At 36.4% G+C, this 72089-nt stretch overlaps 2 protein-coding genes and 3 pseudogenes across 5 annotated transcripts in view; 2 read left to right on the top strand and 3 right to left on the bottom strand.

Moving 5' to 3' along the window:
* Positions 1 to 1319, bottom strand: part of LOC132176681 (signal recognition particle 19 kDa protein-like) — a 2387-nt gene extending 1068 nt beyond the window's left edge. Inside the window, exons 1-3 of the mRNA XM_088514933.1 lie at positions 1051 to 1319; positions 687 to 884; positions 364 to 463 (exon numbers count right to left, since the gene is read on the bottom strand). Of these exons, the coding sequence (XP_088371059.1) occupies positions 364 to 463; positions 687 to 866 (280 nt within the window). The 5' untranslated portion in view covers positions 867 to 884; positions 1051 to 1319. The remainder of the gene's footprint in view (positions 1 to 363; positions 464 to 686; positions 885 to 1050) is intronic.
* A 19983-nt stretch (positions 1320 to 21302) lies between these two features.
* LOC148586898 (copper transporter 6 pseudogene) lies at positions 21303 to 21766 on the top strand (annotated as a pseudogene).
* An 11033-nt stretch (positions 21767 to 32799) lies between these two features.
* On the top strand, positions 32800 to 39060 carry LOC132172591 (serine/threonine-protein kinase STY46-like). 4 transcript variants are annotated; one of them, XR_015911753.1, is made up of 8 exons: positions 32800 to 32853; positions 32951 to 33026; positions 33623 to 33739; positions 35484 to 35538; positions 36767 to 36912; positions 37503 to 37668; positions 38427 to 38522; positions 38777 to 39060. XR_015911753.1 is itself a non-coding variant. In XM_088514827.1 (8 exons), the coding sequence occupies exons 3-6, from the start codon at positions 33714 to 33716 to the stop codon at positions 37576 to 37578; spliced, it is 270 nt and encodes an 89-aa protein (XP_088370953.1). In that variant the 5' UTR covers positions 32800 to 32853; positions 32951 to 33026; positions 33623 to 33713; the 3' UTR covers positions 37579 to 37668; positions 38427 to 38472; positions 38777 to 39060. The 4 variants fall into 4 exon arrangements, 2 of the variants coding, with proteins under 2 accessions (XP_088370953.1, XP_088370952.1); XM_088514827.1 differs by having other exon boundaries at positions 36800 to 36912; positions 38427 to 38472; XM_088514826.1 differs by having other exon boundaries at positions 36800 to 36912.
* Positions 39061 to 47779: 8719 nt separating this feature from the next.
* On the bottom strand, positions 47780 to 48758 carry LOC148586897 (uncharacterized; annotated as a pseudogene).
* Positions 48759 to 49006: 248 nt separating this feature from the next.
* LOC148586896 (protein ANTAGONIST OF LIKE HETEROCHROMATIN PROTEIN 1-like) lies at positions 49007 to 50159 on the bottom strand (annotated as a pseudogene).
* Positions 50160 to 72089: the final 21930 nt, after the last annotated feature.

The following is a 72089-nucleotide window of genomic DNA, read 5'->3' as shown; positions in this document are numbered from 1 at the left end:
TCACATACATTTTGAGATAAAAACTTGCTCATATACAGCAACCCAATTGAAACAGAAGAATTTCTTTAAATTTATAGGTCTTTGTTGGAAATCAAAATGCTGTTAAATACTATGGCATACACAAATAATCATTCTTTCATAACATTAAATTTGTTAGAATTCTAACCATTATTTTTAACAAAATGATTCAGATTTTACCACCTCAACATTCAGAGTTCTAAACGATCCTCAAATTTTTCTGTACATAATGGCTAAGATTCTAAGAACTAGAGAAAACGTAGAGGATCCTGATCCATCAATAACATAAAATAAACAAAAATGACCAGATAATAGTAACTAGTAAATAAGAAAATTTATCCTTACTGGAAGAAATGGCTGGATTGCAGAGAGTCCCATCCTCCCTTTTCAGCAATACCCTCACTCTCCCTCTTTGCATGAAGTCGCGCGGATAAGCCTTATCTAGCTGCCACCAACACCCTCAAACATTTTCAAGACCCATAAAAAATTACAAAAAACTAAAACTAAAACAAAAACCAAAAGCATCAACCCGTAGATCCATCAGCAACACTCTCAAATACTTTCGAGACCCATTAACAACATTCAAAAAAATTTGAAAAAGAAAAAACAAGAAGCACCAATCCTTAGAAAAGCGCAAAATGAAATGAACAAAAACAAAAAGCACGAACCTCAATAGCATTAGGGAGCTTGAGATGAGCGCAGCAGTCGGCGATCTCGGTGAAAGTGGGATTTTCGCATGCGTTGGCGAGGCTTATCCGCCTCCCTTCCGCCACCGTTTTCTTCGAGTTTATGTAAATTGGGTAGAACACTATCCACCTCTTTATATTCTCTATTTCTCCTCCATCCATGTCTCTGATTCAAAAACCCTAACCAAAACAGGCATAAAATTCACAGATCAAGATACAAAACTATACAAATACAGTATATAAGACTCGTGATTCAGGCAAATCCAATCTTCCGTGTGTAAGGCGGAAGCCCCCAAAAATGGGTGATCAAAAATCGAATCACTATGCGTATCTTGGTGGCCATTACTTTTTGGCTGACTCCTCACCCAGTTCTATTGATCAGAAGTATCCAGCAGCGCCGCGCCGGTGTAGAATTATATTATAGGGGCCGATTAAGGCTCTCCTTATCCCCTTCCCTTTTCTTCCCCCCTGACCGTGCGTGTGGGACTTTGGGGTTAGGGATTTGGATCAAACAAATATGGTCTGAACTTTTCGGAAAACATCAAAAATGATCTGAAAATTTCAGAATATTAGCGCCAATTTCAGATATCCCGCCACTGGATGGCGCTTATTTTTCGCACTCAATAGGGGCGACCTTAGTCGCCCCTAATGAGCCTCAAAAAAAATTTTTTAACAATAGGGGCGACCTTAGTCGCCCCTAATGAGCCTCAAAATTTTTTTTTTTTTAAAAAAAATTATACTTATAATTTATAATTTTTATTTATTTTATTTATTTTTGTTTTTCTTTATTTTCTCCTGTAATATGTTTTTATTGTTATAATATTAACTAATAATTTCCGTTTAATAAAGATCATTAAGTTGATATTTATCTTATAATTAATTCTAAGATCAATACAAAATCCAAAGATAATATAAGATCAATATAACTAATACACTAAGATAATATAAAAAGCTTATAGTTTAATTGAATGTTCGATTGAACCTTCAATTGTATTCAGTTTGATCGATCAATTGATCTTATCACTATCAATCTAACTAATTCATTAGGATCAATCAGATGTTTAATCGATCAATTGATTCCATTACGATCAATCGAACTAATTCACTATGATCGATCGGATTTTTGATCGAATGTTTGATCCTATCACGATTAATCGAACTAATTCACTATGATAGATCAGATGTTTGATCGATCAATTGATCCTATCACAATAAATCGAACTAATTCACTAGGATCGATCGGATGTTCGATCAAACATTTGATCTTATCACGATCAATCGAACTAATTCATTAGGATCGATCGGATGTTTGATCGATCATTTAAACATATCACGATCAATCAAACTAATTCATTTAGATCGATTGGATGTTTGATCGAACATTTGATATTATCATGATCAATCGAACTAATTCATTAGGATCAATCGGATGTTCAATCAATCATTTGTTCTTATCATGATCAATCGAACTAATTCATTAGGATCAATCGGATGTTCGATCAATCATTTGTTCTTATCACGATCAATCGAACTAATTCACCTTGATCGATCGATCATTTGATCCTATCACGATCAATTGAATTAATTCACCAAGATCGGTCGATTGTTCGATCAAACATTTAAATAAGAATAAGAAATAGAAAACTTCAATAATAATTAATACGAGAATTTGTTCTCTTTAAAAGGAAAAAATAAATATTGATTTTTTTATAAAAAATAAGAATAGAAAATAGAAAAAAATTCACCAATAATTAATATAAAAGAAATAATGACATATTATTGGAGGTGAATTTTTGGTAAATAATATTTTCTATTATATATGTAAGGTCAATAGCATTGCCCCAATATTTATAATTTAATTAATTAATTTATTTTTTTATTTTTTTTCGGTGGTAAATAGCGGCAAATACTAAGGTTGCCACTATTGAGGGATCACTAGCGGCAACTTTTTAAAGTTGCCGCTATTAGGCACTTAATAGCGGCAACCTTGAAAGTTGCCGCTATTAGGCACCAAATAGTGGCAACTTTATGTCGCCGCTAATAGGCCAAGTATTTTTTTTATTTGTTTTTTGTCTGGACGAATAGCGGCAACTACCAAAGTTGCCGCTATTGATCTCCAATAGCGGCAACTTTTAAAGTTGCCGCTATTAGGCCCTTAATAGCGGCCACTTAATGTTGCCGCTACTAGGCCAAGTTTTTTTTTTATTTGTTTTTTGTCTGGACGATTAGCGGCAACTAATAAAGTTGCCGCTATTAAGTGCCCAATAGCGGCAACTTTTAACGTTGCCGCTATTAGGCCAAGTATTTTTTTATTTGTTTTTTGTCTGGACAATTAGCGGCAACTACCAAAGTTGCCGCTATTAAGTGCCCAATAGCGGCAACTTTTAACGTTGCCGCTATTAAGGGCCTAATAGCGGCAACTTTATGTTGCCGCTATTAGGCCAAGTATTTTTTTATTTGTTTTTTGTCTGGACGATTAGCGGCAACTACCAAAGTTGCCGCTATTAAGTGCCCAATAGCGGCAACTTTTAACATTGCCGCTATTAGGCCCTTAATAGCGGCAACTTTATGTTGCCGCTATTAGGCCAAGTATTTTTTTATTTGTTTTTTGTCTGGACGATTAGCGGCAACTACCATAGTTGCCGCTATTAAGTGCCCAATAGCGGCAACTTTTAACGTTGCCGCTATTAGGCCCTTAATAGCGGCAACTTTATGTTGCCGCTATTAGGCCAAGTATTTTTTTTATTTGTTTTTTTGTCTGGACGATTAGCGGCAACTACCAAAGTCGCCGCTATTGATCCTCCAATAGCGGCAACTTTTGAAGTTGCCGCTGCTGCGCTCATAATAGCGGCAATGGATTGTTGCCACTAATTGTGTTTAAATAGCGGCAACTCTAGTCGCCGCTATTGAGTGCCTAACAGCGGCAACTTGGTAATGTTGCCGCTAATGGGTAGTAAATAGCGGCAACACAGGTCGCCGCTATTAGTATTGCTGCTAAACATCAACTATTTTGGTATTTAGCGTCCGGTATTAGCAGCAACAATAAAGTCGCCGCTAATGGCGTCTCATTAGCGGCGACTTTTAAAAGTCGCCGCTAATGACCCCTCATTAGCGGCAACTTTGGGGTCGCCGCTAATAATTTGGTTGCTAATGACCAAATTTCTTGTAGTGTTGACAAAACTCAGAGTGGTCCTCCCCGATCTATAGACACTCGGAAGCACCGTGCAACATAAAAGATTCATTCCCTTTGGTGCAAGAGATGGAAAGATTGGTGCTTCAAGTTTAAAGTGTCACAGTCTGGCTGAAGACGTTAAACTTAGCACTCATGGGAGGCACCCCATAGCATATCCTTTGTGTTTTGTTGTATGTTTTATTTGTATTTTGTTTGTGTTTTCCTTTGTGTTTTGTTTTACTTTGGTGTTTTAGTGTTTCAAGTCTTTTGTCATATTTTTACATTCTGTTACTGCGATCAATCGCAACCTGTGTGCGATCGAGGGTAGGTCTCCACTTGTGGTTTCATTGCATTTTGTTACTGTGATCGAGCACACCCTGAGTACGATCGAGCGCAATAACCGACTTTTGGTTGTTGTACATTCTGTTAGTGCGATCGAACACACCTTGTGTACGCTCAAGCGCACATCACCCACACATGCATAGCCTTGCGCAAGTGCGATTGAACGCACCATGCGTTCGATCGAGCGCACTTGGGCAGCATCCCATAGTTATCTTTTCCTTTTATTTTGTTTAAATGTGTTTTAAGTTAATTTTTGTTTTGTTTCTTTTTACTTGTTTTTGTGTTTTCTTATTTGCAGGGACAAGTGTGCTTCCATTCAGGTTTGGAGGTGTGCAATGAGCCATGCTTTCCAAGACTATTTCGTCTATCTCCCGGGTACACTCTTTCGTTAATTTAGACACATTGGGGCCAATGTGTAATTTAAGTTTGGGGGTATGGGTACACATGTTGTTTACACACACTTTATCCCAGTTTTATTTTATTTTTATTTGTGAAAAATCAAGAAAAAAAAAAAAGAGTTTATGCATGTTCATGTTTGCTCTAAAATTTTAAGTTGATCTAAAAGAATAGTGGCTTGAATTCATTAGTGAGCTTAAAATCATGAACACATGATCTGATGAGTGAATCTGTTAGTTTGGTTACTTGTTGAGGATAGCTGCAAAATCATATGTTTGATCTGATCACACAAAGCACATTAGCACATAATCTGAGAGGTATGACATGAGGTCTGATATGTGTGTTTCTGCATTTTGAATGAAACTAGATGATTTATTAAATGGACACTTTGGCATATTTGAAAAAAAAAAAAGAAAAAAAAAAGAAAAGAAGAGAAAGTATGAAATAAATGATCATTGATGGCTTTTCACTGAGTAACTGGACCTCTTGCCTCAAAGCATTGAGTGTTCACATCAAAAGGTGAAGAATTTGGATTTGATCAATGTCACGGTTAGTTTGGTTTTGTAGCCTCTTTGACTCGAATTAGTAGGTCCTTAGGGGTGTCTCTACACCTAATGCCCTAAAACCATCTGGTTTGGGAGTCATTGACTTAACACTCGCTACATGGGTCAATTAGAAAGTTTAAGGAAACTAAACATTGCACAACTTGACCAAAAAAAAAGAGAGAATATATATATGCCGTGGTTGTTCATTCTAACAGGGATTCTAGTGAATTTTGAGATATGGAGACATTGCATATTGGAAAGATTTGGAAGCCTCATAATTTTGTACTAATTCTATGTACACAAAATTCAAACTTGTGATGATTTAGCATGTACTTTGTAAGTAATTGCACTTTGAGATTCCAATTCATTGTGAAGATGGAGTTCATCTTTTTAAGCTTGCTAATGAATGAAAATCATGATCTTGAAGTGATGCTTTGTTTTTTGAAATATCATGAATTGTGCATGATGTTTGTGGGTAACATTTCTGGAAAACCATCACGAGACTTCACTCGTCCTCTAGGGAATTCCTAGAGGTTTAAAAGGCTTATTGCATGTGCTAAATGCAATCGTACATCCCACGAAAGAAGGATTTATCTTTTTATTTTATGTTTTTTCATATTTTTTTTTTAGTTTTATATTGCTAAGGGACTAGCAATATGTAAGTTTGGGGGTATGTTAAGTGCTAAAATATTCATCTTTTCAGCCCTTAACTTGCATGTTTTAATCCTTTGGTTTTAGTTAATTAGGTCATTTTAATTCCTTTTTGTGTTTTCCACACTTTTGTAGGCTTTTCGAAGAAAATGAAGTAAATCTGGAAGATTTGGGCTCAAAGAGAGAAGATGGGAAAAATGGGAGCCCCTGACACTGCGATCGATCACAGGTTCCTTGCGACCGAGCGCAATACCAGAGAAGACACAGCACGAAGCAGGCCATGAGTGATCGAGCGCATAACAAAAGAGGATTGATCGCAGACCTGCGATCGAGCGCACACAGGTTGCGATCGAGCACACCTGTGCGCAGGAGACATATCAAGTGGCGGCCAGAGTGTCTTTCTTTCCATATTAGGGTTTTCCAACTCCCAATTGTAATAGATTTTGAAACCCTACGAAATTCCTAGGTTTACTAGTTTGTTAAGGACTTCTAAAGCCTATAAATAGACCCTTAAGCCTCTAGAATAAGGGGGGCTTTAAAAGGGGAAGAATGGGAGCTCTTCAAGTTCAAGTCTCGGGTTTATTCTTTTCTTTTCTTTTATGAAGATGTTTAACATCAATTTTATGTGTAGCTAAATTATTTAGTATGGCTAGATTGAAGCCCTAGTTATGTTTTGTTAATATACAATATTGGTGCATTTGTGATGATCTTGTTATGATATCTAACTTGGTTAATACCTTGTTTCATGAGTTCCTCATATGTGTGTGCCTGATCAACATGTGCATGTGGTATGAACTAGTTAATTAAATCAATTTGGATGACCGAGCCCTGGGTTTAACATAAGTAACAAAAGAATCCATGCTGCGATGATTGGGTTAATCAACATGAGAAACCAGGAGCATACACCCATGCCCTAGGCCTCATGTGTTTGTCGATTTCCATAGAACATATGCTTTTCTAAAGAACAACTTAGTATATACCATGCTAAATCCTTTAGAAAATAAAAGAGTTAGAGTTTACACCCATGCCTAACTCGTTGCTTAGGAAAATCTATAGCTTAAGGAGTATACACCCATGCCCTTAGGTTGACAAACATTAGATAGACATAACTTGATCAAAACATTGGCATATTGATATATTAACTTAATATAATTAGTGGTGGATATCAAAGCCCTACCTTTTTATCATTATCAATTCAAATCTAATCTTTGTTTTATTTCACTTTGGGAATTTAATTTAGACAAGATTCAGCAGTCCTCGTGGGAATGACCCCGTATTTGCACACTATACTACTATGTTCACCTCGTGCACTTGCAGGTAAAACATCCAGTTATTTGCTTATTAATTTAGGTGGGTAATTGTAGAACAACAGAAATGGTGAGGGAAGTTGGTAGGAGCAGGTGTCCTACAACTAAGGGTAGCATTAAAATTACTAAACGGAAAATTCATACTTACCCTCACTGTTCAACATGCAAATATCCCACATGAAACAGTAACCAAATATAAATTTTTTTGGGTTTTTTTTTTTTTTTTTTGACAATAGAATAAAGAAAAATACAAAAAATAAAAATAAAAACACAAAACACAAAAGGACAAAAATAATTTGGAAAATTTTTTTTTACTTAGCTGCTTTTGGTTTGTTCACCCTGATTTCTGGAACTGCGCTCGACCATAGGTAAGTGCGATCGAGTGCGAGTGTGCAATGTGCTTAAGCGCAGGCGAGGAATGGGTCGAGCGCAGGTGCAATCGCAGGTGCGATGCGATCGATTGCACTGGCAAGGATTGGTTTTGCGGACATTGCAATAGAAACACAAAAACAACCAATTTTTTTTTTTTTTTTTTTAATTAGTTTTTGCAAACAGACACAAAATAAAATAAAATAAAATAAAATTGCAAAAAGAAAATAACTAGTAGAAAAATAAAATCAATTCAAATAAAAATCAATTTCACAAACAAACAATTCCCTGGCAACGGCGCCAAAAGCTTGATGTGTAAATTATCTTTACTCGCAAGTGCACGAGTCATGTGTAGTACAGATTATGCAAGTGCGAGGTCGATCCACTGGAATTGTGTTTGTGTAAATAAACTTCTATCTAAATCAATTATATCTTAACCTAGTTCCGAATGATTTTAATTTTGAAAATAAACAAACAAAAACTAAATAAAATAAAAATAATCAAAAGATAAACAACTATGGTTTTAGAATTCACTACACCAAATCAAAGCATACATTCTCATGTTTTCATTCATGCATCCGACAAACAATTAAACCCTAAATATGTTCTATTGTTTTTTATAAATCAATTGAATCATTCGATGAATCCATCTCTATTACAAATCATCCACTGTATCCGAAAATCACAAAGGATATAAGTCTCAATCAAATCATTCGATGTATCTGTTGGATTAAACACAACAAATATCCAACGTTTTCATGATTTATAAATAATAATCAATCACAATTTTGTCACACAATTGAATTGAAATGAACATACATTACATTAAACAACGGATTTGTATGAACAACACATAAAAATATAAAACTAATCATTGGCGAGGCATCTTCAACCTTAGTTGAAGATTTAGCCTTTCATGAGACAAGGAATCGTAAAGAAACTGAAATACTTCATTGAAATTGACAAACTTACAAAAGAATTGGAGTTCAAAGCTCCAAAAACTCAGAAAAGTCAAAAATTGACAAAGTATAGCGCCCCTAGCGCGTCTTCGTATGTTTACAACAGAAAAGAATGATATTTATAAGCTAATTTTAGGGTTTCAGCACTGCCAGGTCAGTTGAGTGTGCTCGATTGCACTCAAGGTGCGCCCAATCGCACTCGTGCATTACTTTCCACTTTCGATGGGCGCGAGTGCACTTGTTCGCACTAAATGTGCGCTCAAGCGCACTACCTTCAAAATTAGACAGCTTTTGTGAAACATGACTTTGTATATCTTTGAGTTAGCTTTCCAATGACACCAAGATCACTTCAATCTGAGCTCTATAACTCTAGATATGGCCTTTTTAGTGGGATTTGTTGGGTGCGAATAATCGCTCGATCCAAATTTGCTACCAAATCTCCCAAAGTGTCTAAAGCCCTAAAATTGATGGAATGAGTTGCAATTTTCCCTTTAATGGTGCATTTTTCCCTTAGCAACCTACAAAACACTAAAACACTAAAACTAACCAAAATATCATAAAATAATAGAATTAAAGGCTTAGCAAATGCAAATGAAGGGGTCCAAATATGCAATATTTGGCACTCATCAGCAACGCATGAAAATAATGTTTCTCGAGGTATTTTATGGATCCTAAGATTTAAAGTGAGGCTTGGGAATAAAATCAAATAAATACATGCTAATGTGATAAATACAATAGTAGTGGAGAATGGGTACTGACAAGAGAGACTGCATTTAAGAAATTTAAGCTCCAATCAGCAAGTTAAACTTACTGACCTTGCATTATTTTACAAAAATGTGTTCTATATGTTTTGTTGAGCCTTATTATTTTAATCACATGTATGAATATATTTTGACTCACCCTTCCACCTTTAAAATTATAAATGGTCAATTTGCTTGAACTTGCTGAGTTGTGGACTCACCCTTCCACCTTTAAAATTGTGATCATTTTCTAGATGCAATTGAGGAAGAAAAGGAAGGGGATACGGTTCCGTACGAGAGTCCACACTACTATGCTTAGGACTGATAGGACACCTTAGTTTTTTGGAAGCGCTGACTTACTTAAAGTCAATTGTAGAAAAACTAGTAGTGTTTGATGTTTGTATTTTAGTATGTCACTTATGGCATCTTGTGATATACAGTGTGTTGTTAATGACCTAGTAAGTTATGTAACATGCCGTTTGTGGCAGTTTTATATATATATATATATATATATATATATATATATATATATATATATATATATATATATATATATATATATAATGTGAAGTTTAAATTAGATGCTCTGGTACATTTATTCTTTCAGGAAAACTCTAATAAAAAAAAACTACCTACATGTGGTAGTGTCACTTGAGAATTTAGATAATTCCACCTATTGCTTGCTTATAAAGCCAGGGTACTACAATAACTCCACACCGAAAACCAAATCTAGGCAGTCATTCATATTGGAAGGCAATCCAAACGTTTTTTGATGGCAAAGTGAGGAATCTCCCATGAGTTAGAGGTTTGGTAAGGTCTTCCGCCACCTTAACCTTAAGATATTTCCCCCAACCCTTCCCATAAGAATTTACATCAATCATCTCCACCTCCCTCACCGTCTTCCCAATGCTCTCACCCACTTTCCTAGTCAAACATCCGAAAGGTAAATCATGCAATTGAATCCAGAAAACTTCACTATCTAGACTCATCGCCTTTGGTTGTTTCATGCTCATGTGTGACAAATATTGCACATTTCGACCCCTTAATTTACATTTGTAAATCCTTTGGCTATATTATAATCTGATGTTTTGTGTTAGTTCTTTGTTTTTGGTATTTTGTAGGTTGCTAAGGAAAAACTGCACCTTTAAAGGAAAAAAATGCAACTCATTCCACTAATTCTGGGGCTTAAGACACTTTAGGGATCATTGGCAACAAATTTGGATTGAGCAATGATTCGCTCTCGACGAGTCCCACTAAAAAGGCCATATTTAAAGTTGTAGAGTTCGGATTGAAGTGATCATAGTGTCATTGTAAATCTAACTCAAAGATCTATAAAGTCATGTTTCACAAGAGTTGGCTAATTCTGAAGGTAGTGTGCTCGAGCACACATATAGTCAGATAAAGCGCACTAGTGCCCATTGAAAGTGGAAACTGCATGCTTGAGTGCGATCAAGCACACTCGGCTGACCTGGCAGTGCTAAAACCCTAAAATTAGCATATAAATATCATTCTTTTCTATTGTAAACGTACGGAGACGCGCCAGGGGCCCCTTACTTTGTCAATTTTCGACTTTTATGGGTTTTTGGAGCTTTGAACTCCAATTCTTTTGTAAGTTTATCAATTTCAATGAAGTATTTCTATTTCTTTATGATTTATTTTATCATGAGAGGCTAAATCTTCAACTAAGGTTGAAGATGAAGCCTCACCATTGATTTGTTTGCATATTTTTATGATTTGTTCATACAATTAATTCCGTCGTTTAATGTAAGGGGAAATTACACCTTACCTCCCTCACCTATCTACCCATTTGCACTTTTAACCACAATTTTTAAAAAGTAACATTTTACCCCCCCAACTTCCAAATTGTTGCAATTCCACCATTCTGACTTTTTTTTTTTTTTTTTTTTTTTTTTTCCAAATGCCCCCCATCTCAAGTTAAAATATATATATATTTAAAAATTAAGAGGTGGCCGGTCTAGGGTGGCCGAAGCCATCCCCAAGCCCAACTGGGGTGGCTTAATTTTAAAATTTTTTTAAAAAATAATTAAATTTTTTTTTTTTTTTTTTTTTTTTTTTTAACTTAGGATCGGGGCATTTTGGAAAAAAGAAAAACAAAAGTCAAAATGGTCGAATTGCAATAGTTTAGAAGTATAGGGCATAAAGTGTCACTTTTTAAATATTAGGGTTAAAAGTGCAAATGGATGGATAGTTCATGGGGGTAAAATATATTTTCCCCTTAAAGTAATGTATGTTCGTTTCAATTCAATTGTGTGATAAAATTGTGATTGATTGTTGTTTATAATTCGCGAAAACGTTGGATATTCATTGTGTTTCATCCAACGGATAAGTCGAATGATTTGGTTGAGACTTATATCCATTGTGATTCATATATCAAACGGATACAATGGATGATTTGATCTCAGTTGGATATTCGTTGTGATTTGTAATAGAGATGAATTCATTGAATGATTCAATAGGATTTTATAAAAACAATAGAACATGCATTGGGTCTAATCGCTTGTTGGATATGTATGAGCTAAACATGAAAATGTGTGCTTTGATTTGATGAGGTGAATTTTGAAACCTTAATTGTTTATCATTTGATTATTGTCATTTGGTTTAATTTATGTTTGTTTATTTCTTTATTCAAAAATCCCAAAATTTGGAACTAGGTTAGAATATGATTAGTTTAGATAAGAATCAATTTTCACGACACAATTCCCTGTGGATCGACCTCGCACTTGCACACACTGTACTGCACACGACTCGTGCGCTTGCGAGTAATTATAATTTGCACATCAAGTTTTTGGCACCATTACTGGGGAATTATTTGCTTGGGAAAATTGATTTTTGTTTGAATTAATTTTATTTTTCTACGAGTTTAGGGAGATTTTTGTTTCATTTTCTTTTAGCAATTTTTGTTTATTTTTATTTTTATCTATTTCTTTGTAGTTTTATCTAACATTAACAAACAAAAAAAAAAGTTTTGGTTTTTTTTTCTTTTTCGTTTCTATGCAGTCCCTGCTGAAGGAACCAGTCCTTGCCAAGACGCTTGAGCGCACCCAACTCGCGCTTGAGCACACTTGAGCACAAGGCAGCAAGGCGAGCTGCACCTGCGCTCGATCCACTCCGCACTTGCGCTCAAGCGCATTGCCTACGCATGCTTGAGCGCACTTCATTGACGCTCGAGCGCAGCAGAAGCACACCCAGCGCGTATCTGGGCTCGATCGCACCTCACCTACGCTAGAGCGCACCACCGCATACTGCACCAAAACGGGCCAGCACCTTAAATTTTGCCAAACCTATGTTTGGTCCGTTTTGTGAGTTTTTGTTTTTAATTTTTGGTATTCTTGTTTATTTTATTTTCTAAAATAAAAAATAAACAGAGAAACCAAAAAAAAATTGTTACTATTTCATATGGAAGTGTGTTTTGTTCAAAGAGTAAGGGTGAAACATGAATTTTCCGTCTGGTAATTTTCATGATTCTCATAGTGGTAAGACATCCGCTCCTACCAACTACCCTCAGAATTTCCACCCACATGGACCATGTTCATACTGCTCAAATCCTTATCATAGTTCTGGTAACTGTCCATCCTAGGGACAATTTTCAATTTTTCACATGAGCAGATGAATACCAATTTCTCCAGTCCGGGTTTGAATCAAATTCCAATTTTTACACCACAGATTGGAGTAACCATTCTGATTTCTCGGGGCAAGCTCGTGCTATGGGAAATTATGCTCCCCAATGTCATGAACTGCACCATCATGAATATCTGCAGCTTAATAACCATTCTTCCATTCCTTTACCATGCAATTACTCTCCTCAAGAATCATTAGTGCAACTTTTTCCAACTGCTCATGTCGATGACTTAGAGGAAAGAGCAAACCAACTCATGGAAACTAGGCGTGCCCATACCCAGCCTCCTCACACTCACGCACCTCATAAGTCATGTTTATATTGTTATCATCCTTCTCACCTGATAGATGATTGCCCATTCATTAACCATTACATGATTGGTGAGGATGCTAGTAAGTCTTCACAAGAGCATGTTCCACCATACTTGGGAGTGAAGAAAAAGTTGCCAACAAGGTGGAAGAAAAAGAGGAGAAATTTGAGCCCCCGCCAACTCCAAAATTGTCCAATGACAAGGAAATGAGTACTGAAGCTCACTCCTTCATCACAATCCCTCTTGAGACAGTTCATGAACCCCAAGCTTCAGTTCTTCAATGTCTTAAAGAGCCATCTCAGGCTAAACTTCTCAAGGATCTATGCACACAAGATCACAAATCTAGGAACCATGTTCCAAAGAAGATCCTTTGAAGCAAGCAACTAGGCTACTTGAGGTGGCAAAACATCCTTCTTGAAGGTTATCAAATTCTAAAGAAGAAAGGGTGGAAGGGATTGGTCAGACATCCAAATGATCGGGGAAAGTACGGTATTTTTTTCTTTTTTCATTTTTCCGCACTTCATTTTTAGAATTCTTTTTCTTTTGTCATTTTATTTCTTTATTTTTTTATTTTTTTTTTTTGACAGCAATTAATCTTTTGATGTTTGTTTCTCTGAGAAAATATTGATGTCAGTTTTGTTAACAGGTGTTTTGGTGTTCAAGTTTGGGGGACGCCCTAGCCTTTTTCACACCTTGATGTTCCGTACTTCTGGCAATATATTTCTTTACTACACATTGAGGGCAATGTGTAATTTAACTTTGGGGGTATGGAAAGACACTTTGTCTTTTGTTTGTTTTTAATTGTTTGTTTTATCAATTAAAAAAAAAAAAATTTATTTGCTATGTTGATGTTAAGCATAAGTTAGCTCTACCTTTGGTTTGATTTTCATTGCCTTGCTTAACACTTTGAACATATCATCATGTCATTAGGAATCTGAGTCCTTTGACTCATTTTTTGGTTAGAGAGATTTCAATTGCTTTGAGTTGATTATCATGAATACATTAGCATAGAGTCTGTGAGGTATGAAATTTAAACTGAACCATGTGTATCTTGAGATTTGTTGATGGAATAACCTTGGCTTGAATTTTTTTTTTTTTAAAAAAAAAAGTTTGAGTTTCTCATTGAGTAACCAGACCTCTTGTCTCACTAAGTACTGAGTGTTCGCGTAAAAAGATGTGAAATTCAATTTGGTTGATTGTATAGCTAGTTTGGCTTCCTAGCCTTTTTGACTTGAGTAATTAAGCCCTTAGGGATGTTTTCACATCTAGTGCCCTAAAACCATCTAGTTTGGGAGTCACTGGCCCAACACTCGTTACATAGGTCAATTAGAAAGCTTAAGTGAGCTAAGCATTTTATAGCCTACACAAAACACAAAAAAAGAAAAAAAAAAATCATATCATGCCTTGGTTGTTTCATTTAATAGGGATTCAAACGAATTTTGAGATATTTATCTTGTGAGTAAATTGAAGCCTCATGACTGTATGCTAATTTCACCTTGCACCTATCAAAACATATGATGTCTCAATAGTCCATGTATGAGTTCTTTGACTTTGGATGCCCTAATGTATGTGATGATGACGTTTATCTTTTTAAGCTTGCTTATGAATGAGAACCATGGTTTGTGTGAAACTTTATTCTTTTCATTAATATGGCATTGACAATGTTTGTGGGTATCATTCCTGTTAAACTCTCACGAGACTTCACTCGTCACCTAGGGATGCCTAGGGGTTTAAAAGGATTGTTGCATATGCAAAATACAATCGTCTCTCCCACAATAGAGAATTTATGTTTCTTGCTTTCATTTTGTTTTGCTAAGGGACTAGCAAAATGTAAGTTTAGGGGTATTTGATGTGTGACAAATATTGCACATTTGGAACCCTTAATTTACATTTGTAAATCCTTTGGCTGTGTTATAATCGGATGTTTTGTGTTAGTTCTTTGTTTTTAGTATTTTGTAGGTTGCTAAGGGAAAACTGTGCCTTTAAAGGAAAAAATGCAACTCATTCCATTAATTCTGGAGCTTAAGACACTTCAGGGAGCATTAGCAGCAAATTTGAATGGAGCGATGACTTGCACCCGACGAGTCCCACTAAAAATCCCATATCTAGAGTTGTAGAGCTCGGATTGAAGCGATCTTGGTGTCATTAGAAAGCTAACTCAAAGATCTATAAATTCATATTTCGCATGAGTTGGCTAATTCCAAAGTTAGTGCACTCAAGAGCACATATAGTGCGATCGAGCGCACTCGGGCCCATTGAAAGTGGAAAGTGCATGCTCGACTGCAATCTAGCGCACTAGGCCGACCTGGCAGTGTTAAAACCCTAAAATTAGCTTATAAATATCATTCTTTTCTATTCTAAACATACGGAGACGCGCCAAGGGCGCCGTACTTTGTTAATTTTCGACTTTCTGGGTTTTTGGAGCTTTGAACTTCAATTCTTTTGTAAGTTTGTCAATTTCAATGAAGTATTTCAGTTTCTTTATGATTTATTTTGTCATGAGAGGCTAAATCTTCAACTAAGGTTGAAGATGAAGCCTCACCATTGATTTTTTTTTACATATTTTTATGATTTGTTCGTACTATTCCATCGCTTAATGTAATGTATGTTCGTTTCAATTCAATTGTGTGACAAAATTGTGATTGATTGTTGTTTATAAATCGTGAAAACGTTGGATATTCATTGTGTTTCATCCAACGGATACATTGAATGATTTGATTGAGACTTATATCCATTGTGATTCGTATATCAAATGGATACAGTGGATGATTTGATATCAATTGGATATTGGTTGTGATTTGTAATAGAGATGGATTCATTGAATGATTCAATAGGATTTTATAAAAACAATAGAACATGCATTGGGTCTAATCGCTTGTTGAATATGTATGAACTAAACATGAGAATGTGTGCTTTGATTTGGTGAGGTGAATTCTGAAATCTTAGTGATTTATCATTTGATTATTGTCATTTTGTTTAATTTATGTTTGTTTATTTCTTTATTCAAAAATCCCAAAATTCGGAACTAGGTTAAAATAGGATTAGTTTAAATAAGAATCAATTTTCACGACACAATTCCCAATATATCGACCTCGCACTTGCGCACGTTGTACTGCACACGACTTGTGCGCTTGCAAGTAATTATAATTTTCACATCACATACCATCATAAAATTTCAACACCAAGAGATTTCTATCAAAAGCCCATGGCCGGCCCTCCCAAATCCTTCTCAAGTTAGTCTTGGGTTTGAATTTAATAATAAACAAACTTTTACCTACTTCATGGAAAACCATAGAATCTTTCAATCCCCATTAGGAAGTCAACGTTCTTCAAAAGGCTTCTTTGTTGAAAGCCTTCTCCACGTGCAGTTCCCCTATGAGATAGAGATCGACATCCCTCTCAATCTCTTCAATATCTGACGTCGGTAATTTCAGCTCGTTTTCCTCTCCCTCCAAGAGCTTGAGAGTTCCACACAACTTGTTTATCTCCTTTGCCATTGAACAAACCCTATTGACCCTCCTCCTCAACCAACCAGTAGAGAGAAGATTCACCCTTGCCGCACTACAAGACAAAAACCTCTCCTAGAAAGTCTCCATGAAACCCTAAAGAGTAGATGCGACTGTTTCATTGGGTTGCATGATGCAGCTCTCGTTGACCTTCACGAGCCCTAGCTCTTGTGGGTAAAGACTACACTACAACCACAGGGGCATTTCTGCACCAACAATCGAGGGTAAGTTTGCCATCTCAAAGAAGAAATCCCTTGGACATTATATTCTACGGATTTTCGAGTGTTAGACCTGGACAAGCGTGACAAAGTGGAAAACCAATTGACCAAAAATTAAACTCGAAACACAAAATTTGAACATCACAAGATGACTATAGAGTGATTTGTGGAATTTAAAACAAGCCCTTACTTAGCATTTTCAGAACTTAAGAGAGTACATCATCTAACCTCCTCTCATTCTAAAATAAAATCTTTTTTAAATATTGCCATGACAATGACAACACTTTATATGCAAATGATTCAAATGTAAAGAACAATTGTTTGCCTGCAAATAAATCATGAAATAAGTAGAACGAATTCATATCCCCACAAAAATACAAACTTTCGCCAAATGGGCAATACCTCAAACACCATTACAAGGAAGAAAAAAAAATGCATCCTGAAAAGGAATTAAAAAGAAAAAAGAAAGGAAAAGGAGATAATAAACTCACAGAATTCCACTTGTTTGTCCACTTCTGACATGAAGTTGGGGTAGAAGGATTCGGCTTGTGTGGTGTACTTTAAAACTAAAGCACTAATCCTGTAATGTTATGAACAACCAGGATTGAAGAAAAAAGAACTCTTGTAATTTTAAAGGTCTAGATTAACCTCTAGAATTTTTAATTCAAACAACATCGCACAGGAGGTAAAGAAATGTTAAGTCAAATAAGTCAAATATGCCGTCTCTTCTCTTCCAAGCAGTGGGCAACACAAGAATGAAGAAAAGAACTTCCAAATTTTGTTTTGGTTTCCGCATACTTACAGTGGTATGAAGCTACTTGAAAACAAAGAAGGAAAAGCGAGAGAGAACGAAGAGGTGTGGAGATAAAGGAGCAATGAACTTTGAAAATTGATAAAGGTTTTCATTTACTCCAAAATCAAGTCTAGCAAAATGTGTCAAAACCCAGCTATTCCAAAAGTGGTGTGAAGCCACCTTATCTACTCATTTCTTATCAATTGACACCTACACCACCGACGTTTACAATATTCGAATCCCCCTCAGCTGTTAATCTTCACTTTACACACATATCCAACAACAAAATGGGTTATTGTTGTTGTAGATGAAATCAATGAATTTTTCATCACCGCTAGGTTTTGCCATCTGGGTATTTGAAATTGCATGGACTTTCACAGGGTTAAAGAACATAATAAGATCTGAAAATTTTTTGAAAAACTTTAATATCCGACCATTGTCCTACGATACTCTTCCATTAGTAGAAATAAACTTTAACAGTGAATACTTATTTTCTATACATTTAAAGCACGTACGTAATGTGTCACATCATCCCACGTGTAATGTTATTAAAACGCATTGTTTTATACCTTCAAGTTATAGATCTTGAGGTTAACTCCCCAAACAAATGAAAAATAAAAAAATACTCATAAGGGCTTGAGCGTTCAGGGAAGAAGTAGAACTCACCGAAGTTTCAGGATGCCCCTTTGAATATCACGACGTAAGCAAATCGGATGGCTTGGTGAACCGTTCAAAGTTGGCCCTATCGGTCATACTGCTAACAAAAAGGTTTTGTGAAAATAAAACTCACACTTTCCCTTAGAGATGAACCTGAACCTACAACCACCTAGCACCTATCCACAAACACCCTTCTGTCCAGCTATAACCCACCCATAACCCAACCTTTACCTGACCCAAATCATACGCTAGCTATTGTTTCAACCTCCAAGCACAACCATGTTTCTCTCACCATTTCCATTCCCCCCTTAGGAAATCCAACCCACCCCTCGGAGAAAAAAAAAAATTATACATTGAAATTCTATGTGCCACTAGCAAATAGTGTGGAGTGGGCCTCACAATTACTTAATTTCATTCGGCCACTACCGAAAGGAATGGCGGACTACTTGAGTGGGCTTCAGTAATGGGCCATAGGAAAGCCCACTATAATCATATGAACAAGGCTTAAGGCCCAATCCCTCTCATCAAGAGCAAAAGCCCAAAGTCTACAAAGAAAAGTGTTACTAATACTCCAAGGCCTAAGCCCAGTGCCCATAAAGGCGTGCACTCAGTGAACACCTAAAGATACATGGGATCCACACACCAGCAAGATATAAAGCCTCAACTCAATTCATCCACTTGACAAAACTGATCTCAGCAAACAAACTCGTTCCAGTAAAACATAGTCGATTGTCATATAGCCGTTCAAAAGGCAGTTACGACTTACGAGGAAGATCCACCGAGATCAAGATTAAAACAATGCAATATTCTAGGAAAATCAAGTAAAAGTCCCTCTACGACTCACGTACCCAGCTGCATTTATAAAAGGAGCAGCCCACTACAACACAAAACACAATGAAATCTCTCTACTACACTCGTTTTTGATATTATTCTCACTCTGATTATTTTCTCTCATTACCATACAATTTCTAACTTAGGCATCGAAGGTGGAACGGCCGCCACACCCCCCCTCCCCCCCTCCCCACTTCATGACCTTCCATTACTAATCTTTCTTTCGTCTTAGGAAGGCTTTGGATCCAGATTGCTGTCAGGAGTGACAACTGTCTTAACATAATGCATGTAGAATAATCTGGGGGTGCAATTTAACTTGACTAACAATGCCTCTCGGAACTAGGTATGAATGAGAAATTTGTTGATAGCATACGCTTCACTTGGAACCCATCGGCTGAACCACTCTCCGCCCATTGGCTTTTGTTAGAGCTATAAGTTGTTTACATATACTTCACCTGGAGCCCATTGGGCTAATCCACTCAACCTTTTTTGTTCTTATTATTATTTAGGTGTTTGCTGAGGCTTACAGCTAGGGGTGTAAACGAGCCGAGCTTGAGAGAGCTTCTCTTGTTCAAGCTTGGCTCGTTTAAATTTTACTCGAGCTCGAGCTCGAGTCGAGCTCAAGGGCGAGTCAAAATAATCGAGCTCGAGCTAATAATAAGTCGAGCCGAGCCAGCTCGCGAGCTGGCTCTTATATTTAATGTTTTTGTTTTTTAATTTTTTTTTTAACTTCAAGTACTCTTAAACGGCTTAAGAAGTTAGTTTGCATATGATTATTTGCTTAGCCTGGCTAGTCGAGTTTGGAGCCTGAGTCAATACAGCAAGGCATTTGGTTTCGAAGAGAGAGGATATACATCCTTTTATAGATAAGCAAACTTAGAGATTGATATTTTCTTAACAATGTGAGACAAGTTAACAGATTGCATTCAGACAACGCCCCCTACAAAAAATATTTTTTTAACGTCTCTCTCTCTCAATCCCCCTTACCAGTCACAACGGATCTTCCACCTAAACTCTCATTTCTAACTCTCTCACTCTCGCTCACCAGACAGGTAGTGATAGTATTTGGGTCTATTTGATTATTCAATAGTTTATACCTTTCGCAATCTCCCTTAGTAGTTTCTGTTTGATTCTTCTTCCTTTCTTTTGGGTCTGCTCTAACTGAATCAAGGTCTTTTTAATGATTGCTCTCCCTCTCTCTTTGATCACGAAGGGTCTAAAATTTTTTATTCTCTAACGCTTAAATATAAATGCAATTTTAAGGTTTTAATAATTATGAGATTTATAATTAATTATGTATTACTTAGTTTATATATATACACGAGCTTATACGAGCTGTTCACGAGCTTAGCCGAGTCGAGCCGAGCTTGCTTCGTTTAATATTCGAGCCAGGATTTGTGTTCATGAAGTGCTTCATTTAATATTCGAGTCGAGCACGAGCCGAGCTTATGCGAGCCAAGCCCGAGCTTGCTCGCGAGACGCTTCGCTCACTTAACAGCCCTACTTACAGCCCTAAATATATTTTCAGGTTTCACTTGCCAACACAATTGACCTAGTAGCTCATTTTCCACATGCTAATCACCGGCCATGCATGGGCTGATACAATGGCAATTCACTAATTAATAGCCTTTTCTTTTTCTATTTCTTTTTCTTTTTCTCTTTTTTTTTTTTTTATAAAAAAAAAATTAAAGCTTTTATCTATAGCCTTTATTCCTTATCTTTATTGCTATAAAAGCCCCATTCATTTGAAAATGATACAAAGTCGTCCAAGGATTGCTTGGAAATGAGTCGTGGCACATTTGTGAAAAACCAGTCTCCCTCGATCTCCCACGCACGCTTGTATCATGCACTACCCCCTCCTAATAATTCAATAGCATTCCTTTTTCACTCAGGTTACATCCTTAAACCCCTTTTAAAATATTTATTTTACATAAACTTTTAGATCTTAATTATAACTTTAATTCTATCAGCATAATATTAATTATTATATTAAAATATATTTTTTTAAACATTTCCAATTTAGAGCATCTATACGCGCTTCCTTGGATTCGTAGTCCACACTCCCTAGTAAAAGAACTTGAACTGTTTCCTCATCTGCGGGTTCTTAAAACCTCTTTCCTTTCACTTCTGAGCCAATGTACCACATCCAACTTTTCATTGCGATCATGGAAATGTTATCGCATCACGTATTCGAAGCTTCCAATGCCACCAGCGGAGGCGCGCACTACCGTCGGAGAATGATGATGCTCATGTCCTTTTTCTGGGGCCATAAAACTGAGTCCTCTTCTCAGGCTGGCCCGGGACGAACCCCACCATGTACGCTCTGGCCCTGGTCTTCATCTTCGCTCTTGCCGTGGTTGTCGAGTGGCTCTCCCACTGCAAAGTTGTAAAGCTGAGGACGAACGAGGTTGCTGCGGGACTGGTTCAAATGGCATTGTATACTATGCGCTTTGGGACAGACTACATGTTCATGCTCGCCGTGATGTCATTCAATGGTGGCATATTTCTTGCAGTGGTTTGCAGACGCATGGTGGGATTCTTGGTTTTTGGGAGTCGTGCTTTTAGGAATTCCAATGTGCTTGGCTCGCGTTCTGAGGGACCATCCGATCTTCCTCCTATGAAATGCTGATGTAATTGATATTGATGTGTTTGGATTCTAAGTGCGAGTTTGAAGATTAAATCGTTGACAAAATATAAAACTTTTAAGATTAACATTTATTATTATCTTTTTTTGGTCTGTAGGCAAGTTTGTTTCAACCGAAAATGAAATCACTTTAATTGTGTTCAGTATTTTAAGGCAACCTGCAACTTCATACAAATCATAAAAAGTTTTTTTGTTTTTTTTCTTTGATTAGAGTTACGTAGGCAGTAAATATATATATATATATTGTGATAGAAGTGTTAGAGGTGAGATTGGGATCCTCATATTAACATAAACCTAAACAAGTCCAAAAATCCAACGTAAGAAGCTATAATTAAAAGTAGCTATTTTACATTTAAAATTCCTAATCAACTTAAGAATATAAATTAGCATAAACATTAATATTTAAAAACAAAGTAAAGCAAATTATTATTATTTGTTTTTTTCAAAGAAGAACAAATGTTCATTAGATGGTAAAAAAAACGAGAGCCAAAGCTCTACAAAGCTATAGCTAAATTCTCTCAAATTAAAATGTGAGAAATGCAACTAGGGTATTCCTCAATCCAAACTTGATCTAAAGTAGTCTTAGTAGCCTCCTTAGCAAGAGTATGTGCCACCGAGTTTGCTTCCCTCTTTATATGACCAATATTCCAAGACCTTAGCGATTGTAAGACCAGTTGAATATCATCCATAGTCTGTCCAAAAACAACCCAACTGGAACTTGCCTCTTTAATTGCTTTCACCACTACTAGAGAATCCCCCTCCAATATTATATCATATATTCCAAGATCACTACAAAAAACCAATTTTTTAATGACAGGAGATTTCTGACGTGTTCTAGTGTCCGACACGTCAGGAAATTTTTCTGACGGGTCGGTTCTGACGCATGTCGATTGTCAAAAACATAGATGTCAGGAAAAAATATTTTCTGACATGTGAGTGGGTACCACGTCAGAAAATTCTGACGTTTTATCCACTGACACGTCAGAAAAACTCTGACGTGTGAACGTCAAAAATTTTCATCACGTTGCAGTTTGCACACGTTAGCAGATTTCTGACGTGGTAAAAATGCCACGTCAGAAAATTTCTGACGTGGTGTTTCAGCCACGTTAGGAATTTTCTGACGTGGCAGAAAACGCCTCGTCAGAATTTTTCTGACGTGATGTTTCTACCACGTCAGGAGTTTTCTGACGTGGTGTTTCTGCCACGTCAGAAAATTAGGTTTTTTTTTTTTTTTTTTTTTTTTTGTTGCTCGATTAACGTTGGAATTCTGCTTTGCACGATTTTTTTCCCTGTTTCCAAATTCCAGACTTTTTTTCCCTGTTTCCAATTTCCAGGAAATCTGGCAATTTCCTGTACACTTTTAATTGGCAATTTTCAATTTCTTTCCTGAATTCAATTTATTTCAGTTTATACAATTCAATTTACTCCTGTATTGAATTGGCAATCCAATGTTTGGTTTACAATTTGTACAAAATATGGACAAAAAACAAATGGCATGATAAAACCATTCTAACATAAGTTTAACAATACGAAAGGATGTGTATGTCCAAAAATTCAGTTACATATAATACAATTCGACATTCATATCTATCAACAAAAGAAATAAATAGAGACAAGCATGAAATAACTGGTAGGTCATTGAGTCAATTCAACAATTATATTATGATATATGTCAAACCAAAATCGAAAACAAAATCAAACCAAACTAATACGTCCTATGTCCAACCATACTTGGCAACAACATCCATGAGCTCCTCATACCGCTATTTCCAAAGGTTTCCCAAATAGCTTGATGTATTCTGACAACAACATCTACAAGCTTCTTCACAATCTGCGGTAAGAAATAAATTCAAAGAAAGATGTTACTCTACAAATAGAAAGAACTACTCTACTCTATCATGTGTAAGACAATACTGAATAAAGTATAAACTTTCCTCCATGGCCTAGCAAACATATTTTTAATAAATCAGATTCGAGAATGTATAACTTCAATCCACCTATATAATTTTTGACCACTTAATCATAAAGCAACAGTGAGGAACTCATAATTTAGACAACACATACAAATCATTGAAGTAAACAATAACGTTCGATCGGAATCGTAAAATACAGGAAATACATACGTAAGCGGTTGACAAATCCGAAAACCCTTAGTCTAACCAAAACTAGCAGTTTACCATGAACTAACTATTAAACCTCAAACTTGACATAGTTACAAGAGACCCAACCTAATATATTAAACCTCAAACGAAGTATTGACTAAACATCCATTTAATGCAACTTACTATTTATCATATGCATATAATTATACCGATTACAAACATGCAGTCAATACGTCAATCATATACAAACAAACAATAACTATTGTTTGAAATATAGTTTTGTTTGACACAACTAAACAATAACAAAATATATAATATGTTTACCAACTACGAACTCACATACAAGGCACAATCTAGGTCGATAGCTTCCTCATTCGACAACTTCTCCGCAATACCTGGAGATGATAATACAATCAATCAAGAAGCAATAAGTGCCTTTCTTATCAATAAGCAATAAGTACACTTATAAATCATCATCAATGCAATATATATATATATCTTCCGACTGGAAAGTAAGATCCTTCTAAAATTAGACACAAACACAATGCTAACGTTTAGTAGTAGAAATAATAACAAAAATTATCGAGGTCGCTATCAACACTAACAGCATAAAAAACAATACTAATTCCAATCTAATGTATCACCAAACCAATGAAGAACAAAACATTTTGCAACGTCATAAAATCCATACATACATATATATACTCAATAAAACCCAAAGCAAAGAAAACAAATTGCATTACCTGGTTCACTCCCCACTAACGATTTCACCACCAAACGGGCTGGAGATTCTTTTTCTGTTACATCTTTAACTCGAGTCGTATCAGATGAGGACCTCGACTGCAACATGTGCTCGAGTTGAGGAAAACGTGCCTCGTACAAAGTGGTCATACTAGCCCGGGTCTCAACTAGCCGCACAGCAACCTGCTGCTCAACCTCCACTCGCTGTGCATCTAACAACGCAGCTATCTCCGCCCTGTGCCTCTCCCGTTCAGCTTGCTGCGCCGTTGCCTGCTCTCGCTGCGTCTGCTGAAGCGCATCCATCTCCTGCTTGTGCTTCTCCCGCTCAGCTTGTAGTGCAGTTTCTATCATTTCTGGGACACCAGAGCTCCCGGGAGGTTGTGAGCGTGGCGCGACTGGTCTATAGTAGGAGTGTATGCTACCGCGCACAGGTAGTATACCTGCTCCAACCTGGCGAACCCGACCTGCGTACTCCGGCTTATTGCCCATCCCCTGTGCGTACGCATCGTCGGGCGCCCACTGTACTGTGCCCTCGGTGACAGATTGTGTAGCAGCCGAGTCAGTGGGAAGCAACTCCTTCATCCTCTCCTGTAGGGTACACAGTAACAGAAGCAATTATAAACATTAAATTAAATTACAAAGAAATATACATTAACCAAAACATATCGGTTATTAGTAGCGTACACATTTTTCCTTCACCAAGTCATTTGGATATCCGCCAGTCTTCTTCTCGTGTGTGTTGATGTAAGACTGCGCTCGTGTTGGCGGAATCCCGGTATTTATGATCTGCATACACAAATACAACGTAAAAAATTAAAACATAAACACAATCAACATAAGTTATATATATAACTGATCAAAAAACATACTTCTTCTTGTGTAGCCCTGGCATAGCTCTTTGATCCGGTGCAGTGAGGCTCCTTGTTCTTCGACCGGATTCCCTTCATATATGCAGCATATTCGTACACAATTAATATTGTTAACATTTTAGGCTATCACATTCATTTTAATAAAACTAAACAAAACTCACTAAAATGTGTGACTTACTTGATTCTCTTTCGTACACCATATCTCCAATAATATATCCACGTCCTCTCTATTGTACGTGGATAATTGTCCTCCTTCCCTAGCCTTCACTGTCGCCGGAGTATCGTCTGATGTGATGTGAAGACTCTTCTTCAAGTCATACCTCCAAGTCGTATGCTTGTTTCGCATATCAAGGAAAGCGTCCCGTTTTATGGCCGCGATATCGTAGTCAGGTGGGATATAGAAGTGCTTCTGCATATATTCACACATATATATGCATTAACAATATTGTCCATCTATTTGAGATAAATATATGAATATATAAATCATTATCATAAAAACAATAATATTTAATTATAACATACCATCAATGCATCCCAAATATCTTCCTTCTTACGCTCCGATACCTTCTTCCACTCGTCGCTAATCCGTACATAAGTACTGCTCCTGATGAACACTCCGGTCATCCGTCTAAATTTGGAAGCACTTTGTCCCACAGGCTGCCACGCAGGGTTATACTCGCACACGATCCTCTGGCCATCGGGGATCTCCCACAGCTTGTGGCTTGACTTGACACTCAATATATGGTAGTGGGTGATGCCATTTTGATCTACACCTAATACATTACGAATTGAACAAGTTAGTTACTTATTTAAACTAACCACATATTAAAATTAAATAAAATACATATTCCGATATTTTAACACATATACTTACTTATCGTCCGAACCTCATCCACCTTCAACGGGCGTGTAGCGGCATCATCGGAATGCGTGTCATGCGCGACACCATCCTCATCACCCTCAGTGCTATCCGGAGGCTGTGTCTCATCACTATCATTCACCTGTGCTCTGCTACTGGGGTATGGGTGCCGCTGGAAATGGCCATGTGAAACGATCCCCATATCGCTCAACGTCGTGAAGTCAAGCGTGAACGGTGTGGATGTGTCCGGCTCTGCCACGTCAGAATGCTGAGGATCTACATGAATGTCATCACCACATCCCACGTCCCGCCCTGCATCGGTATGCCCTTCCACATGATGTGGAAGTACCGGTCTATACCCTTCTGGCTCCATATTAGCTCGGGGAGACGAATGTAAATCATGGGCGGCGGATGTCAACCGTACGGTCGGTTGCCCCTGTGCTTTTCTCTTTCCCCTATAACTCATGTCTCCCTACAAAATACGTTGCGAAACGAATTAGCCTTCAAAGTAATTAAATAAGTACAAGTATATGTAAAGTAATCACACATGTAAAATTTTACGTGCATATACTAGTTACTTGGAGTGTTATTTCAATTACCTTTAGCAATGAGATAAATCTATTAGTTTTGGTCTTTGATATTATGGATGTAATTCTTTTTCTTTTTATTTTTTTCTGCATTTTTTGAGGATTGCTTGTCGGTTATTTGGTGATGCCATTTTGATCAAAATTTATTTTATTGTTTATGATTGATAGATGATAGGACTGGCTCCTAACTTCTAATTTCTCTATTTAGTCCATACATGTATACATACATGTGTGCTCGTGGACACATGGATGCTTGACTAAGATATCTCATGCATAGTTGATACGTTGATTAAACCATTTGACCATGTAGTGATAATGCTCCAATGGAAAAAGATGTCATGAGTTTTCGTAGGTTGTTCTTTTTTTCAATTAGGTAGATAATCGTGGCATATTCTTGCAATTGATGGCAATCGTGAAGTCGAGAGCTTTGGCTTTTGAGCTTAAACTAATAACTCTTTCTAAGTCCTATTTGTGGTCCATCTTTTGAAATAAAAATCTAAAGTCACTGATTTAAGCTAAGATGTATAGTTTCCTCAACAACAAAAAAAGGCACTAATTGATAGATCCTCAATTAGGTTGTCACAAGAATTACTATCACCGTCAATGGAATATTGATCTTCATGAGATGTATATTACTTTAAAAATTACTTTAAAGTAATTTTTAATACTGTTTTTGGAAAGTTATGAATTCTTGAAAGCTTATCCTTATGATATATATTTATTTCTACCTTATGTCAATTTGTCAATTTTATGAACATGTAAATGAAATTTGTCAATTTGTCAATTTGTCAATTTCATTTATAGTGAAATTTGTCAATTTGTCAAATTTCATTTAGGTTACATGTTCATTTAAAATTGACAAATCTAGTTATCTAAATATATATCATTACTGCTTTGGCACGTCATGTTCATTTAGGCTGAAAGCTTATCCTTATGAATTGATCTCATAGCTATAGGTTTATCTCCTTTCCTTGCATCTTTCTTTTATAACATTAATGCTGGGAATTTATGGGCAGCATATATACGGCCATATATATATATATAGCAGGGTAAGCTACTAATTAACGACAGAGTAAGCTATATATATTCAAAAACCAAATTCATATTTATGGAGTGAAGCTAGCATTATATTAATCCTCTTGTAAATATATATATATCATTACTGCTTTGGATTAGACAATCAAATTCAAAATATTAGACTAAATTAGCACAAACATCACCCAACCTAGCATGCAAACACCAAATCCAAACCAAACAAATAAATAAGTACAAGGATGCATGTACATATATATATATATACCTGTGAGGAGCTCTTGTAGGAGCTAAAAATGGAGGTAGCTAGAGAGGACGACGGGCGGCCGGTTCAGCTGCGGGCGCGCGGAGTAACAGTGCAATCGTGACAGAGAAACTGATCCCTTGATCAAGAAACACTTTGGGCAGAAGAAAAAAAAGGAAGACTTTGGGCAGAAGAAAAAAAAATTTCCTCAGGTTCAGCAATGGCGCTCGGAAGAAAGAAAGAAAAACAAAGGACAATGTGTTTTTTTGGGAGAACAGAGAGACACGTAGTGGCATGGCCAGAAGTGCCTGCCTCCAGCTGGCCAGCTGGGGGAAAAGAAAAAAAAAAAAAAAAAAAAAAAATTTAAAAACTCGCGCGCCAGACCTCTTAATTAAGAGGCATGGCGCGCTGGCCGGAGGGATGGGACGCACGGCGCGCGGACCGACAAACGCGCGTGCATGCGCAGGGACAATTCCTCACGTGCCGTGTTTGGCACGTCAGTAAATCCTGACGTGCCAAACATGGCCCGTCAGGAATGATATAATATATATATTATATATATATATATATATATATATATATATATATATATATATATATATATATATATATATATATATAACTAGGTATAATTATACCTATAATAATCTGAAACTTCAAAATATCTGATAATTCTAATTATAATTTTATATATAATTATGATATATATATATATATATATATATATATATATATATATATATATATATATCATTTGGATAATTATATATCATTTTATATATAATTATAATTATATATATCATTTTATATATCATATTAATATTATATATATACTCTGACGTGGCACATTGCCACGTTAGAGAATTTCTGACGTGGCAATGTGCCACGTCAGGGAAATTCTGACGTGGTAACTTCCACCACGTCAGTAATTATATCAATTTTTATTTTAAGAAAAATGAAATTTTGTCCTGACGTTCATGTATTTTAAACGTCAAAATTTTTCCGACGTGTTACTATTCACACGTCAGAAAAAATTTCCCTGACGTTTTATATTTTAAACGTCAGGAAATTGCCGAGGTGGCAAAAAAAATTTACTCTAGCACACGTCAAAAAATGCCCTTTTTCTTGTAGTGGATTATGACACAATTCTACCGCGTAAAGGGCTGCCATAGCTTTTACAACAGCTGGTTCGAAAACAGCCTTGATGGTTTTGCATTGGGATGCACTTACACGACCCTAATCATCATGGATAACCACCCGCACACCCATACTCCGATGTTTTACTAAAATTGCCACATCCCAATTTACTTTAAACACCCCTAGGGGAGGTTTTTGCCATTTAATCTGTTGAAGGGGATGAGGATCTCCACTAGAATACACGTTTTTTTTTTCATTAACTTTACGAAAAGCTTTTAACAGATCCCCTGCTTCACGTGAAATGGAATTTTGATGATTAAATACCCCTCCATGCACTACATTATTACCACTACAAGCAATATGGTCTTTAGCGACCAAATAAATAGCGGCGACCCCAAAGTCGCCGCTATTGAGGGATCATTACCGGCGACTTTTTTTAGTCGCCGCTAATGACCCATTAATAGCGGCGACTTTTAGGTCGCCGCTAATAGTGGACGCTTAAAACCAAAAAAATATTTATTTAGCAGCAACAACAATAGCGGCGACTATAAGTCGCCGCTATTAAGCATCATTAGCGGCGACTCTACGGTGTTGCCGCTATTAAACAACAATAGCGGCGACCCCTGTCGCCGCTAATAATACACCAAACAGCGGCGACCTTAGGGTCGCCGCTGATGAGAGTCAACAGCGGCGACTCTAAGGAGTCGCCGCTAATAAGTTATCATTAGCGGCAACTCTACAGTCGCCGCTATTGACATAAGAAAAAATTTTAAAAAAAATTTTAAAAATAATTAGCGGCGATAAGAGAGTCGCCGCTATTGAGGGGTCATTAGCGGCGACTACAAATGTTGCCGCTAATGACCCCTCAATAGCGGCGACTTTTGGGTCGCCGCCATTGACCGGGGAAAAAAGTAACTAAAATTAATAGCGGCGACTTTTGGGTCGCCGCTATTGACACGGGAAAAGTTATTAAGATTAATTAGCGGCGACCCAAAAGTCGCCGCTATTAATTGATCAGTAGCGGCGACTAGAAAAGTTGCCGCTAATGACCCCTCAATAGCGGCGACTATTGGGTGGCCGCTATTGACACGGGAAAAAGTAATTTAAATTAATTAGCGGCGACCCAAAAGTTGCCGCTATTAATGGGTCATTAGCGGCGACTAGAAAAGTTGCCGCTAATGACCCCTCAATAGCGGCGACTATTGGGTGGCCGCTATTGACACGGGAAAAAGTAATTTAAATTAATTAGCGGCGACCCAAAACTTGCCGCTATTAATGGGTCATTAGCGGCGACGTTTTTAGTGGCCGCTAATGACCCCTCAATAGCGGCGACCCAATAGTCGCCGCTATTTACATCTGGAAAAAAAAAAAAAATTATAAATATTGGGGCAATGCTATTGATCCTATATATATAATAGAAAAAATTATTTACCAAAAATTCACCCCGAATCCTCCGATAATATGTCATTATTTCTTTTATATTAATTATTGGTGAATTTTTTCTATTTTTCTATTTTCTATTCTTATCTTATATAAAAAATCAATATTTATTTTTTTCTTTTAAAGAAAACAAATTATCCTATTAATTATTATTGAAGTTTTCTATTTCTTATTCTTATTTAAATGTTTGATCGAACAATCGACCGATCTTGGTGAATTAATTCGATTGATCGTGATAGAATCAAATGATTGATCAAACATCCGATCGATCCAGGTGAATTAGTTCAATTGATCGTGATATGATCAAATGATCGATCAAACATCGATCCTATGAATTAGTTCGATTGATCGTGATGGGGTCAAATGTTTGATCAAGCATCCAATCGATCCTGGTGAATTAGTTCGATTGATCGTGATAAGAACAAATGATTGATCGAACATCCGATTGATCCTAATGAATTAGTTCGATTGATCGTGATAGGATCAAACATCTGATCGAATCCTCCGATCGATCATAATGAATTAGTTCAATTGATCTTGATAGGATCAAACGATCGATCATAATGAATTAGTTCGATTGATCGTGATAGGATCAAATGTTCGGTCAAATATTTAATTGATCCTAATGAATTAGTTCGATTGATCGTGATACGATCAAATGTTCGATCGAATATCTGATCGATCCTAGTGAATTAGTTCGATTGATCGTGATATGATTAAATGATCGATCAAACATCCGATCAAATGATTGATCGAACATCCGATCGATCCTACTGAATTAATTTGATTGATCGTGATGGGATCAAATGATCGATCAAACATTTAATTGATCCTAATGAATTAGTTCGATTGATCGTGATACGATCAAATGTTCGATCGAATATCTGATCGATCCTAGTGAATTAGTTCGATTGATCGTGATATGATTAAATGATCGATCAAACATCCGATCAATCCTAATGAATTAGTTCAATTGATCGTGATAGGATCAAATGTTCAATCAAACATTCGATCGATCCTACTGAATTTGTTCGATTGATCGTGATAGAATCAAATGTTCGATCAAACATCCAATTGATCCTAATGAATTAGTTCGATTGATCGTGATAGAATCAAATGACCGATCAAACATCTGATCGATCCTAGTGAATTAGTTCATTTGAACTGTAAACATTCAATTAATCTATTAATTTTTTATAAAAAAAAAAATATATATCGTGTGAATGGTATTTTTTTTTATTGAAAATGTCTTTTATATTGATCGATCCTAGTGAATTAGATCATTTGAACTATAAACATTCAATTAAGCTATTAATCATTTATAGAAAAAAATATTGTGTGAATAGTATTTTTTTCTTGAAAATGTCTTTTATACCCTTAAAATTGTTATAGAATTTCAAATTTACCCTACATTTAAACTTAAAATTATTTTTAAAAAATTGTAAGTATAATTTTAAAAAAAAAATAAAAAAAAAAATTACCCTAAATAGCGGCGACTAAGCAATGTCGCCGCTGATTGAGGCTTAATAGAAAATATTTGCGCCAACAAGTGGCGCGGTTTCTGAAATTTTCGAACCAAAAATTTTCCCCAAACGCTCGAAAACACGAAAATCCCTAAAATTTTCCCCTCCCTCAAAAGCACTCAGCTCCCTCATCACTCTCACTCTCGATCTCTCTCCCGCTGCTCTCCCTAGCTCACCCTCTCTCTTACTCCGTCGTTTCGTTCTCCTCGCGCGGTAGTCTCCGCCTCGCGTTGGAACCGTGCCTTTGAGCGGTACCATTCGGAGCGTTCCTGTTAAAAGTTTCGAACGGCTCGTCGTTTCGGCGGTGATCATGGAAGATACAGAGACCTGCAGTAGCAGAGCCGTGGATTTCGCGCCGACTCTTAGCCCAAATTGCCCCAAAAGAAATGGAAAGGACGGACCCGCGAAACCATGACTCGGATGTGCTTCATCGCCACGATTCAAATAAAACTTTCACATCGCATACGACAATCTTTGCGTTTCGGCGGGACGGAGAGCGAGAGCGAGAGCTGAGTAAGGTCTCAAAGTTCCAAAAATGGTGAGCGTCTCTTGCTCTTCTTGTAGCTTCGAAATCTGATATCGAATACAACTGACCTAGGGTTTATCTCTCTACGACTCTGTGTTTTGATTTTCAGGCGGATTCAACCGAAGAACTGGAGCCCTTGTTTGATTACAGCCGCGTCCAGCCTTTCGATGTCGTGTGCATCGACGGTAAGTTTCAATTCCTTTTGGAATCTCTTCACGCGTCCTTTTACGCTCTTTATCACTCTTATGCTTTGCTTTGTTTTCAGAAAATCCCCACAATTCCAATTTAAAAGTTTTATGTGTTTCTTTTTTCTGTACCTTGCGGGAATATGAAATTTTATATAAGTTGAGCTTTATTCGACTTTGTATTATGAAATGGAAACAGATTAAACCGTGAAATTAGAAATTTTATTCTCTTTCAAGTTTTCTAGGTGACCAATATGCTTTCTTTCTTTTTTCCTTTCCGTAGATGAGGATGATGTGGATTCATCTCAAGCTTTCTCTTCTAATATCGTAGGATGACCAGCCTTGAGAGCAGGAGATCTAACTTTTGGCACTTTGATTTTGTCACATTTATTGTTATGTTATTTTATTTTTCATTGTTATATTGTTTGATTTTTCAGACTTTGGGTTATGTTAATTTAGTTGGGCTTTATATTATTTCAGTGTCACTAGGGTTAGGGTTTAATCCCTAGTCTATTTAAGCATAATTTTGTTTTGTGGTAGGTAGCTTTTGATGAATAATATTTTGATAGACTGCATCATTGTGTATACTTTTTCAGTGCTCATCCACCACCTGCCTTTGGTTCGTCAACTGATGTCGAACCAACTCTTGAAGTCAACCACTTACATGTTGAAGATACACAAAATGGCATGACTGATATTCGTCTTTGTTCCCGGTAAAGAATTTTAAATGGTTTTCTCCTGATTATGAGATTTTTCTCTAATTGCCCTTAACATGGGGGGTGTTTGGCAAATGCCAGCACGAACATCGATACCCAAGACACTGTAGCGACACTGTAGCTTGGCAGCAGGTCATCAATTGTTGCCCACTTGCTGCGCTTATTGTGCTGGAAAACCAATGGGGTAAAAGACAAATAAGCCCATTTATTAGAAAAATAGAAAACCAACGACTCTTCACGCTCCCTCATCCCCAAGCTGAGTTCTCTCGCAGGCACTGTTCCTGACGTTCCCAAGCTCCCTCAAAACTCCCCTCTTCTGCAATTCGTCATTTCATCCTCTCCTTCCTCCCTCATTTGTTTTTCCACACAAAGAAACTTTGAGCTCCCTCATCCCAAGCTCTGAGCTCCCTCTTGGAGGCACTGTTCCTCGTCCCCAATTTTTTCCCCTTCTTCCGCAATTCGTCATTTCTTCCTCTCCCTGCTCCCCCATTTGTCTTGCCACAGCTTAAATGCCAGTTATGCCGATGGATAGCTCCGGTTAGTCACTCCGAACATCTCCCCGATCAATATCAAAAATCAAGGTTTGCTTAATTTTTCAGAGAAATCGATTCAGCTAGTGATGAAGGTGCGGCTGATTCCCTTCCCCTGTTGATCCTCCTATATAAACGATCCACAGAGAATGGGGGAAAGAGAAAGAGAATGGTGGAAAGAGGAAGGATATGGAAGGAGGAGGAAGGAGTGGGTGTTGCTGGGGAAGATGAAGCTTCTCGCTGTGCTGTGAGATGGGGGGGAAAAAATTTGGGTATATTTTGGTGAAGGGGTGAGTGTTGGTGGGGAAGGGGATATTCACGCTGTGCTGTGAGATATGGGGGGGAAAAATTTCAGCAAGCTTTTTGTGTGGGTGTTTTGAAGGTGCAAATAGTCATTGTCTAGCATAAGGGGTAAAATAGTCAGCGTGCAGCAAGCAGTTTGACTGCTTTTCTCAATGTCTTCGGCGCCGAGTTGGAGCTACAGTGCCGTGGAAAAAGGCTACAGTGCGCAAGGGGTTAACAAACAGACCCATGATATTTTGTGGTCAATTATTGTACTGTTCATATATTTTGTCTTTCAAATTAGTGTTGAAAATTTGGTATGCAACTGATGTGGATACTTTATAGATACGAGTTGCAATACTGACATGGGCGCATTAGGTTTGGCAGGATTTTATAAGTTTTATTATACTAGATAGTTCAAGAAAAAGAATAATTTCTGGTTTGATGCAATAGGTATGAAGTCTCTTCTGTAAAAGTGAATGAGAAGAGTTGGGAAAATTTCCATTCATACCATTGAAATATTCAGGATCCCGACGGTAAAGTTTGAGGAAGAATAAGTTTTTCTATTACGTAAGTTTTCTCCTACCAGAAGAAGTTGAGATCCGTGGCTTCATCAGATATTCTCTCCTGGTTGGGGAAAACTACACATTTAACTCATACTGGTTTGTGACTTTGCTTTGAACAGTTATATATCTTTGGACCTTTCTTAGACATTGCAATATGTATCCTATTATTTATACATTCTATTTTGTTTGTGTGTATTTCTTATGATTTTTCTCTCATCTATATTCAACTTAATGTTGCTTGCTTTCTTTGTGGATGATGAGATCTTCAAAATATTTTTACCATAAACAAAAAATTTTCATAGATTGCTCGAAGCTTTTATAGGTTTAGTTAATTAACGCTGTAATAGTTTCCAAAATTTGCAGGGCAATGCATGAAATTACAATTTCAACAAATGACAAGCCCAAACTTTTCAGTCAGGTTGCTGACCTCTCTCTCTCTCTCTCTCTCTCTCTCTCACATAGGGAGCATGTTGAACTTTATTTGTCTTGAACCATTTCTTGGAACCATCTGTGTTGTATGACTTCCAATGTCCACTGTTTTCAGCATCAGAAACATATCCAGGATAGCTCTAATTCTTATTTTAGCATTATTTCTTAGATGTGTGCTGCATAATATGTGGCGTGTCAATATTCTTGACGTTTATGAGGCATCTACTCGAGATTAAAATTTTTGAACAAGGTGATAAATATATTGCACAAGAGAGATTTATGTTTGATGCTGCTAATGGGCATTATTGTTTTGAAGGCTGGAATTCTACAATCCGCTTCAGTAATGTAACATTAGATCCATACCCCTTACTGGACCTGATTTGAATCATTTGCTGGTGACTCCTAGAACCGTTTGGCAGCCAAGCTTTCATCTCCCCAAACTTCAACCTTTAGTGGGGGGCATCTAGAATGCTTGCTGCTATTTAGAAATGATTTGATATCTTATGCTCAATTTGTTCTCTCAAACTTTAGTGCTCTATCTTTGGCTCTATTGTTTCTTCTTTGCTCGTCCTTCCTGAGGCCCTTCTTTCACCATGCTTATTTATGGACATTTTTGTTATGGCTCGATGTTGTGTGGCAGAAGCTTGGTTGGTGTTTTGACATTTCATAGTAGTTTTTGGTATATTGGTAGTTATCAGTCAATTGAAACTCTAAAGAAGCATTTCTCTCCTTCATCCATCATGTTCTAGTTACATAATCCTCCGTTTTCTTTTTAGTCTCCTGCCCACAGTCCTAAGGATTTATTTTCCAATAAGATTTACTATCTTGTTCTTTCCTAGTTTTATTGAATTTCTGTTTATATATGTTGCCTAGTCCTGATTTTATTTACAAATTTTTGAATTTTCAATGTCCACTAAATACATATTATGGTGGATTTCACTCCATATGTTTCGATCCATTGTTCACAAGTAACAGAAACATCTACTTCTTTGTACCCTTACCCTTGTTTCATACGTATCTTTGTCACCACCAAAGCAAGTTCTCTGTAATTCATATGCCTTAAGACAGATTGCAACAGATCAGGCTTCTGCAAGATCTGATGGTGGATAGAATAGTTGATTTGATACTTATATGTGGAACTTCCAAAAGTAATTTACTAGTTAGATATTCTATCTATATCAATACTATCCATATTGATATTTTTTCTTTCTTTTCAGTTACTATTTTAATTTGTGATGATGCAATTTCAGTTGAGTTCCTTACTGTATGACGTTGGCTTGAACATTCAAGAAGCGCATGCTTTTTCCACTACAGATGGCTACTCTTTGTTTTTTTTTTTGTTGTTGATGGCTGGGCACTTGAGGTATTTCTTTATTTGTTCTCATTTTCTTGATTGTAATATATTTTTTCATCAATTAATTACTAGTCCTAGGAAAGGCAGGTATTTGTTTTTTCGTCTCTGATTCCTTCAAAATCGCTTTTTTTTAAAAAAAAATTCATGGATTCAATGATAAAAAATTTTGTGGGGATTTCGTCTTGTTTGGTGTATGAATTTGATTGTATCTGATTTCTGTTCCCGTAGATTTTGAATCCATGATCGTTAATTTCTAGGGCTTGGAATTTAAATTCGTCTCGCATTTAGGGGCTGTATATATGTATGTTAAATGGTTGTGTTTGTTGGCCGTGAAATTGTGAGAAAAGGACTCGAATTTGGGACCTGTTTCAAGTTGGAGTTTGAATAGCGTCCGCGATCTCTGTTCTTAAATTAATATGCGCCAACTTTCTGGATCTAAAACAATTTTAAAAAAAAAAACTAGAAAATATAAAATTTGAAGTTGGGTTTTCTTTACCTTTGCATGCAGTTTTTTTTTTTTTCTTCTAATTTCCTTTCTTTCCAATTCATGTTTGAATCCCTGGGTTTGGTATTCTGATATATTCTGGATCTGATTGCAGGGTGTGTACAAGTGTAGGAGATGTTAGAGCAGTTACTAATATTTACCCGAGGGGGATTAATCCTCTGGACATGTAAAGAGCTTGGAAATGCTCTTAGGGGATCACCAATTGACACCTTGATCAGGTCTTGTCTTTTGCAAGAACGACAAGGAGGTGGAAATTTCTGGTAATAACTGCCTTTTCTTGTCTTGTCTTGAATATATGGCTTCTAGCATTTGTGGTCATTATGTTTTAGCATTAATTTTTGTCTAGGAATAAAATATATGTCGTTTATTGTTAAAACACACATTAACTATATGATTATGGTGATCAGAGAATACTATTATAGATGGGCTTTTGGATCCATTTCTTTGCTTTCTCGTTTTGATCCTTGTAGCAAGCATAAGAATCTATGGTTAGTGCTAGGCAATAGAATTCCTGGCATTACCAACCCAGCTTTCATAATATACCCTGTTGTTTGTGATTATGAAAATTTTGGTACTTGAAGAATTTGGCAAACATGTCTGGTCATCTCATGGTGCTGAAGGATTGAGTTAAATACTTGTTTAACAATGAGTGCAAGGTAATTTATATGCTCAATGTGTGCTATGATGACATGATGAAGCAATACAAAAGCATTGCAATTAATCAGTTTAAGGCCAACATGATTTACATTTCTTTAACTAGAAGAACACTCTGCAATCAGTGAGAAAATGGAAGTTAGTTCCATTTAATACTAGAATAGTTCATAACTTATTTCATTTTTTTGTGTGTTTTTGAAACCCTATTCTAGCGATAACAGAATTTTTCCTTCTTTTGGTACAAGTACTCTGTTTTATGTCTTTGTATGGAGTGAGATAATTTGCTGTATACATGAATAGGCCTATTGTCTATGTGGTGATCATTTGATTCTAATAAAACAAGTTTCCCTTTCTCACTTCTCAGGCTTTAGATTTCTGGCCAAACAGGAGCTCACAGGAAGATTTCAAAGGTTGTTGTAAACTGATTTTAGGAGATTGGTTTTCTTAATTTCTTGGAGAGGTAATACCCAATATGATTGTTGGAATTTTTGGATTTCGAGCAACAATTTATGCTGATTTGGACATAATGTTAAGGTTTTTTGCAGATCTTTATAAGCACAATTTTAGGGTTAAAATAGAGGACTTGAGGGTACTAAAAATCTATTGTGAGGTCTTGAGTGTCAAGCTTTGTGTTTCTGCCGGAATATGTATTATAATTTAGCTAGTGATTTTGTAATAACTTTGTGTATCTCAAACTTGTATTATTGTGTGCAGGAGGGATATTTTTTAGGATGGCTAATAATGAAGAGACAGGTAGCCCAGGTTGGGGTGCTTCGTTTGAGGTTACCCTCCAGAAAAGCAGCTGCCTCTTAAATACAAAGATCTTTCATTTTGCTTCCCTGGAGGCTTGGAGGTTGGGTGTATGCTTTTTGGGTCAATTTTTGGAATGATCAGTTTGTGTATTTGAAAGTTAGGAGCTATATTTCTTATTGCTCATGACTTCTTGTTGTTCAGCTGCTGTGGAATCATAACTTTAGTTATCTCGAGCGATTTGACTATAAATAGGCTTGATGTAACTCTCATAACTGTTATATAATAACATCTATTATAAGCAGGTTTTTTTTTTTTTTTTTTTTTTTTTTTAAATATCATTAGCGGCGACCTTGAGGTCGCCGCTAATGATTTTTTTTATTCTTACGATTATCAATAGCGGCGACCTAGATGTCGCCGCTACTGTCCATCAATAGCAGCGACCTAGAAGGTCGCCGCTATTGACTATCAATAGCGGCGACCCAAAAGGTCGCCGCTATTGATAGTCAGTAGCGGCGACCTTTTGGGTCGCCGCTACTGACTGTCAATAGCGGCGACATTTTTGTCGCCGCTCTTGACCATCATCAGCGGCGACACTCGGCCCATTTCAAGCTTTTTTGCGGCAACAAAAAAAAGTCAATAGCGGCGACTTTTAGTCGCCGCTATTGACCCATTAATAGCGGCGACCCCAGATGTTGCCGCTATTGATCATCAGTGGCGGATTAATACCAGCCACTGAATAGCGGCCAAGGGTCGCCGCTATTGATCAATAGCGGCGACGTTTTGCTCATTAGCGGCGACCCAAAGTCGCCGCTAATGAGCAAATTTCTTGTAGTGTACGACGGCTCCAGATTGCCCTTGCTGTCAAAGCAAAAAGGTCCACTACCTCTCTACTGAATCGGTTACTCGTATATTCCACAATCTCCATAAAACTCATCTCATTCCTCTTGCTTTTCTGCAACTTCCTGTTACTCATGCTCCACACATTCTGAGCTAATGGGCATTCCTCTATTATATGGGAAACAGTTTCTTCCTCCCCGCAACAGAAAATACATTGATCATCTCGGACAATTTTTCACTTTTTGAGATTGGCTTTTGTGGGGAGTATGTCGTGACACGCTAGCCAAATAAATACTTTGGCCGAATTTGGAACTTTCATATTCCATATAATTTTCCAAATTGTTTTCGTGCTATTTCGGTTCGATCCCTCCCCTAGCAAAGAATCTTGCCACTCCTTTTCGAGGTGGTAAGCACTTTTGACAGTAAATCCCCCATTCGAAGATACATTTCAAATGAGCTTGTCCAGCAGATTATAGCGGCTAAAAGGGAGATTACAGATAATTTCAGCATCCTCCTCATTAAAAATGATTAAAAAAAAAAAAAAAAAATCCGGGGTGGCCCTTTGGCCATTTGGCCATTTTTGCACCCCCAAATTTCTTTCTTTTTTTTTTTTTATAGAAAATAATAAAAAAATATATATATAAGAAAAAATAAAAAATTAGGGGCAATATGGAAATTTTGGGATAACATTGGTTGAATTGAAAAAAAAAAAATTGCAAGTTTGGGGGCATGCATTGCAAAAATTAAAACATTGGAGGTCGAATTGAAAATCGCTCCAAACTTTAAGTGGGTAAAGTGTTTAGGGTTTAGGGTTCCCTTAACTTTTAGAAGCATAGTAAAACATACATAGGATTTAATTTGTGAGAACTTCGAATTAATATTTATGAACATGGAGTATGTTGTCATGATTCGATGAGTGTGGATTCTTAAACCTTAGTATATATCTTTTGATTTATTTTCCGTTATTTAGTTTATGTTTTGTCTTTTTAATTTTCAACATAAAAAATCAAACCTTTTTTTGGAACTAGGTTAGGATTAAATTAGTTTAGGTATGTTCTTCAAAAACACAATTCCCTGTGGGCTTGACCTCGCACTTGCAAAAAATTATATTACAAACGATTCGTGCACTTGCAAGTATATTAAAATTTTCACAACACTGGATTAACATCTATTAAATCTCCTACCGTAGCTTCGGTTGTAAGGTGCGAACATGGAGTTTGAACCGCATATGTAGTTGGTCGAGGTATCCACTTATCCCCCCAAATGGCAACTGACCGTCCATTGCCAATACGCCACATACTTCCTGCTTTAAGAAGATCCCTACCCGATAGTATGCTCCTCCATGAATATGAGGGTCTACTTCCCACAGCTACCGACCAAAACTCACCTCTTGGATAATATTTAGCTTTTATGATCTTTGCTGCCATACTCTCTGGATTCGACACAAGTCTCCAACCTTATTTTTCCAGAAGTGCTTTATTAAAACAAACCAGATCACGAAAGCCCATTCCCCTTTGCGACTTCGCCCTTCCTAAACGCTCCCAACTCATCCAATAAATTTTATTTTCATTCTCCTTATGTCCCCACCAGAATTTCAGCATCAGTTTATTCATCTCCTTGCATAACTCTCAGGGAAGGAGGAAAATACTCATACAGTAAGTAGGAATTGCTTAAACAACCGCTTTCAAAAGGACCTCTTTCCCCACCTGAAAGAGAAACTTCGTCTTCCAATCCGACACCCTCTTCCTCACATTTTTGATTAAATTCTGAAACTCCCTTATTCATGATCTACCCACTAGCACCGAGAATCCTAGATATTTGTCATATCTTTGGAAAGCTGGGACTCTGTTGTGTAAATTTATTTTAACTCGCAAGTGCGCGAATTGATTGTAGTTAATGGATTGCAAGTACGAGGTCGATCCCACAAGGAATTGTGTTCTTGAAAGCAATTTTAAATCAAAATTAATTAAACCCTAACCTAGTTCCAACTTTTGAAAGATTATTGTTTGAAAGAAAAATCAAAAGCATAAGCAATTTAATCTGAATGTAATCTAATGACGAAACACTAGGGTTTCAGAATCCGCACTCACAAATTCATAGCAACATAATTCCATGATCTATAATATTTCCCAAAGTTCTCACATATAAATCTTAGATTTGTTTTACTATTGCATCAAAGAATTTATCAAAACATCTCATATATCCATACATAACCCAAATCACAAAAGAAATCCAATAAATAATTAAATCATTAACTGTTTCCATAAATCACAAGAAAATATCCAATTCTTATCAAAATATCAATTGTATCCAGAGTATAAATCACAAGGGAAATCTAATTTTTAACAAAAAAAACCAAGCAATCAATTGTATTGAATAATCTTAAATCATCAAATGTATCATTGAATCACAAAAGATATCCAAGAATTATTCAATCCAATTGAGTTAGAGTAAAACAATAGGGCAATAAAATCATTAAATTGGGAAACATTACATACATGGAATGATGTGCTAATCATAAGTGAGGTTTCATCTTCAACCTTAGTTGAAGGTTTAGCCTCTCATGTTATTGAAAGACAAAACAAGATTAATTGAATTCATAATAGAAAATTGAGTACTTACAAATATGGAATCACAAAGTTGAGATCCAAAAGGTAGGAAACCCTAAAACTCTCTTCTTTCTCCTCTGAAATCTCGAAATTCGCAGCCTCCCAAAACTAATCTAATAATTATCTATTTATAGACCTAAAACTAGGCTTTTACATGTTGAATTCAAATAAAACTGCTGTCAGATCTGACAGGTGTGCTCGAGAGCACTTGAGCATCAATTCTCCTATGCGGCGCACACATGTGCATGCGATGAGCTTTGGATTGTGCGCATATGCACTGGATCGTAGTGCGCTTCATCGCAAATCCGTTTGCTGCTTCTCCAAAGTGTGCAATTTTCATATAAATCCCGCAGTTTTCCTATAGCAACCTACAAAACACTGAAGACACAAAACTAACCCAGAATATCAAATAATAACACAGCTAAAGGAATAACAAAAGTAAATTAAAGGGTCCAAATATGCAATATTTGGCACATATTAGTCTCCTACTAACTGGAGTATTCGGGTACGAGTCTCCTAATCCGTGTTCCGACTAAAGAAAACTGCAGTTTTGTCATTATTCAGCCATTGTCCTAAAGCTATCTCATATACCTCTAGCAACCTCTTCATTTGGTTCCATTCCTGTTCAGTAGTCATGCAAAAAAGAAGGCTATCATCAGCAAAAAATACATGATTGAGTCTCATTCCCTTGAAGGAGGTTGGGACCCCCCGCAGTACACCTATGGACTCCGCTTGCTGAAGTTGTTTACTCAAAACCTTTGCGCATAAGATGAACTAGTATGGTGAAATAGTATCTCCTTGCCGGATACTCATTGAGGGATGGAAATACCTTAGGGGTGATCCATTAATAATAATGGAATATGACACCATGGTTACACATTTCATAACCAAAAAAATCCTTTTGTTATTGAAACCCATTTTTCACATCACTTCTTCAAGGAAAACCCATTCCACTCGGTCGTAAGCTTTACTCATATTAGGCTTCACTGCCATGTATCCAACCCTCCCATACATTCTTGTTTGCATTGTGTGGAGAGTTTCATATGCAGCAAGAATATTATCGAAAATCAGTCGCCTAGGAATAAAAGCCGATTGATTACTCGATATTATGTGGGGCAAAACTCCCTTCAACTTCTTAGCCATCAACTTCGAAAGGATTTTGTAGATAACATTATACAAACTTATAGGCCGGAAATCTGACACCTTATTTGAATTAGTTTTTTTCGAAATAAGAGCTATCTATGTGTAATTAACATCATTATCAAAATAGCCATGCATGAAAAAATGATTTATAGCCAAGAATACCTCATGTCCCACTTCTTGCCAGTGATCTTGGTAGAAAGCTGCCGAAAAACCGTCCGGCCCATCGGATTTGACTGGGGCCATTTGGTTAAGCGCCTGAAGTACTTCTTCCTCCATAACTCCATGCAGCAAACTTATGTTCATATAATCTGTAACCGGCTTGGTTACTACCTTTATGCATGCCTCCAAACCAATAAGTGATGAAGATGATAGGACCCCCTGAAAATAATTAATGAAGGCCCCCTTAGTCCCTCTGGAGTGGAACAATCTTTGCCCCCCTCATCTATGATACAGCTGATTTTACTGGCTCATCGGCGTCGTGATAAGTGCTGAATGTTACACATTCTAGCCCTTTAATTCACATATGTTAAACTCTTAGTTTTGTTATAGTTTGATGTTTTGTGTCGTTTTGTGTTTTCTTTTAGTTTTTATGATTTTGAAGAAAAGAAAACATTTCTGGAAAATTCCAAGCTTAAAGGACAATTTGGGAGAAAAGCTGGAAGTCAAGGGATCGAGTGCATGCAGATCGGGATCGAGCGCATCTGCGCTCGATCGCACAAGCCACTAGTATGCTATCGATTGTACAAGCAAAAGGCTCGAGTGCATCCGTGCTCGAGCGCAGAAGAGGAGGGATCGAGCACAGACGTGCACTCGAGCAGACAAATCTGGGATCAAGCGCACTCAAGCGCCCAACATGTGGCCAGACTCCTTTTTCACTCCAAGTTGGGTTTCCAGTCTCCTTTTTGGACTAGGAGACTGACCTACGGTTTTAATAGAGTTTCTAGGGTTTCTAGGTTTCTCCCAATCCTATAAATAGGCCTCTAAGCATTGAGAAAAGATAGACAATCTTGGAGAGAAGAATTAGAGGCTCAAGCAAGAAGCGTTTTCGGTTTCTTCTTTTTCCTTTTTAGTTTTATTTTCATTATGTGTAACTAAACCCTTGTTAGGGGCTAGATTGAAGCCCTTGTCATGTCTTTTTAGGATTTCAATATTGGCGCCTTTCCTCATTTGAATGTGCCTAATTAACATATGCATGTGTTTGGATTTGTTATTTGTTATTTGTGTCAATTTGGATGACCGAATCCTAGGCATAATAGAATGACAAAAGAATCTCCTCACGGGTTCTTGGATCGATCGACGTGGAAAACCACGAGTAGATACCATACCCTAGGTTTCATGGTTTGTCGATTTCCATAGATTTATGCTTTCTTGAAGAACAACTAAGTAGATACCATGCTAAATCCTTTGAGAAATAAAAGAATTAGAGTAGATAACATGCTAAATCCTTTGAGAAATAAAAGAATTAGAGTAGATACCATGCCTAATTCGTTGCTTAGGGAGATCAATAGCTTAAGGAGTAGATACCATATTCTTAGGTTGTCAAGCATTAAGTATATCGATATAATTGTAAGCATTGCCATATTGTTATCTTAATTAGGTGTGATTAGCAGTGGATGTCAAAATCCTAACCCTAGTTCTTATTTTTATCTTTTATTACCTTTTTATTTTATTATTAAATTCAATCAGTGACAATTGATTTAATTACGTTAATTAATTAGGAAATTACATTTTAAGCAAAATTACCAATCCTCATGGAATGATCTCATATTTGCCTGTTATACTACCGTTTTGATCTTGTGTACTTGCGAGTAAAACGTACCAATTATTCGCCTATTAATTTAGGTGGGTATTTAGCACAACACGTTGACTAGCACATGCATGAAAAAATTTGGAATTTTTATCACCGCATTTCAGCCATATCTCATTAGCTCGTTGCCTCCATTTCGTCTCTTCTTTCTCCATTGGTTCTTGGGCCTCCAACTGAAGCTTACTAATTTCCCCCCTCAGTGTTCCCCTCTGATTCCTGAAGTTCTAGAATTCTTGTGGTATTCTATTTGATAACAGCTTCCACCTGGTTTGGGTTGACCTTCTTCCACTGCTTAAATGATTGTTGGTTGCGTTTTAATTTAACAATAACTCCCTACCATTCATTCGTATGTCTCTGCTTTTCCTTCCAAACTTTTTTTATGACTTATTTCTGCTTATTTTCGTGACTCCACTCCGCTTCATATCTGAACCACTGTCTACGTCTCCCCATTACTTGCCTGTGGTGCTGAAAAGAAACAAAAAGGGGAGTGTGATCCGAACTGCACGAAGACAAAATTTCCACCTGACAGGCAGGTGTTAAGTGCCAAAATATTCATATTTTAGCCCTTAAACTTATATGTGTTAATTCCTTAGTATTGTTAGTTTGTGCTATTTTACTTCATTTTTGTATTTTCTTTGTTTTATAGGTTTTTGGAAGAAAGAAAGCGTTTCTGGAAAAGTTCCAAGCTTAAAGGGCAAATTGGGAAGACCTAGAAGATATGGTTAAGCTTAGCCAATCATGGTTAAGTTTTAATCAAATAAAGAAAATGATTAAATCGAAATTTCTCAAATTAGATTCAAAATCGGATTGGATTCAAAATTAGATTTTGCACATGTCTCGGTATTTTAACCATAACTTTCAGATCAAATATCATATTGAGGTGATTTAAGTGGCATTGGAAAGCTAACTCAAAATGATACAAATCATTTTGAAATATTATTTTCCTAATTCAGAGCGCTGCTATGCCAAAATCACCCCGTAAGATAGGAACGCAATTCTGGACGAATCCTATTCCGATTTGGACTTAGATTTTCTTTATCCTAGTTGGACTAGGACTTGAATCTCCAAATTTCCTATGATTACTAGGGCTTCTAGGACTCTCCTAAGCCCTATCAATAGACCTCTAAGCCTCACAAATCAATACACAATTTCAAGGAGACAACTTTGAGGAGAGGAATTGGAGGCTACTTCTAGGAGCGGTTTTCGGTTCTTTCTTTCCCTTTTCTTTTTAGTTTTATTTTAATTATGTGTAACTAACTCTTAAGGATGGCTAGATTGAAGCCCTAATTATTTTTATTTAATATTTTAATATTGGCGTCTTTGTGATAATCATATTGTGTTGCTTAACTTGATTAATTCCTGTTTTCTTGAATTCCTCATATGTATGTGATTGGTCATTATATGCATGTGGCATGGATTAGTTAATTAAATAAAATTGGATGATTGAGTCTTGGGTGTTTAATAAGAGTAACAAAATAAATTCACACCGGATTCTTGGGTTAATCAACATGGAAAACCAGGAGTATACACTCATGCCCTAGGTTCTGTGTGTTTGTCGATTTTCATAGATTTATGCTTTCTTAAAGAACAACTTAGTATACACTCATGCTAAATCCTTTGAGAAAGAAAAGAGTTAGAGTATACATCCATGCCTAACTCATTCCTTAGGAAAATCAATAGCTTAAGGAGTATACACTCATGCCCTTAGGTTAACAAACATTAGGTATTCATAATATGATTGGATCATTGGTATATTGTTATATTAGTTGAGCATAATTAGTGGTGGATATCAAAGCCCTACCTTTACTTTATCTTGATATCTTTTTATTTCTTTTTCATAATATCAATCTAGTGACAGCTTGATATTTTTAATTAATTCTAAATAAAATCAACAATCCTCGTGGGATCGATCTCGTACTTGATGCACTATACTATCGTTTGATCTTGTGCACTTGCGAGTAAAACGTACTAAGGCTCCATTTACTTCGACGTAAAATGGTTTCCGTCGGAAAATATTTTCAGGGAAGTCATTTTTCCTGAAAATGTTTTCCACCGAAAACATTTTACGGTGTTTACCACGAGCACGGAAAATCAATTTTTTTAAAAAATATTTTCAAAAACAATTTTTAATTTTTTTAATTTTTAAAAATATTTTTAAAAAACTATTAATATAAAAATCTATTAATTTTAATATTAGCTATTCAACTGTACTGAAAATCAATTTTTTAATTTTTTTAAAATATTTTATATTAACCTATAAAATATAATTTTTATTCAAAATATAAAAATATTAATATAAAATAATTTATGTTTGATTGTTAAAATTCGACAAAAACAATCAATCTATCTAAAAATGTCCATACATCAATATTACGAATATTCCACATCTAGGAAGATTGATATATATGAAAGGGCAAGTACATTACTTTCATCTCGCTTAAAAAAAAAAAAAAAAAAAAAAAAATACCATGAATTCTAAAATTCAACCTCAAATATTACAATATTTTGGCTAAAGAACTACCATCCAAGTTCATTAGTATCTTACTGCATATCGATAATACGCAAATTCTATTTTCCATGGTTTTTGAAGAAGTTGTCCAACCAAAACTTTCTAAGCTTAGCATTCTTTACCAGAAATCCTCTTGCAAGCTTCTCATCTCCATTCAAATGGTCAAATGCAGTTGCAAGCATAAACTCATCATACCCTTCCACCTTCATCACTTCCTGATAAAGATGATCTGCGTCAACTCCCTTATTAAGAGCTTGAAGCGCTAATGCAACCTCTCCCAACTTTTCAGATATCAAATTATATCCATCTTCACTATCATCACGACTTCTTTTCCTATGTGACCTTTTGGTTGAACCTGAATCGGAGGAAGCAACATATTTTCCTTTTGATGACACATCATCAAAATCCAAATCCAAATCCGAATCAAGAATGTTATCATGCTGCACTACATCAGTAAAAAGACTTTGTAAAACTCCCAGTCGCCATTTCCTTACCAACAACTATGGCCATCTCATCATACATTTCAATTTTTTTATTTAAATATTGCTTATGCTTAGGATTTGCCTGTTAAAAGAAAGAATAGAATTTCAATAAAACTTCAAGACTATATAATTGCTATAATAAATAAAAGAAAGAGAAAAATAGAATTTCAATAAAACTTCAAGACTAATATAATTGCTACAATAAATAAAATAAGTCTCATACCACCACTTCCTCATCATACACCTTCTTGTCACAAGTTATCATCCTCAAATTTTCATCCCATCCAAAGCCACTATTTTTACGGAGGGTGCCGATGATATTCCACATGCTCTTGATGGTTCGAAGGCGGTTGTCAACATGGTCAGGTACACATTCAACTCCGAATTTCTCGCTAATTGACTTGACAACTAGGGCAAATGAAGCAGGTTTGAATGTATTTGAAGGCTTATTTCCTTTAGCAGCCTCATCAGCAAGAATTTCAAGCAACAAAGTATGCATAGGTTTTGACCACCTAAATTGCTTGTTTGCAACGTTCTTCTCCTTACCTTTGCCCATTGCTACAATCATAAAAGATAAAAACATTACAATATCAACCATGAATGGTAATGCAAGATAACAATATACAATATCTCATAAAAGATAAAACATAATGCAATATAGAAATAAACTCATATCATAAGCTGGATTAAATATCAAATGTATATCATACAATCAAATCATTAAAAGTAAAAACATAATTGTCTTTAAACATGATTAGTTCAATAAATAAACATTACAATATCAACCATACGAGAAAAAAAGAAATCTACACATTTTTCCTATTTTTATAATCATCCCACATCGCATGACATATTACATCCCTTTTGATTGTCCATTCTCTATTTTCCTCTTGAACTTCCCTTCTTGTTTGGTAGACTCTACCACTTTGATTTTGAGATTCAACATCACAAACAGCTTCTTCCATAATTGAGTCATTAGGATCAACACCCATAATGTGATTGTGAATGACACAACATGCTAAAACTGCTTCCACTTGTGTTTCGAACGACCAAAATGGTTCTGCATCCAACACACGAAAACGTCTCTTCAAAATTCCAAATCCTCATTCAATTGTGGTTCTTAAGGACGAATGACGAAGATTGAATAATTCTTTTTCATTTTCAGGTGGATGATCATTAAACTCTTTCAAATGGTACCGAACACCACGATAGGGAGAGAGAATTCCATTTCGATTTCCATAACCAGCATCACCAAGATAATACTTACCTTCAGGAATTTTGAATCCTCCTGGCCTAGTGAGTGCATCATTTAAAACACGAGAATCATGTGCACTTCCTTCCCAACTAGCTAACACATATGTGAATTTTACATCAAAAGTAATGTCAGCTAACACATTTTGTGTTGTTCGATCTTTTCGACCACGAAACCTTCCTTGGATTTCAACTGGAACAGTTGCCCGAATATAAGTTCCATCTATTGCTCCAACACAATCCTAATGAAGACCAATACAAGTTACGTTAATTTGACAAATTACTTGAATTTAAAAAAATTAAAAAAATTAAAAATTAAAAATTAAAACTTACCTTAAAGTATGGGTAAAACCTTCGGCTATTCCTTATTTCCAGCGGAGTAGAGTTATCAGGTTGTTTAATTAAATGTTTATATAGCGTCAAGACTCCTCCAAGTACAACCTTAAAACATCGATGAATAGACCTAATCGATCTATAGAACCTTCCACCAACCACTCGAAACCTCACATTATGCCCAATAATGTGTAAAAATATCAACACTTGTTCCTTAATAGACATGTGAATGGTCTCACGTACAAGGTTGTTCTCAGCAAAAATTTTACATAATTCAAAGAAAGATATAGGACTCATTCTTATTTGGTCAATACAATCTTGTCTGCTTCCATAAAGAATACTATCCATATAAATCTCTCTTTCATACTCTCGATTAGCATGAGATTCCCTACGTAATACTCTCCTAGATCTAATATCTTTTAAGATTACAAGCCCAACAGCAAGAACAAATGCAACTGTGGTCGTAACTGTCGAAAGAATTGTTTCATCCATCTACAAACAACATAAAAATAAGTAATAAGCAATAAATCATATATGCATTGTTTCTCTGTGACAAATGATTAATAAATTCCAAAAAAATTAATAAATCTATTGTCGGTTCTACCACATAAAATGGAAGAATAACTTCTCATTGGACTTCGTCCCCCTAACATTAATTCTACAAATCTAGATTAAAAATAGCCAAGTAATAAATGAATGCCAATAAACACAGGAATTATAGTGTGGCAAAAGTCCAACTTAGAATTCTAAAACAAATTGTAATACATGTGTCAACACTATCTACCATAAGCTGCAGTGGCAAAAATACCTTAAGAGAGGCACAGAGCTGTATATTTCACAGTATGTGCAAGCAAAGAAAGCTACAAAAAAAATGTTTGGTGAAAAAGAAGAGGAGAATATACTGCTCGACCATTAAAACCCATGATTTAACCAAGGCATGGTCAATTCAATCACTTTCATGAAAATTCTTATGAGGCAAAAGGAAAAAATAGCCCTAAGAAGCAAAGGATACAAGGTCATCCACGAAAGAAAAAAAAAATACTGAGAACTAAACATAAATCTAAGGCATGAACTTGAGTTCATAATTTTGGCATCAAAGAACTACTGATATGTAAATGATACCCGACTTTAGTAGAAATAGAAAATTTTCCTCAGTTAATAGACAGGGAAATAAGCCCAACTACTTGATATTAGGATATTTTTGAACAATCACAGTATCAAACCCTAAACCCAAAAGAACCCTCAATCAGTTTCTGAAGATAAAATGCCCCATTACGTCAAAAGCACAAACAAGTAAAATGGTAATCTATCTAACCATTAAATCTCATTTGAATGATTAATAAGTAATAAGCAATAAATCATTTGAATTAATTGATTAATGTCTTTGCAATATTTTTCTTAAAGGAAAAAATCTCTTTAAGCTTCTCATTTGAATTAATTGATTAATGTCTTTGCAATATTTCAGAAAACTCAGGCCAATTTGAATTTTTCTATGTAGAGATTAATCTTGGCATGTGGAGGTAACAACTACCATATTCTAGGCTTGAAAACAAAAAATAAAAAATAATAATAATGCCCTTTCAAAAAAAATGAAGCAGATTCCAACTCCCATACTCTCAATTTCCCTCTATCCCCTACTTACCACCATTTTGGGCAACCAGATAACTTGGTCATATTTTAAGAAAAAAGCAGGGCATGAATTTTCAGCTAAATACTTTGCAAGAAACAGATGCATTTACTCTGCAGAAAGAAGCTTAACTAGTAATGGGTTTTAGTTATTACATGCAATGAAGTCAAGCAAGCAAAGCAAAAATCAGGAAGTCCTCAAAACACAAAGAATATAGACAAGTCCTCAAAACACTTGCAGCACCCAACAACCAACCTAACAACATCCAAAAAAAAAAATCCCAGATTCTCAATCTTCTGAGAATTGGACAGAAACCCTCCTATGAAAATCAAAACATCTACAAACAAACAAAAACTAACCTAAACAGCTCAACTCTACAACACAACACAACACAAAACCTGCTAAGAACAAAAAAACTATTCATCTCCTAATAGCTTCAGTAGCCGATGCTGGAAAAAGAGCACAACCTCCACCCAGCCTCACAACAGCAGCCAAAGCAGCAGCAAATCAACAAGACATTCAACCACAGTTTGAAAAATACAACAAAGCCATGCCAGAATTCTGATGACAGTAAAACGAAAATCCAAGACTACATGAATGCTGATGACAGTAAAACAAAAATCCAAGACTACATGAATGCTGATGACAGTAAAACAAAAATCCAACCAAGACCTCACATAGCAAAACACCAAGCAAAGAGCCAAAAGCCACACCGAAAATCCCCCCTAATCTGCCATCACACAACCAGAAAATCAAAAGGAAACAAAAACCCATTTGGTTCAGGTTCATCTCAAAGTCAGAACTTCCAAAAATCAACAACCAAAACAGCCCATAACAACAAAGATCGCAGAAGTTCTCATTTTCCAAAATCCACACCCTAGACCCAAAGCCTAAATCGCAAATTTGATACATTAATAGGGAAAGAAACCAAAATCAAAATCGCTCCATGATTTCCAATTTTCCAACAGAGAAATAAACCAAAATCAAACGAAAATTACCAAAAGAAATTCGTAGATTTGAATCGCTCCATACATATGGTTCAACAAAGAAAGAGAAAGATGAGAGTACCTGCGTCGGGGTTGAAGAGTGAAGCTCGGCCAAGAGAGAGATGAGCTGTGCAGGTGAAGGAGAATTAGCAGCTACCGCAGTGCGTGAAGGTGAAGGTGAAGGAGAAGCTGTGTGTGAAGGAGTCGGGGGGTTTTTTGGTTTTTTTTTTTCTAATCAAGAGCGTCGGGTTTTTTTTGGGCTGAGCTGGGAAAATGGTTTACAAAATTAAAAAGTGTAAACCATTTTCCCCAAAAATGTAAAGGATTTTTGGTCAAACCGAAATCATTTTCGGTTTGACCACTATTTTATGTCGTAGTAAACACCGTAAATTGCGAAAAATATTTTCTCGAAATCATTTTACGTCGAAGTAAACGGAGCCTTAATATTATCTATTAATTTAGGTAGTATTTGGCACAACAGCAGGGAAAAGATCTTGCCATGCCATGTTCCCCAATACCCAGTCCAATATCTCCATAATAAATTCAATCCCTTCACGGTTATTTCTCCACATGAAACTTGCTCCCACAAAACCAAGATCCTCTAATTGACATTTCTCTAAAGAGTTCTAGAAATCCCTCATTTGTTTTTTTGGCTTCCAGCAATTCCCAAATTTTTCAGAATCCTCGATAATTTCATTGAAGTCTCCAATGCACAACCATGCTTCCGTTAGGAAACTCCGAAGATGATTTAGTAAACTCCATGACTCCTTTCTTTTGTCGACTTTAGGGTGACCATAAAAACCCGTAAACTTCCATTGTTGCCCTTGAACTTTGGACCTCACAATAGCGTTGATGCCCCTCCGATTATAATTTTGTATATCCACCGATACATCCGCCTTCCACAATAATGCCAGTCCACCGCTTCGTCCTATGCAATCCACTGCAAATACACTATCAAAACCCGATTGAATTCGAATAGCTTCCAACCGGTGCATCCGCAATTTTGGTTTCCATTAATAAAACCAATTTGGGTGTCTTTTCCTTTACCAAACGGCAAAAATCACAAACTGTTATGGGGATCCCAAGCCCCCGATAGTTCTAACTTAAACAACTCATTTTGCCCAACGGGGTTGTAAAACAGCCGCTGCCCTCTCCGCTTCAATGACTTTCGATATTTGCCATTTTCCTTTCTTCTTTTGGCTTAAATATCCCTCAGCACTACCTGGTATCTCCGCTTGACGTGTGCCCATTCTATAACTCACCTCCACACGTTCTGCTGCAACCCGCTCAACTGCCCTAGCTTGCTTCTTCCAAGTCTGACATATTGTCGCAGTTTTTTGGTTGTATTTCACATTCAGACCATGGGCCAACAAACCCGTGACATCATCAATGTTTACTCCTCCCTTGGATACTTCTTCATTTATTTCATTACCCTCATAAAGGACTTCGATTCCCCTGCTTGATTTATCAAAGAAGTTAGAACATGTGTATTTCCCATTCTCCCCCTGAAGGTTCTTTAAATGGATATCCACTTTAACAAATCCCCTCATTATATTTTGCCCCTCCTGATCCTCCAGTTCCGTATCTGTGCTAATCTTCTCCCCGATAATCCCTTCTTTTCTTTTATTAACCATATCACAATCCTTACCAGAAACGGATACGCCTGGTAAGATTGTGTTTCCGTTGCATTTTCAAATTCCACTAACAGAATCCCCATGATTTCCACTGTGCATGACAACCGCATCAGATTGCTCCTAACTTGGTGAACTACTTTCCTTCATCCCCTGCTGGCCATCGTTGTTCTTTCCCTACCTTTCTCCGAAGTTCACCGAGTGCCAGTCACTTCTTCCTCTATCCCTCTCAATCCATCTCTGGGGTGGGGGTACACGCAGCCACGAACCAAACTTCACCCCCAGATCTTCCCCGTGATCCCAATCTCATTCCCATCTCCTTTCCCCTACATGCTAACGGCAAATTATACATACATATCCAAAATGCCGTTACATTGAAATTCAATTGGAGTGGTGGTGTGAGTGCATCGAACTCAACCACTGAGAAGAGACTCCCCTCAAAAACCCACGGCCTCCCTTCCATAACTCTATCATTGTCCCACCGATGCTCAAAAGTGAGAAAGAAAGTGTTCTTTCCCAGGATCTTGAACACCAATGAACCTGTTGGTCTCCATCCCCGTATCAGCTTAGATCTGATAATCTCTTTTCCCACAGCTCGTTCTGTCATCCACCGTCCTACCAAACAGGACTTCCCTTTTTAGCTATCTCGATAAACTCCTCCTCCGGTACTTCCTCCTCTGCACTCATTCTCAGAAAGAGAGAATTTTCCCCATAACTTTTCCAGATCTTCAGCCATCTTACTTCAAACCAACGTATACCCCCTTGTAAACTCACTCTAGTAGTCTTCATTTCAAAAGAAACTAGTTGCTCCTCCCTCACTATCCACGAGGGATTTGAAGAAAAAAACTTCTCCTCTTGGTTTTCACAACAAAAACCCTAATCAACTTAAGAATATAAATTCGTATAAACATTAATATTTAAAAACAAAGTAAAGCAAATTATTGTTACGTAGACAGTAACAAGTTATATATATATATTGTGATAGAAGTGTCGCACAGGTAAGATGGGGATCCTCATATTAACAAAAGTCTAGACAAGTCCAAAAATCCAACGTAAGAAGCTATAGTTAAAAGTAGCTATTTGACATTGGAAAATCTAATCAACTTCAGAATATAAATTAGCAGTTGAAAAACAATCCATATGGTTGGCCGTGATATAGATAAATAAATAAATAATTCAGAGATTATCGGGATAGACCAAAATAACAATTTAGTCCTTATAATCAAATTCCGTCAAAATACTTGACAGATTCTATTAGTGTATGATGTGTATCATGTCATCACCAATAGAATGATGATAAGTATCATTGTTAATAAAATAAATAAATAAATATATTAAAAATATAAATATAAAAACTAAAAAAAAAAAACTTATAAATTATTTAGAAAAAAAAAAAAAAAAAAAAAAAAAAAAAAAAGAGAGAAAGAAAAGAAAAGAAAATAGCCACCATGTTGGGGGAAGGGGTAGGCTTTAAATTAATTTATAAGTTTTTTTTTTATTCTTATATATTTCTATTTTTTGTTTTAAATTTTTATTTGTGGTATTTTTGTCTTTTAATGAGATTTTACGTCTAAAAAAGAATATTTCATCCAATTTAACGAGGTTAACTAAAGGAATTGGGGATTTTTTGTAAGTAAATGATAGTTTGATGTGGTCGGATGGTGAACGTGGTAGTTCATGAAGGTAATATTGATGGAGCGTGATAGTTAATAGGAAAAAAGGTAATTATCCTAGCATTAAATTGTATAAATTGGCAATGATAGAATAATACAGAAGCTATAGAGAAATGAAATAATTTCGAGTTGTATATATTAATTATAATAATATTTAGTGAATTTATTGTTACTCAACTTACTCTTAATGGTTATGAGAAAATAGGGCCGTGATATGAAGAACGCCGGTGTGCATGACTGTTCATGCACGCCAGGCTTTTTTTTTTTTTTTAATAATTATAATAATAAAATATTATATTTTATTATTTTAAAATATCAAATCACCCCGGCGTGCATCACGCCGGGTGTGATGTTTAGCATCACCCGAGAAAATAATATTTAAAAAAAAAAGTGTGGGGAGAGAGAGAACAAGAATGAAGGCCCATGTCCAACAGGTAGTGGACCTTCAGCTTATCAAAAATCCGAAGTCAATTTGAAATAATGATATTCTGAGAAAAAAAAAAAATTAAAATAAGAAATCCAAATAAATTAAGGAGCCCAAAAAGGATGCTCCCTGGACTGATGACGTGGGTGGGCAGAGTCTAATGACTGACCTTGGAACAAAATGCGGAGCTGAAGATTATTGTCGGTCAATTTTGATGCGGTTGGTCGGCGGGTCGGATTGTGCAGGCTTTGCTTTAACTGCTTAGGCCCATCATGTTGAGTGGGCCATTTTTGTCAATTTGGGCTTTAATTTCAGTTTGTTTGGCTATTTCTTGTGAAAATAATAAGAAAAAAAAAAAAGAAAAAAAAAAAAGGTACATATACCCTTTCAAACTAGGGCTAGCAATTTTGACATGACTCGCGAATCCGACACGAACACAACATAAAAAAACAGGTATTGGGTTTGGCCTTATCGGGTTCGGGTCGTAATCGGGTCTACCCAATTAAGAGCCGGTAATTTCGTGTTTGGCGGATCGACCCGATTTTTTTTTTTTTTTTTTTCTTAAGGATAAGGCAGAGGCAATAAAGTAAGTAAACTGTAAACCTAAACCGCGCCTCTGCCTCTCTGCTCTCTCAACTCTCAAGTCTCGATCTCTCACTCTCCCTCCGTCTCCCTCTCGAGTCTCGGCTCTCTCTCTCTCTCACCTACATATGTCCTATGCTCTCTCTCACTATTACAAGAGTACAGTTGGCGCTTTGCAATATCTTTCTATTACTTGCCTTGATGTTGCTTTTGTTGTGAAAAAAGATCTGCCAATTCTTGCATAGATCTACAACAATCTAGAGTTTCCAAGTCAAGTGCAGAGGTGGAATATTGAATAGTACTGGCCCCAACACTACTGCAAAAATCACGTACGTGGCTTCCATCTCTATTTCAAGAACTTGGTGCATGTTCCAAATAAATTTCCTCCAATCTTGTATTGTGATAATATTAGAACTACCTGCTTGAATTCAAATCTGGTGTTTCATGCTCGCACAAAAAACAGAGAAATTTATTGCCATTTAGTTCAGTACAAAGCTGCAGCTTCTAAATCTCTTCTACTTCTAGTCTGGTTTCTCTCAAGTAATATCAAATTGCAAACATTCTTAGTAATTTCTTTTTTAGTACAATTACGTTCACCTTTTTTTAAAAAAAAAAAAATTAAAAATTAAAGCCTTTAATATCTAGGAACTCAATTTTTTGCATGGACTATATTGATGTATTATTACTACAATTTTTTATTTTTTATTTTTTATAAATTTTAGAGTTTAGGGTTTTTAACGGGTCGGGTCGGGTCTGTCCGATTAGACCCGGTTATTTTAAATGGGTAAAACGGGTCGTGTCGAGTTACCCAACTATTTTCGTGTCATAATCGTGTCAGACCCAATTACCCATTTAGCTAAACGGGCCGTGTCTGTGTATAAGCTAATCGTGTAATGGGTACTTGCGAGTCGTAATCGGGTCGTGTCAGACACCTGTTTTGCCATCCCTAAATTCAAACTACTACCATATTATTAAGAGAATATCTTCAATGTAGTCGGTGCACAAAACCCCATGTTTTGTGCCCTCCATTCCGAACACATTAGAAAAAACACACAACCACACCTGATTATGTCAAGTTTTATAACATTTTTTTTTTTAGGGTGGCAAAAACCAAGTGTGGCCACTCCAGGGGGAGGTGGGGGCAGTTCGCCGCCACCCCAGGCCCTAGGGCTGGCCTGCGGGCCTCCCCAGCAACCCTCACGGCCACCCATTGCCAACGGAGAGAGAGGGAAAGATTCGATCGGCGGCAGGCGGGTTGTGGCTAATGACTGTGTGGGAGAATTAATCATGTGTTTTGCTAACATGTGTTTTTTTTTTGCATTTTTCTTAAATTATTGATGTGTCAAAATCTGATTGCTGGGCACAAAATGAGGCTTTTGTGCCACGACTACACAGAAGATGCACTATATTATTAATGTTCCTCCCAAATTACCAAATGTATCCATGTCCTCCTAAACTACAAAAACAATGTCAATATAACCCCAATGACAAAAAAGCCTTTCATATTTTTTTAAAAAAATTATTAAAATTATAATAAAAAACTAAAAATTAAAAAATCTAAAAAACCAAAAAAAATTAAATTGAAAAAATGAAAAACCAAGGTGTCATTTTAATTTATTAATTTTTCTTTTTTTTTTTAAATAATAATAATAATAATTTTTTATACAATTAATTTTGGTTTTTCAAAAACCTATGGGTCATTTTAATTTTTCGTTCTTTTTTTATTTTATAATTTTTTAAACAATTCAATTTTTTAAAAAAAGTAATTTTTTTTTTTTTTAAAAAAAAAAATTGTTTAGTTTAGTTTTTTTTTTTTTTTCTTTTTTTTGAATCTCAAATTTATAAGGATATTTCTGTCTTATTGATGAGAGAATAAATTTTTTATTGCTGCCACATTACTTAGAGCACTCACAATAGAGGAGCCAAATGGTACTTTTATCTAAAATGGCTAATCAGATTTGTAAAAAAACTTTCACATTGGATTAGCCCAAAAAATTGCAAAATGGATATTTTATTGGAAGCAAAAAAAAAAAAAAAAATGCTACTAGCGACACTTTTCAAATGAGCCATTTAATTTTTTTATTGTTTCTCTCACCTGTTTTCTCTTTTTCCCAAAACTTTTCCCAATTTTTTTTTCATTCTCTCTCTCTCTCTCTCTCTCTCTCTCTTAGTAGTGTCTAGAAACAGCCTTTCTAGCTCTCTCTTCTTCCCACCTCTCGAGCTCTCTCTCAGTTTGCCACTGAGAGAGAAATAAAGAGTAAAAAAATAATTAAATGATATAGATAAAAGTATAGCTAATCGGATGTAGGATCCATTTTGCATAAAAATTTGGCTACTCCATTGTGAGTGTTATTATTATTATTATTATTACATGATAACTTCTATAAGGAGATGGTTTACACCAGCTCCTTTGTGCCCACCAGTAAGAATAGGCAACCTAGAATTATTGCACCATTTCAAATAGGCACCAAAACACCAGATTATATAAGTTTTTCCATTTTTTGTTTGTTTGTTTTTTTGTTTTTAATTTTAAGAAATTGCAAGAGGGTTGAGGGTGGCTCGCCGCCACCCCCAGCCCCTCTAGGGTGGCCGGCGAGCCACCCCATATGGGCGGAGGTGGCCACACTGCCACCCCCAGCCCATCTGGGGTAGAGGTGGCCTGCGCGGCCACCTCCAACAGATCTAGGGTGCCTGGCGGGCCACCCCAGATGGGAGGAAGTGGCCGCACCACCACCCCCAATCCATTTGGGGTGGTTGACGAGCCACCCCATGGGCAGAGGTGGCCCGCGCAGGGCACCCAGGCAGATCTGGGGTGGCTCGTCGGCCACCCTAGATGGGTTAGGGGTGGCTGGCGCAAGCACCCTTGGCAGCCGCCCCTACCTCCCTTTGGGTGGCTGGCAGCCACCCCAAGTGGGGGTGGGGTGGCCAGCTAGCCACTCCTTTGTTTTTCTTTTTTCTTTTTAAAATAATTAATTAGTTTTTTAATTATTTTTCTTTTTATATTTTGTATAATCCGGTGTTGTAGTGTTTATTTCTTAAACTTAAGATTTTTCTGATATGCTAAGGTGTCAATGGCTGATTGGTAGGCACAACAGAGCTGATTTACACCAACTCCTTATAAAAGTTATCCTCTTATTATTATTATTATTTTGTGAGTACATCATAAAACAACAACAACAAAGAAAATGAAAACAAACCAAAATAAACTAGGAAAGCGATAAAGAGACCAGAGGATCCTTCCCACTAGTAATAGGAACCGAGAGAGAATGAGAGGGGTTCAGGGAATGCAGCCAGAAAATTTTCTGGCCGCGGCCCAACGTGCCGCATTATGGTCGCAGAAGTTTGCACTTCTGGTGACCTTCCTAGCTTTCCAAAAGGAAGATGTTGGGATAAAGTTAATAGTATTTGTGATAATAGAAGAAATCTGCCAATCGTGAGAAATACTGGGCTGCTGAAGAGCTAGAATAACAACTTGAGAATCACCTTCTAGAAAAAATTTGCCAAGATGGAGTGAAGCAACTAAAGAGACTGCCAATTGAGCTGCAAGTGCTTCCCCATAATTAGGCAAACAGGCCGGACTGACTTGAGAAATCATCCGAATAATAAAGCCATTTGAATCCTAACAAACTATTGCTTGTATAGAGAAAGTATCCCGAATAGCTGTATTAAAGTTTATTTTGAACCAATCATTAGGAGGAGCGATCCATGAATCTTCAATGAAAGAAGATCAATTTTTTCCATGCATGAAAATGCTCCAAAGCAATTTTGTTGATATGAGCTAAAATAGAACGAGCATCAACAATTTTACCATCATGATAGGCTTTATTTCGGTAGAACCATAAAAGATCACACGCTACTGAAGCAAAAATCTGGAATTTATGGTTCTCAGTAGGTGGAATGGCTAGAGACAGACCAGGAGAAAGAATCACATTTATCCAATCAACCATATTTGAGAAATTTAGCGCTGAGGAGTCGAGAGACCAAAAAGAATTTGGCCACACTACTCAAGCAAAAATGCAATTGAAAAAGAGATGCTGAAGAGAATCCAATGCAATTTTGCATAAAGGACAATGGTTAAAGGGGTTAGATATGGAAAATATAGCATCCAATCTAGCTATTGTGGGAAGAATATCCCAAGCAATTTTCCAAAGAAAAAGCCTCAACCGCTCATTCAGGTTTAACCTCCAGATTGATTTCCAAAAAAGGAGGGAACTTGCAAAGATGCCATGGAAGGACAGGCATTGAGTATTGAAAAATAAGCCGAACTGGAAGAGAATTTTCCTGAGCATGAAGGAGTCCAGAGATAGTGAGGAACAATATTCGATAAGATTTTGATTTTCAAGATTTCATCAAGCTGTAATGATGGATAGATTCCATTGCACTGAAACTTGATGAATGAGATCAAAAATGCACAAAGAAGGCTAATTTCTATTTTGGGGAAACCTAGGAGCATGTTTAAAGTCTGGCACTATAGGAATCCATGCTGAGGTCCATATGGGAAGATTAGAGGATTTCGCAACCTTAAGACAAGCTCCTGACAGAAGAAGGGATTTGCTCTTTTGAATTCCTTTCCATAACCAGGAATCCAAGGAAGGAGATGAGGAAGAGAAAAAATTCACATATTTAATATACTTCGTTGTAAGTTGATGAACCCAGGCAGAATCAAAGTTCGTGAGCAGCTTCCAACCAAGTTTAGCAATCAGTGCGAGATTGATATCTTTAATGGGTCTAAAATCCAAACCACCCACATGGTAGGGTGAACAAATAGAATTCCAAGATTTGAGAGATAAATTTCTGGATTTACCTTTAGGGAAACCCTACAAAAATATTTGGGAAAAATAAACTTTACTCCCCTGAACTATCCACTCATTTGCACTTTTAACCCCAATGTTTAAAAAGTGACACTTTATCCCCCGCCCCTCCCAAAAAAAAAACTACCAAATTGTTGCAATTCGACCCCCCCCCCCCCCCCCCCCCAAAATTTTTTTTTCCAAAATGCCTCCATCCCAAGTTAAAAAAATTAAAAAATTAAAAAATTAAAAATTAAAAATTAAGGGGTGGCTCCTAGGCCCAACTGGGGTGGCCGGCCACCCCTTTATTTTTATTTTTTATTTTTTTTTAACTTGGGATGGGGGTAATTTGAAAAAAAAAAAAAAAAAAAAAAAAATCAGAATGGTCGAATTGCAATAATTTGGAAGTTTGGAGGATAAAGTGTCATTTTTTAAACATTTAAGTTAAAAGTACAAATTGGTGGATAGTTCATAGGGGTAAACTTTATTTTCCCCAAAATATTTAAAGATTTTATCTAGCTTTTGACAAATGGAATCAGGAAACCCATCGCATATGAAGGAATTGTTGATGATGTGGATTTAATAAGCTCAGATCTTCCGGCTTAGGACAGAGTTTTTGCATGCCAACCATCAATTTTACCCACAACTTTATCTAATGCAAACTAAAAATCTGTTGATTTTGAACGGTTCAATAGAAAAAGGAAGCCCCAGATAAATAGAAGCAAATTTTGATGGCTTAAACGGAAAAAGACTAGTAATGCTCGTCCTTGTAGAAGTCTCTGTATTTTTGCTAAAATGAATAGAGGTCTTTAAGATATTTATAACTTTACCAGACCAGCTGCAATATTGATCCAAACAAGATTTAATTTGAGATGCCTTAGAAGATGTGGCTTTAGCAAAAATTATCAAATCATCAGCAAATAATAGATGAGTAATAGGAGCACAAGAGCGTCCAATCCTGATTCATTTGAGTAAACCAAGAGATTCCTGTTGATGGAAAAGCCTTGGAATAACTTTAATACCCAAAATAAATAGAAAAAGAGATAATGGATCACCTTGACGTAAACCTCGAGCTGGAGTGAAAAACCCAAAAAGACTGCCATTTATCATTATGGAAAAGGATGTGGAAGAGATGTAGATATGAATCCAATTTATCCAAATTGGGTGAAAACCCATTTTAGATAAAATAGCTAGAAAAAAATTTCATTCCATCTGATCAAAAGCTTTTTCCATGTCAATTTTAACAGCCATAAGACCACCTCTTCCTTGTTTAGACTTAAGAGTGTAAATGAGCTTATGTGCTAAAATAAAGTTATCCTGGATATTCTGTACAGGCACAAAAGCATATTGATAAGGAGAGATAATACTAGGAAGCAAAGATTTAAACCTATTAGCCAATATTTTGGAGATAATCTTGTAAATGATATTGCACAAACTAATAGGCCTAAAAAGATTCACAGAAAAAGGACCCAGCTGCTTTGGGATAAGAGCAGTGAAAGTATGATTTTGATCTTGCAGAAGATGATTTGTAGAGAAAAAATCCTAAATACATTGAAGAACCACATCTTTCACAATATGCCAATGTTTCTTGTAGAAAAGAGCAATGAAACCATCAGGTCCAGGAGCCTTTGTTGCCCCAAGACTGGAAAGAGCATTGTAGATTTCTTGTTTTGATGGAATAGAACATAACACTTGATTTTCCTCTCTAGAAATAGAATTATCAAACAGAGATAGCATATCATCGGAAATAGTTGGATTTGAAGAGGTAAATAATGTTTTGAAATGATTCGTAAAGCAATTGCCAGTAGCATTTCGATTAGAAATCCAAACACTAGAATGGACCTTAAGAAAATTTATAGCATTGCCCCGTCTCCTAATGAGAGTAGAGGTGTGGAAAATTTCGGTATTTAAATCTTTGCATGTTTAGCCAGAGTTCACGAGATTTATTCTTCCAAAGAAGCTCATCTTTTTCCAAAAGCTCATTGAGCTCTAACTTAAGCGACAATTCATCATTATGATTCTGAGAAGAGGGAGAAGCTTGTTGAAGAACATCCAGTTTTCGAAGAGTTGTTGCAATATTTTTTTGAATATTACAAAAATGCAAAGAATTCCAATTCTTGAGAGCAACTTTTGTAGACTTTAACCTTTTTGTCAAAATGAAAGCTGGAGAACCATCAAAAAAATAGTCCCAAGCCATAGCAATAATAGATTCACAAGCAGTATCTTTCAACCAAAATTCCTCAAATCGAAAAGGACAGGGTAATGAGGCAGAGTCCATAGAAGTGTTTAATAAAAGGGGATTATGCATGCGCAGGCAAATGGCGAAGAGAGAAAGCTAGAAATTGATGAATCCAATTCGTAGAAGAAATACCTAGGTCCAATCTCTCTTTAATACGGTGACGACCCTGCCTATTATTGAACCACGTGAAAGGATTACTAGAGAACCCTAAATCAACCATACCATAGGAGTCCATAAAAGTACAAAAAAAATTAGTAGAAGAGCTTGCAAAAGGATGTCCACTTAGTCTGTAGTGGCAGCCGTGCCACTCTTGGGTTCTAGAAACAGATTTCCTATAAGGGTAATAACAATGTAAGTCTGACGACTTAGTAGATAAAACTCATAATTAGGTGTGACATGAACTCATTTAAGTAAAAGTAAACGTGCAATTTTAGTAAACACTCAAAAAGAGGTGTTGTCTCCGCTAATACACCATAAAAGTATTGTTGGTTAATAAAAGAGTGGTGTACTCCCGGCGGCAATCGCCTAAGTATTTTAATGCAGGAAAAACTAATGTTTTATAGGTCATAACTCTTATATATGGTCTACCTGAGATATTATCCATTTTCAGCAAGGTTGGCACTGTCCCGAGAGACCTGTAATATAATACCGATGCCCTGGATATTATACACTATCATCTATAACATTAGTGGCATGATTGAGTTCGACCTCAGGTGGCCCACACCACTAATGATGTACGTCCTGTAGTGACCCGCCATTAGGGAATGGCTGTGCTTGTAACACCCCACCCCAATGACACACAATATTGTCCGCTTTTGGCTCCTCCACACCAGACTTCCCAGGAAGTCACTCATCCTGGTATTACTCTCACAGAAGCACGCTTAACTGCGAAATTCTAATGGGATCATGACCATCACTACTTTAAAACGCGTTGTTCAGGATCAAAGATACACAGTAGTAACATAGCAGAGCCCTTCCCACAACAATATTTTCCTCTTTGGCAGCTACCAGGAGTCGATCCCACGACCTCCTAGCATCCCTCAAGGCTTTGTTCCTCCCTAGCCACCACTAGGCTAGGAGAACGTGTTGTTGTCATTAAAAGTGTAGGTATACATTTAAGTACATCTCTATCTCCATACCCAGGTGATGTGGGACGCCACATTTGTAACGTCCCAGGAAAAAGCGCTAGCTACATCTGCGCTATCACCCAAAAATGACTAATCAATTTGGAGCTTCCTAATAAATGCCAAATGTTGCATATTTGGACCCCTTTATTTACATTATTTAATCCTTTAGTTGTGTCGTTATTTAATATTTTGTGTTAGTTTTGTGTTTTTAGTGTTTTGTAAGTCATTAAAGAAAAACTATAGCTTTAAAGGGAAAAATGCAAAGTTTGGAAGAAAGCATACTTTGAGAAGACCTAGATGATGTGGTTAAGATCAACCAAATCCAAGAAAAAGGTTAAACCGGATTAAACATCAAAGTGGATTAAAGATCAGATTGGATAAGATTTCGGATTGGATTCAAATTTAGATTCTGCACATATCTCAGTATTTTTACCATAACTTTCTATTCAAATATCAGATTGAAATGATTCAAATGGAATTGGAAAGCTAACTCAAAATAATACAATTCATTGTGAAATAGGATTTTTCTAATTCAAACGGTTACTATGTCAAAATCGCCCCGCAATTAAAGAACACAAATTTGGACGAATCTTATGCCGATTTCAGACTTCTATTTTGACTGGGAGACAGACCCCCGAATTGTCTAGGTTTAATAGGGCTTTTAGGACTTTCCTAAGCCTATAAATAGACTTCTTTGCATTCAAGAAAATACACAATCATAAAAAGCAAAATTCTTTTGTTTAGTTTTTCTTTAGGTTTAGGTTTAGATTTTATTTTTTATGTGGAGCTAAATTCCCAACTAACGTTGGGGATGAAGCCTCACCGATGAAGAACATCACTACTTTCATATAAGTTTTTATTTATCTGATTTTATTGGGTTTAATATTTCAATTGTTTTACTTCTTTTCAATGTGTGCAGTGATTCTTGGATATCTCTTGTGATTCAAGGATACATGTGATGATTTAAGATAATTTCATATGATTGATTGCTTGGTTTTTAACTCATAAAAATTGGATATCCCTTGTGATTTGTTCTACGGATACATTTGGTGTTTCAATTGAATTTGGATTCCTTTTGTGATTTGGGCAATAAATGGATACATGGGATGGTTTTGATTAATTCTTTGAAGCATAGTAAAACATACATAAGATTTTAAATTGTGAGAACTTCGGATAAATATTGATGAACATGGAGTATGTTGTTATGATTCAGTGAGTGTGGATTCCTAAACCTTAGTCTTTACCTTTTGTTTTATTTTATTTAGTTATTGTTTATCCTTTAATTTTCAAAACTCAAAATTCTAACTTTTTTTGGAACTAGGTTAGGATTTAATTAGTTTAGATTTAAATTGCTTTTTCAAAAATACAATTCTCTGTGGGTTCGACCTCGCACTTGCAACCCATTATATTGCAAACGATTCATGCACTTGCAAGTATTAAAATTTGCACAACACTTCCCTAGAATTCATTATAAAGCTCAGTTTCACCTAATAACTAGGCAATCTCAGACTTAACACCCATGACTATCTTTATAAACCACCCACTCTATGTGAGCTTCTTCTCATTTTTCCAATATGGGACCAGGGTGTTACAGTGCCGTCACGAAACCATTGGATCCAAAGCCCATATAACAACTCAGACATTTGACTATATCATTAAGTCTATATAGTAACCTCATAGCCATTAGACCGCATATACCAGTGTGCCATGTCATACAATGCATCTTATCAACGAGTTAATTAAGCAATTACCAAGTAGTTACAAAATGTAGACATGTTCATATCATACTTGTGATCAATCAACTTACATATCTCACATTTTTAAGGAAAGATTTTTTAAGTGTTTACTTACCTCGTACGCTCGCTTGAATCCTCCGACATTGCTAAATTCTGCTATAACGAAATATGATACGTCGTTATGCGTAGTTCTAGAGGACCTCTATGAGTATGGTACTAAGTCTTATCTAACAAAAAGGGTTGTTGGACTCTAAAATACACGAGAGTGAGGCTTAAGGGCAGATGCCTGGTTTCCTGGTTGTACATAAGGGCTCGACGGTGTACGTTCGGTCAGTGAGTTAGGCAATCCGGCAGAAAGCTCCAAATTGTGTTTTAAGGTTTCTATAAAACCTATAAGCTACTATATCTCCTTCTTGGCTATCGAATAAACACATTCATCGTAAGAAAACTCAACATCATGCGATATAAGGAATTAAAGAAACTTATAAAACTCTTTTGGAAACATTTCTTGATTTTACAAGAACTTTAACATGGTGCCTTTAAAACTCAGAACATTTAGAAAAACAACAATAACGACAACAAGAGGATAAAAATGGGTAAGAGATTACCTTGGGAATTGGCAAGAACACACAGCTTCTTCCTTCTATCCAAATTTCTCTAAACTCACAACAACACTCACATTTGGTGGTTATAGAGAGCCTGGGGGTGAAAGAATGGGTTCAAGGGACAGTGGGGAGTTGGTATTTATAGGCCAGAACAGCTTAGGGTGCTACCAACTATTCTGAAAAGCAGCGTACGTCCGATACTATTGGGGCATACATCCAGTACTGTTTATTCAATGGTTCAAAGGGTGCATCGTACATATAGTCATTAACTAGTGGTCAACCCAAAAGTAGCATACGTCCGATGGTCCCCTGATGTACGTCTGGTAATAGAGACAAGAGCGTACGTCCGGTTGGAAACCAAAATTTTTTTTTGAAAGAGAACAGTTGTAAATTGATATTCCTTTTCCAAACAGATGGATAGGCAAAATAAGGCTAGGCAGGTTTTTGCATGAAAACCGATTTTACAAAAACTCGTGGCACGAGTGGAAATTCATTTTGTTTCGAAATTTCATTTAAAAAATGCATAAGTACCGAATAAAAAACATACTGCTAAGTACGGCGCGTGGCCTAGCTACCTAGTGTCTAACTTATCCAAAAGCTACCCCGAGGCCTAACACTCTCTGGTTGATTCTTCTGACGGGTCTTCTTCATCCTTGACTAGTGCCTCATAATCCTTGTTGATGCTAGAGAGGAAAGCAGTTTTCTGACGGTCAAATCCATTTGGCAGTGCTCCTGCCTTCAGCAATCAGATCTCTTCTTGTGTTATCTGGGCATACTCGTTTGCAATTTGAGTCAGTAGCACATGCATCTCCACTTTCCTTTTCGTGCTAAGGTAGGGGCTGTACTTCCCAGGAATGGGTGGGAAATCTCGTACAGCTGACGCGTTGCAGCATTTCCATTTTGCCGTAGCCGGGCCATCCCTGAAATCTTCTTAAGCTCCTCCCTCTTGAATCTTCTCCAGTGATGGGGATTTTGGCCTCAGAAAAGGTCGAGTGGAAACCTTGCGCTTGGTGTGGCAAGGCTTGTATCTGGGTGCATACGGCCCTTACTCTGCCAGCCATTCGCAAGCAGTTGCCCAACGTTGACACCCATCGTGCAACTGAGTGTGAAGCAGGATCAATTGCCTGCAACGCAGAACAGGCGATCCCACTCAACTCTTAAACTAAATAATCAAGAAGGCTGTTACTATAGCCCGCACCTCAATCAAACAACAATCAAAGAACCTAGCTCTATCCTATGCTCTGGCCTTTATGATTTATACCTAAGGTATTACAGTATATTCTCAGATTATCTGCTACGGTCGGCAATATATTATGCTCTGGTACCATACTGTAATGCCCCCAAAATTAGCCTCAAAACTTCTAAGAATCTTGGTTATGTGTATGGGTTTAGGTGTTTTTGTTATAAAACCTTGTTTTATATAAAATATTTTAGTCGCTCTTTATAGAAAACCTTTTAGTAAAGACGATTGTTTTATCGAGGTATTACACGCGCCACCCTCAATCCAGCCATTTGGGGGTGGCTCGGCCACCCTTATGGGCCGTGGATGTGACTCGCCACCCCCAATCCGGCCATTTGGGGGTGGTGGCCATTTGGGGGTTGTTTCGGCCACCCCCATTTGTCCTCTTGGGAGTTGATCGAACCATCATACCGCTTTTTTTGTTTTTTTTTTTTAATTGGGAGTATTCTTGGAATTCCGTCAAAAATATAGGGCAATTTTGAAAAGTAGAGACAAAAAAAATGCATGTGCATAGCACATGCAAACTTTTCAGTCAAATTAGACGGAAATAGGTAACGAATGGGTCACATTGCAAATTTTTGATATATTGTTAGGATAACTTGCCAATTTTTAAACATTGAAGGCCAACTTACAAATGGGGTAAAACTTTCAGAGGCATTTTCTACTTATATTTATTACCTATATTTATATGCCTTGTATGTCTTACCTTACCTACCAGGTACATATTCTCTATAAATAGTACGTATATTGTAATACAATATTAACAAAGTCAATATAAACATGATATAATCATATTAAGCATTATAACGGTGGACATAGTCCTTAAGGTCCAACCACCTCAATTTTATTTTTTATTTTATTTTTGTTTTTTTCATTCTCTCTTTTGCAAAACTTTTTATCTTTATCTTCTTCTTTTGTGTGTTTTTGGATGAATGAATTTTCATTTACACAAAACAAAGTTACTCCACACTCTAGCATTAAATCATAAACAACAGCACCCAAACCAAACATTATAAGCATCATGTTTCTTTTTTTTCTTTTTTTGTGTGAGTATAAGCATCATGTTTCTCCTCATAATTACTCGTCTTTTCATAGCACTCAAATGAACAAATAGTACTCACAAAAAAAGGGACATTTTAGTAAATCAAAATCCGTAAACACCCACCGAAAATTTGTGATATTGACTAGAGCTTCCTCCAACCTCCTCCTCCGATGAATGTTTCTAGGAAATTTCCATAAAGAGATTGACAATAATTGACAAAGGTCATGGAAGGTATTAGGTAATGCCACATAATATGGTGTGATTCATCATCGTGTGTTTTGGCCTAATCTCACGCACACAAATGGCGTGATTCGTTCATAGACAGGGCCCAGGGCCCAGGGCCCATAGAAAGCAAAAGCCATTATTGTGAATTAGTGATGGTCGGTTCACTTTTTTGAATGACTGACTAGTTACGTCAAAACACCGCGTCGTGGCATACATACGTGTCCAACAACGGGTGGTGGTCTCTAATGCGACACGCTTTTAGGTGTCACAGATTGTTGGGGATTCCAATGTGGACGTGTCGTCAGATTAGAGGCCAGGTCGTTGGCGGCAGTTTCGCGCTGTCACCTGTCGGCGTCTAAGATTGAAGAAATATCTCGCTTTGTCTTTTCCTCTTAGCCTGTCGTTTTACTTGAATCAAACAATGTAACACTCATTTGCTAGATTAGATGGAATGTTTTTTTAACGCCTTGGTGGTTGTTAGTGGCCTACACCAATACTACAGGTTCAACTGTTTTTTCTTTTTTAATAAAGGTTAAAATTACTTTCTTCTTTAACTCACATCACAAATAAAAAAGATATTCTAAAAGCAAATTAAACGACATGTTTATAGGACATATCCAAAGTCCTAAAGTTGTTTGTTAATCTTACAAATTTTAGAACATGATTTGATAACTTCAATGAATGATTTGTAAAAAGGTAGAACTAGAGGGGCCAATAGATCATTTTTTGCTCTTTTGTTTTTACCGAGATTTTTTTCCATGTCCTTTTCAAAGCATGTGAGATTTTTATTATTATTATTATAAATTGTGGTTATTTTATCTTGATATAATTATAGTAGTACTTACTTTATGAGAGCCGCATAGGTGGAGTCTAGACAGTAAAAATTGTATGCGCTCACTCAAGTCTAACTGAGACATAATCTGACCCGATCCTACCAAAACATCAATAAAATTTAAAGCGGCTAATACTAATCGGTCACATGTGATATTGCTATATTAATTATTAGTAAATTGCATTGGTCCCAAATGAGTCGGTCAAGCTCTTTAATTAAGGACGGTGTGATAATGATTTGATTGTGATTGTGTCAACATACATATAGTTTTGTATTAAGTTATACTTTATGTTACGTAATGAAAACGCACAAGTTTGCATGAATCGCGTTTAAGAAAAATGGGCCCATTTATATTCATTATTATAGTTTTGCCCCACTCTTTTTCAAAGTTTTATGTTATTTATTATGTGTAAAGTAAGGTTGATTAAGGATTATCAGGACGTACAATACTATTTTAAGGAATCTATGACATAATAAAACCCAAGATAGATCATATGGTAGGTAGGTAGGATCTATATATCTAAATGAAGTAATTTGTGTTAGGTAAAGATGCCTCAACATTCTTCCTTGCTTAATTAATATTATTTTTATCATTTGAATTAATTTAATTGTTAGTGATTATCATTAATTATCTATATATGTTACAATTATCAATGTATATCTTCATCTATAATGGATGGCCAACATTGAATGTAAAGGGAAACTCATTTGGATGGCCTTTCAAATGACTACATTCTCATTATACTATTATCTTATTGAACTCATATAAGGCTCATCAATGCTTCGATTAGTCAATATTAAAAAAAAAAAAATGGTTGATTAACATTATTACATCACTCTAATAAAATGATGGTGTAGTATATAGCATTACTCCTAATTTAAACATACCCTAATGCATGCGATATTTTAAAAATTCGTGAATTGTCTAAGAATTTTGATTTAGGGCCTCTGACAAATGAATGAAAATCTAAAATGGAATTGTGAAGTCTTAGGGTTTGTTTATTTCAACGTAAAATGTTTTCTGAAAAACGTTTTCACTATTTTTCAACGTTTGGTATGGTAAAAAATCGTGGTCAAAGCGAAAACATTTTCAGTTGACTAAAAAAGTTTCATTTTAAAAAAAATCATAAACAATTTTTCGAGTTTGAGCTTATCCTACTCAAATAGCTGAAGTTTGTAGGACCATCGGCGGAAGCTGCTGGACTGCCATCAAAATTTATTGGATCACTGCCAGAGTTCACCGGACCACAGCTGGAGTTCGCTGAGACAACCACTGGAGGACGGATGCCGGAAGTCATTAGTCATTTTTCGTCATCACTAATTTTTCATATGAGCCAAATGACAAAAAATATTTTTAGGAGAATAATTTTTTTCTTTGTTTGTTTTTTTTGGAAAAATTCTTTCGTTAGACAGAAAATATTTTACTATGAAACAAATAAAGCCTTAGTTGCAGTAGGTAGGCATCATGATGTCTACAAAACACCATGTAGGGTTTAGCTTAATTGGTCCCATTTACATTGAATAAGTTGATGATGAAGGCACTG

The sequence above is a fragment of the Corylus avellana genome, chromosome 3 (assembly GCF_965113065.1).
Source record: "Corylus avellana chromosome 3, dhCorAvel1.hap1.2, whole genome shotgun sequence".
NCBI lineage: Eukaryota > Viridiplantae > Streptophyta > Magnoliopsida > Fagales > Betulaceae > Corylus > Corylus avellana.
Note: the sequence above shows the minus strand (reverse complement) of the source record. Positions and strands in the feature narration are given on the sequence as shown.

Coding starts and splice junctions, on each gene's coding strand:
- LOC132172591 (XM_088514827.1), top strand. CDS start 33,714: ATGACTGATATTCGTCTTTGTTCCCG. Junction 35,539..36,799: donor AGCCCAAACTTTTCAGTCAG/GTTGCTGACCTC, acceptor ATGCAATTTCAG/TTGAGTTCCTTACTGTATGA. Junction 36,913..37,502: donor TTGATGGCTGGGCACTTGAG/GTATTTCTTTAT, acceptor ATCTGATTGCAG/GGTGTGTACAAGTGTAGGAG.